We start from the raw sequence: 72,089 nt of genomic DNA, 5'->3' as shown, positions 1-72,089 counted from the left end.
GAATGGCAGCTGCATTTAAACGGGTCATAGCTTTTATTCAGTCCAATTTAGTTTGACTGCATACCGGTAAGAGTGCAAAAACAGAGACCAAAATGTCATCAATTAAGGATGCTTGAATTGCATCCCTTTTTCCTTACCTTTTTCTTCTCTATTCTTCAATTATTATTAATATTATTCTCAAGCTCCCAATAGGAGCTGTACATAGGAATGTTCATGACAAAGTGACAGCGCCTGCATTCCCTAACAATATGTCTCCTCTGGGAAGCTTATTGTATAATAACATCACTGCTAGATTGAATAAGATTGTGTGTTATACAAAAGGCGGCACGCCCGAGACTCTGACTGAAGGCTATATTTGCAGCATAGACTGTGTGTGATAATTAATCTGAAACAATGCTCCTATTGTGAAGTTTTGATTCTCCGAATGTAGGTTGGCACCCAAATGAATTAACTTATTGTACCTTTTCAACACCATTGCCAGCTACATTAAAAGTACTGGTATCAGCAGTACCTTCAAGAACTTCATTTAAAATGTGCCATATATTATCAGTTTATTGGGGTGATGTGAAAAACAGATTAGAAATCTGAGCTACAACCGCATCTCCAGCAAGTTTGGATAAGCATTTTCCTGGTCAGCGAAAATATTGTTTGGCTTTTCAAGAAAGAAACCTAACCCTTCAAATAAAATTCACTCCTTATTCTCTTCAAAACCACTTTCACAGCCATTATTTTAAGTTTATCATAGTGTTTAATGTGTTTTGATATAGTTGTTTTAAGCCATATTCACACAGGACTAATCTTACCTTGGATCTCCCCTAGTTTGTAATAACTAATCCTGTGTGAGTTTGCAGTATGTTCCAAAGTCCAAGACCAAATGCTGCATTTTTTAAGAAGATGGAGATGATTGAACTATTCAACACTATAATATTTTCATTGTTGAGCGTGGTGTTACAGCTTCGATTCATGAATAGTGGATTTGATAAATACATCGAAAACCCCAAGCTTCCCCAAAGATAATTAATTGAAATTGAATTTAAAAATGTGTCTACATTACCATAACATAACTCTAAATTGGCTTTGTCTTCCTTGTGGAGTCTCTACTTGAGTGGCCTCAATTCCCTCTACAGAGAACTACATTCTTGACCTGAATACTCCAGTAACCTGGTTTTTGGTAAACGCTTGAAAGAATAAGTGGGTTAGAACAACCCGGGTAAACTCTAAATCATGAGAAACAGGGTTACTTCCATAGTACTTATGCTTCTTTTGCACAGAGACGTGTTTACTTTCATATGTTACTGCTGCACTATCATTCTGTGATTATTATGAAAGTCAAGACAATATGAAACAATCCACTGGACAATAGATCATCTGTCTTAGAAAAGAAACACTCCAGGTTAGGGTTGTGGAAACTTAAAAAGCTTGATCAGATATATCTTAACCTTTAAACAATAACCAGGTTGTTTGTTGAATGTGCTCACTTTTAGAGTGTTGCTGTTAAGAGTTTCTCACATATTCCAAAAGATTTCAGATCCTAAAGTGTGTCCGTTATTGACTTCTCGCTCATTTTGGTGATTTAGTGTCCAGGGTCAAGCTAACAGTTTAAAATGATGTAACATTTACAACAAAAAATAACAAAATATTATTCCGACTAATAAAATGGCTAAATGCATATGCAATGAACCCTTGTTCAATACAGGTAGGACTATGAAGCTACAGGCTGGCTTGGTCTGGTAGTATGACCAGATAATGGTGGCTAATGTTAGCTCACCTAAATCTAGCAAGAGAGCGGCTATGTCGGCAACACTGTTACACACACGGCCGGTGTTTTAATGAAACTACCTTGGAGCTAATGTGTTTTAGGAAATGAAAGGAAATTCAATGTGCCATTAAAACTGTAGATCGCACTTGTGGCCACAGCCACGGCTGTTGAGCAAATGTTGCATAGTCTCGCTCTAAGTGAGTGTACAGTCAATAGGATGTGAAAGCAGCACTCTCAGAGCAGATAAGGGCCTCATAAAGTCCTCTCTACAGCTTTTTAGGGCTTAGCTTGTGGATATGTCTGTTGCTCCATGCATTTTTTAAAATCCCGTACTGGAGACCGAGGCGTTCCACACGTTTTCCAGAGCTGAAGTGACAGTCAACATGGCAGGCTGGGATTAAATGGAAGATTGCATGCTATCCTCTTCTTTTTGCCTCTTTCACTCGTTCTGTTTTACTGTGTATTGCTGTCTTCCTGTTCCCGTCGACATTCTGCCTTTCTCCCCGTCCTATCCCTTACATCGTCTCCGCTCTTCTAGCTCGCTTCCTCTTACAATCCTCTCTTTCTATCTGACAGTAGTAGCGCTCCTCTGGGAGGTAATTAGGAAAACCTCAACAGAGACACACACAGCAGCTGCTGAAAACAAGGCATTCAATACTTTTTACTCTCCCTCCCTTCATTACAATAGCAAAAGGCTGGGAGTCAGTGGAAGAGGATGATGAGGGAGGTTGTGCAGGTACTACAAGGATATCTTTAGGAAATGATGTTGGGGGGAAATTCTGCTTTGGTAAGCCTACACTTTTATATGCCAAAGTACCTAACACAAGTATCAAATGACTTGTACCTGCTTGTGTAACTCAGAGGAAAAAGGTCTTGTCTTGTCTGCAAATTGGCAACCCTTAAAGAGAAGTTGCCATAACAATCTTGAGAATGAGGCTATTCAGAGGAGACACATTGAAGTTATGTAGGACAAAGTTGCTTTCCTTCCTTCAAGCAATTTGTTCACTTTGTTGAAACCAAAAAAACTGCGTGTTATTGGCCCTTTGCCCATTGCTCTACAGGCTAATAAACCAAACTGTATGATAAATCCCCAGTAAATGCACCTGATGGTCCTTTCCCTCTGGGGGGACTTCAAGAGTTCTTCATCAAGCTGCATGGTAATTGTGCTCTTCACTTTTCACACTGTGAGTGACCTAGTTCAAATATAACAGCTTTTCTTTCAACACCACTGTTGACCATGAACTAAACCTTCAGCAATCATGACTTTGACGTTTTGGTTTCGACTTTCACTCGTAAACATGTTTCAAAAGGGGGGGTTCTTCTAAATTCTTATTCCCCATTTATCTCTTCATATGTTTCTACAAAATGTATTGTATTGCTCTGCCATGCCTAGCTGTTGTAAGACCGACCTAGGCAGAGCTTTGAGCTAAATACTCTGTTTACCATCTTAGTTTTGCATATTGGCATGCTAGCATTAGCTAACTATCGCTATACACAAAGCACAGCTGAAGCAGTTGGTAATGTCATTAACATTTTTGGACACAAATATTTTGGATAAATAGAAGTTAAGGTGATATTAATAACAGCGAACTTGATTATGAGAGGAAGAGGAATGTGTAAACTCCGAGACATTATATGCAAAACCACAAAGTTAACCTGATGATGGTGGTAAAAGTCAGTGGATGAGCAAAGTCATTAGAAAACATACTGTAGATTGGGCCTCATATCTATCTCAACCAAATTCCATAGAAATCGTTAAAATAGTTGGTGAGATGAATCTAATTCAGCATAGCCGCAAATGTTTAGGGGGGTTTGAATGCCTGTAAAATTCCATCCAATAGTTGTTGAGATCACCAAAATGACCTAACAATAAAGCAACACCTATGTTCATACAAGCAAATGATTAACTCTTACTAGGATTCGCTTCTTCTATTAAAATCCATAAACCATCTTCAGTAAACTGAAAGAAGGCATAGATTTACTTCCTGTCTTGCTGAGCTGCTGAACTGCTCTGAACTGTTGCCCTGCCAATTTAATGCAGCAATACATCTGATTAAAGGCTAATTTATGTATATTTCACTTAATATCTTATCATATTAAGATCTTTTAAACTTTTTTTCCTGTAATTAATTTGATGAACCCCTGAGTGACTTCAATGTCCTGTCATTTCATGGTCCTGAATCAGGGCTACATCGTTTTTCATCATGCTCTAAATGTCAAATTAAAGATAAAACATCCATAGCCCCCGATCAACCATAAATACATTTAGTTTTTTCTTCCAATTAAAGCAGCAAAAAGGTCACCGTTCACTGGGTGTAGTTAATTCCACTCGCTTTTTTAGGCAGAAAACTGCCAATAAGAGCTCTCCACAAAATCGTGGGCGATTCAAATACTATTGTGGATGATAGTGCCCAAGAGTAATTTCAAAAGGACCGCTAAGTAAAATATAATGTGCAGGGAGGGGGTGATTAATGAACAAATAATACTGACATGGTTATCAGGATCCGGCTGGAACTGCTGCAAAAGCAATTTAACTTAAAATGGAACTTAAAGATGTTTTCTGTAACTGTTCAAGTCTGTTCACATTTTCTTTTTTATAAAGCAGTTTTTAAACATTGCCAATACCATGTTCCTGGTAGTGTTTACTTCCTGTCTGTCATCTTTCATTGATTACTACTCTGTGTCCATGGTGTTTTCCAATGGAGAAAACAAAATGTATGTCCTCAACTGACGTTAAATTTACCAATAATCAATATGACTCCACATAGTCCCTTGAACCTCCTTAGTCTGTTCTCCTTGGCAATGGTCCGTTATCGAAAATGAACAGACCTGTGGAATGTTGTAATTGACCAATCACAATCGAGTATTCTAACTAAGTGATGTAATAACTTGTGTTTAATCACGGCTACAATGAATCAATTAGCAAAAACAATAAATGTGAGTGCTGAAACCCAACATTTAGGGTAACATTTAATTATCTTGCTCTTAGTAGCATCTCACATGAAATGCCTAATACTCTACGAGAGTGTAATAATTACATCTGCTCTACCATTTGTCGCCATGCAGATGCAAAGTATGTTATTACAGATCTGAGGGTGTGTGACAGCACAGCTGCGAACACACACATCTGAGTTCATAAAAAGTGATGCTGCAACGGAGCATTTATCTCCCACTAAATTGGATGCTGTAGATCTCCACTTTCAGGTTGCAAATATCCTCTGGAGGTGACAAATCAAACCTTAAAATCCTGACATTTGAAATCCCCAACAGCATTGCGAGACTGGAGCACCGTTACGCTGTCAGGGGCATTAGTTCCTTCACATTTCCCAAACCTTTTACAGTTATCTATCTCTGCCACTAAAGGTCTCTAAAAGTTGAGAGGGATACCTTACTTTCCTTAACCTTTTTTGCTTTTTCTTTAAAGACTAGCTTCACAGCATCCTCCATCATATTTAGGTCTTAATTGATCGGATACATGGGATTATATTTTTCTAAACAAACCTTGAAACCATTCATGCTGCTTTGTTTTCTAAAACCGTCAAACATGCACGGTGCATTGATGCTAATGTTTTGTTGCTACCTGCTGAAGATTGATGTACAGTCATGCTGAAGCATAGTGAGGATAAATGGATGGCTTTTCTGCGGTGGGGAGAGACGGGATGGATGGTCAGGCAGTGACATGGCATCTAGGAAAGGGCTGAGGATGGATGACTCACCTTGCCTGTCTCTGTGGACAAACATATTTAGATAGCTTCCAAAAAGCTGGTTCCTACTATTTTTACAACAGGCTTTGTAACCTGTAGACATGTGCCTTTTTTACGCTCTGTTGACAAGCAGCTCAAGCATGATGTGCTGTCCTTTGTTCAGCTTCATTCATTTGGTGCGATAATGTATACTATAAAGGAAGCACGATGTAGGATGTTGCGTCACAGATTAGGAAATGGTGACAAGATAAACAACAGGAAGTGGTCATGTTTAAGTATTAAAGTTGAGAGCAAAAGCAAGGCTTCATCCAGTCTGTAAAACTGAGCACTGCATTCATTTTTGACTAAGTCCACATTTTCTTTTATTCTGCAAAGCTAGCTAAAACAGATATACTTTATATGAAGCTGTAGTAAGAAGAACATTTCCTCACCTTACTCTGGTAACTAAGTAAAGAAAACTAAGTACAACATACATTTAGTTAGCTGGAACTTGATTAAAGGGGTCCTATTATTCTTTTGGGATTCTTCCCTTTTCTTTAGTTTGTTATATAGGTTTTGTGAATGGTCTGCAAAGGTTAAAATCCCAAAGTTCCCTCCAGAGGGAGTTTCTCTCCCACAAACTCCCCCCCTGCCTGTAACGTGTCCATTCGACTCCTTTGTTTACATCTATAACAAAGTGACATCACTATGTAACAGTCACGCTTCTATTGGCTAGCGCTCTAACCGATGTGTTGGGGAATTTGGCTTAGTTAGGTAACCTTTGACACAGTACATAATGTTCTCCTTCCTCTGTGTCTTTTCCCATGGCATGGGCTAATGGTCTTGGAGTGATGTTATCTCCATTAGGGAGGGGCAGCCTGGGCTCCTTGGTGTTGCCAATCTATGACTGAGCACAAGCTGCCATGAGTTTATTGTTTAGGGACATCTAGAAGCCCTTCTTCATTAGTTTCGCTCATGAGGAATGTTGATTATACATTCTGAACTAGTTAAAACCTCGGACTGCAGAGGACATCTTCAGAATTTGTCGGGCAACCGCTGTGTCAACTTGTGACTGCAGCAAATGTCTTGTCAATTCTCCGGCCATTAACTTCATAATAAACCTTCAGTGTTTGCCATCAAGTTCCAGATCTCCCGTGTCTCCCTGAGTTTCGTCTCCATTGCTTCAGAAGTTTCCATCACACATTTTGCATGATAGAATACGAGGCGGTACATTTGCGACACATCTCTAAACAGTTGATCAATCATAACAGATCCAGCCAGCTAACAACAGCAGTCATAGCAGACTGGGCTCTAGTTTCAGACAGAGGGTGAAAAGAGGTGCTGCAGTACAGGCAGTATGAGAAAAATAAAGACTTTTTTGAACATTAAAGCATGGAGACACATGTCACCGTAGAGACACGAAATACAATACAACACCTGAAAATGAGCATAATTGTATACTTGTTTAACATATGACTCCTTCCTTCTAAGATATACATGTTTATATAGTTGTGATAATACATTAAAACATGGTTGGGTTCAAACCATGTTTGCTTTAGCATATCAGAATCTATAATTCCAAAGTGTGATCAAATAGGTTATACAAAATGTGTACAACCGAAGAAAAAGTTTGACTTTTTTTTAAATACACTTATTTGCTCCCGCGATGAAGGTAAGAGAGGATTGAAAGTGCCATACCAGCGAAAATGGAGCACAATCACATGATCAGCTCTCTAAAGAGACTGTTTTGAACTGAATCTTGTTGGTGCATTCAGGGACACTCGCATCTAATTTGTGACTCAGCGTTTGTGAGTCATTGTACTGTCCGTGCAATACTGTTGGTCAATCCAACACAGAAAACCATGATCTGCAAATTTGACCTTTTTATGAAAAGGATACAAACAACAAAACAAATTCTGTAAAATGTAAGTTCTCAGCAATTTTTTTATTATGCACCATTTTTATTTAATGGGAAATATGGTAAACCACTCATGTAGTTATGTTATGTGTGTACAGTCCACATTCCTTTCAAGTCCGGTGAAGATCAGATAGATGTTTGAATAATTTATGGTGAGATGTTGATGCATTTGCATTGAGTGACTGTTGGGTTTGATGCAGGCAGGCAGGATAGCTGGTGTGCTGTAAACTTTGTGAACCCTCCAGGTTCCAGGCTGATAAGCACTAAAACAATCCCCAGGAAGATGAAAGCTGCCTTCAGCTGGCCACCATGTATTGGGTTGACATCTTTTCAGTCTAACCGACTACAGCTGCCTTTTATCTGCCTTAAATAATCCACAACTTCCACTTTCTAAACTGTTAAAAAAAACTGGTATCAACAGCATGAAACAGTATCTGCGAGACCCACTGTAAGTGTTGACACAGCGGGTTACGCTGGGCTCCACAGCAGTCATCGCATCACCACTCCATAGAGCCTTCCACGTTCCTGTTTAATTTGGTGATACAGGACCTATGGGGAGTGGGGGGGTAATACAGATTAGTTTAAAAGGGTCAGTGTTACGAGCTCCGAGGATGAAGTCAAGACTGCAGAAATAAATAACTTGTATGTGTTTGTTAAAGCCAAATCTCCATGTCGTTTATGATCTCTGAGGAGTTTACGTAGCCACATACTCGTAGCTACTATTTTAAAATGTGTTTGGTATGAGTACAAGGATATTAGGCTGATCCCCCTCTGCCGGTAGCAGTATAATATGGGAGTTGCTTCACTGGATCTGAACCATTGGCGGTGAGTGCCAAATCATTAACTTATTTAATAGTTCATTGAGTCTCTACAGTTGGATGGTAATTAAACAACATTCGATCAATGTGAGGAGGGAGAGGCAGTGGATGACATTAAGTAGATGAGATGGTCTTAACCCCGGCAAACTGCGAGGATCAACTGATTGGCAATTAATGTTCTCACCAGCTGCCACTTCCGGAATGACTTTGAAAGCTCCAACTTTCCAACAACAATATGTCTCGCACACTGGTGTTACTGTTCGGTATGCGTTAACGGTGGGGGCGTCATTAACGTCATCATTATGAGAAACAGATCACTGGTTTGCTCCTTAGTCCTCACGTTTTCACAGAAGGTTCTCCCTTAAAGAGATCATGCAAGTGACTTTTTGCATGTCAAGTGTTACTTGTGTTCTTGTCTGAATTGTAGACTCTGTGCCATGAAAAGTATTTATACTTCTTTACTATTGAACAAAATAATAGGAGATTAAACTGAAAACAGTGAGTCATTTTTTCTCAGCCCTAAATTGTACAAATGTCATCACGTTGCCTTTTTATTATTATCCGGCTTTTTCTTTTTTGTAGTTGCAAAACTGTGTGAGCTGGCTTTGATAAAAAGTGCGACTAAACATCAGATTTTAAGACTTTAGTTTACACTGACTGTGTTGAACATATTAAATCATGTTGTTGTGAGAAATCAGGCCACACTTCACAATAAGTATAGCTCCTATACATAATATTTATCTGTAGCTCTCTATTATGCATTTAGCTGGTTAGGTGGATAGGAAACTATTAGAAAGATGATATCAATATTTTCTTTCCAAATTAGGCTGCATTCTGAAATTGAAGCTAATGTGGAAGTGCCACAAACTTGCATTCTTTCAAATGTGGGCAGGAGTTGACTCCAGTAACTGCAAGAAAAACATCCATAAGTCCATGAAAAATGATCTCACTTCTTACTTTTTTCCACTCAGTAGAGATTGTAAACATGAGTTTATGGTCTTATCTCGTGCCAAGTCTTGTCCAATACAGCACAATGATTGTTTATTAAATGGTGGTCCCATTTAGAGTAAAACATATGAGAGGGAAGCATATGCTTTAGAGCATTGCAAACATGTGAAGTCGATACCGTAGTGTTGTTCTTTTTGGGTGTTTTCCATGTTCCATCCCCTTAGAACATTAACCTTTCCACAGTGTTGTGGTTAAATGTTCAGTCCAAGACCATTCATAGAACAGTGTGTTTGCATTTTTTTGTACAAAAAATAGCTCCTAATATGAAATCAGTAATGGAAATGTATTAAAAAAGATGGGCTCACACCGAGCGAAGTACACATGCTGGTTGGTTTAGCAAAGGCCTGGATGTAGAAGGTGACTGATCCCTTGACAGCTCGATAGGCCAGTACCAGTGCCTTGAAGCAGATTCTGGCAGCCAGTGAAGGGAGCAAAGGAGTGGTGTAGTGTTGCTATAGCAAACCAAACCTAATTGTGGCTCAGTCTCACAATGATGATGCTGAAATGAAAGATGTAGGAGGCCGGGATAGAAACAAAGATTCTGAGCACAATCCTTAGCAAGCCAGCTGCTGTATTGATCATGAACAGGGGAGTCCCAAGAAGACAGCTGAAAGGTCAAGTCGGCGGGACGCTGTCTGCAAAATATGAAAATCTCCGACTTATCTGTGATTATAATCACAATGGGCAACCTCATCTGTTGCCTGCAGGCAATTAGCATCTGCATGTCAGACGGAGCAAATTAATTTCATAATGGAACATGATTCATAGTGAAATAGTTCCACTCAGAGATGTGCAGCAGACAGAACATTGTGTATCTTGTTTTGTCTTTTTAATGTAAGTTATCCATGTGAAGCTTTATACAAATTGATCCTAGAAACTTCTTTAATGTGTGCTGTGGTTTGTTTAATTCCATCTGAAGACTCTTTGCATCTTTACATTAATCCTCTTCACTCCAGTTAAGGCCTTCCATAGCCTTGCAATGCTAAGGATTTGTTGCATCAAAGTGTGTAAGTTCAGTTTGCTTCATTCTATCATCCCCCAGGTTCAGAAGCAAATGTTACGACGAACAAAACCGACAAGAATGCTTTGACTCATAGAAAGGAGCAGTTTTTCTTCGCTGCTGGCTGTAAAATATTAACTTCAGAAGCCGCTTTGATCTCGTTTACCCCCTAAAGTTGAAACTGGGATCGCCTATGTACTCCAATAAGTGAATTGTTAAAAAAATGACTTGTAGACTTTGTTAGATCAAGATTAGGGTTGTTTATTTTTAGAGTCCATTCCTTTGGGAGCACATGAACAGTTCTGAGAGTGTATTTAAATGGTTGGATATACAATATATATTTCTGCCTCTGCCGTGATTCATTCTTTAAGGTCGATTCGTCCAAAGAAAACAAGTAAATGTATATACAGTAGATGGCTTCTGCTGCCCTAACCTGTCTGCTTAAGTGATGAAGAGAAATGAAAAAAGAAATATGTAAAAAGTAGGTGCGGTATAAAATCTTTTAAGTCCAGAAATGAGTTCGACTCCTGCTGTCACTTCTGCCTCTTCGATCCCCTCCAGCTTGAGAAGATTGAAAGAGAACTCAGCCAAAGAGAAATAAATCATGTTCCATCAGCTGAAAGAAAACAAGTTGAATACAGTCAATCTAGCAGGATCTCTTTCAGTCGGCCCTATTCTTCCCCCACTTGTTAGTTGGACTCCTGACCTGCAGGTCTGGCCATTCGGAGCCACTGGGCTGAGAAAAGGTAATCAAAGTTCTGTGTGGAAGAAAGGAGAGAGCCGAGATGGATGGGAATAGGCGGATCTGGGCTGTCTTGAAGTCAATCTGTATTCGCTCAAAGGGAGAAAATGAAGAGTTGTCCTGGTGGGGGAGGGTACTCGGCAAGAAAAGAGGATATCGCCTTCGGGCACCCCGCCTCTCCTGCTGCTGCTGAACTCTTTCAATAAACATTTAACATTCACATGGACAAAAATCAATACCCTCAAGAGGTGACGTCCCTGGATTCCCATGAGCTCCTGCTACTGGCTAAGAACATGTTATGTGTAACAGGTAGAAGTGAAGGAATGGTTGCAATGGTTGAAAGTACACATTTATCAGACACCCATCTTCCTTTTGCATGCAAGAAAAAATAACCGTACCATCCTGTATCCATTCTGAAAGAGCGAACATGTGGCCATGTTGGATGAAAACATTTGAAAACAGCTCATTGCATTGTTCAGCTGGTATTTATAAACCTCAAATCTGATGCTCTTTGTGTTGTTCCTATAGTTGTCATCACAAGATATGTTGTGGAAGAGTCACAGGTTTTTTTTCCCCATTACGTATTGCTATTTAAAAGTGTTCTTTCAATGATATTCTCAATTTAACTTAACTAGCACCATTTTCAATTCATTTATTAGTTTAAGAATGCTGCAAAAAGCCTCAGGTGCTCTTGCTTGGGAGAAGACATCAGAGGAAATACACTTTAAAACAACAACGACATTTTGCCTAATAGCGTAATCATTAGTGCAAACACATCTTTACCTGTTCAAATATTTAAATCTGATGTTTCTTGACAAAATGGAACTTGGTAGTCTTAGATAGCCTCCACTGACTGTTGCTAAGGAGGTAGAGTGGTTCAAGGCAACATATGGTTTCCATTATTGAAAATTTGTGTGAATGTTTAACACTCTTGATGAGCAGGAGGCCCCTTTCATGTCAGCCAACTGAAAATGGTCACATGTTCTATCCTATTTGTCCCTGTTATTTATTGTATTAACAACTTAGCCTGTAGTGTTCACTAGCTGGGATTTCCCACCTTTTCAGTCAAACATCAAATCTGAATGATTTTGAGTAATAATATGTTGCCTTTGCAAATGTGAACGTCAAGAGCTTTTTTTTGTGAATTGTGGCGGTGAAGGGGGATAAAATGTAGCAATCTTGCCAAGTGCCCCCTGATAAGATCCACCTTTTCCCTTGTCCCTGCTCTTTTGGTACCTTGGTGACTCATCATGAGGGTGACCAAACCTGACTGAGGTGGGACAACAGGCTCAGCGGGGTGTGCATCCGAGACGATCAAATACTGTAGTCAGAGCAATTTTGAGTCAGGCTGCAGCTCTGCCACAGCAGAGAAAATAAGGATTTAGTTTTGTGTATGATATGACGTGGAAAGAACTGGATTGTTTTGTGGAGAGTCTCACCATCCATTCTTACTTTTGGACATTAACACAGGATTAATGTGTGAACCAGCCAGTAATACTTATGATTGTTTGTGCTCATTCAGAACAAGTCCACCTGAAAATGTCTGTGAACTTTACCTGACAGGCTTTAATTATCCCTCAGTAGATGTTCAGAGCAGGGTCAACATCTTAAAAACAAATTTTAAAAGCAGTTGAACATGTTGCGTTTACACAGGTGCTTCAGAGAACTTTTAAGTGGGACATCAGAGCAAAGCTAATTTAGAGTTTTAGGGCCATAATCACACATCTTCATATGGCTGAACCACCAACCAACCATACTTATCAAACAGTCAACCAACCATTCTTATCCAACAATCAACCAACCAAACAAAATACTACAGTATATGTATTTTGCAGTCAATCAGGTTGAAATGGCTCATATTTTGTAGGACTAGGATCTAGTTCCATCTCGTGACAACAAACAAAAACATTCAAATATGTATTGATCCAGACATCCACTTATTTGGGAAGTGCAGAGTGTCAGACACATTCGGTGTAAAATTCTGAGGCACCTTCATATAAGGAGCTCTGACAAACAGGAGGACAGGGCAGCTGCTGAGATGTGTTCAATGTCAGCTACTAATACCAGCCACACATCGCTTTAGTCGTGTTTAATTGAACGGAAGTCAATGTGTTGTGCTACAAAACTAACAGTATTTTAACTTCTTGTGCATTTCACCGTTTCTTATGTTACGCTTTTATGTGTTTCTACATTTCTGTGTGAGTTAACCAGCAAGATATAATAGTGCTAATCAACAGTGCAAGTACTGTGTGATAAAGCTATTCTATCAGCCATCGAGTCTGCAGTTATTGCATCCGTTCCGCATCTGTGAGCTCTCTCCTTAAACTCAGCAAAGAAGCTCTTGGAGAAGCCAATTTGCCAGGAATTGAATCATTCTTGGGAACACATGGTGGTCTAGCCCCAACGAGGATAAATAAAAAAATCTGCAGTTGTTTCTCTTCAGTTGGGACTAAAGTGCCTTACTGTATTATACACAGGTAATAGGCCGAAAGAAGAGAAAGAGCGAGCTCATTCATGTTTAATAAGCATTTTTCAACGTGCAGTCACAACAAGCATTTATATTCCTCGAGTCAATATCCAGTGTGCATGTGTGGAGGCTGATCTATGTTTAGCCATGCAAATATGGGGATTAAAACTTCAGGCAAGGCAGGAGAGCTTGGAAGCGCATGCTTCTAAATTAGTCATTCCCACAGCAATGCTTTTGCAGGCACATGGTGTGCACTTACGCCCCAAAACGTGCTCCAGCTGAGACCAATTTTCTTTTGTTGCTGGTCTCTGGCAGAATGTAATGCAAAATCACTACAACAAAGTGTTTGATGTCAGGAATAAACTGTGAATCCACCGACTTGCCCTGTTTAGATGACAAGTCGCCCAGCATGGTGAGGGATAGCCTATGAATCTGACAAATATCATCCCGGAGACATTGCCTATCCACTTCAGCATCAATCAGCCCGAGGCCCAAAAATTGCCCCAAAAAATCCCATTTGGGTCTTTTCATTGATGCGTTTCCCTCAAAGGTGAGTCATTTGTTCCACACGCAGACACTCTCTAATTGGATTGTAAATCTTTGCTGACGATTAATCATACGACCTGCTATAGAGGTGCTAATGAGGAGCTATTTTAGCTGGATGACATCACCACAAATCACCTCGAGCGCCTCCAGGTTCTGGTTTTTTAACCTGTTTTAGAGCATTTCTTCCTTTAGCAAGAGGAAACACATTAACATTTTGTATGCTTTCCTGGTGTTGCCTCTGTTTTCAACTTTGTTCAGGGAATATTAAAAGTCCTTAATCCAAAATCTGTGTAATGCTCTCTCTCTCTCTCACAACATTTGGCATCTCACAGCTCCTCTAAGTGACATATTAAGCTAGTCTGTCATCCGGAAATGTTTTCCCATTTGCAGACTAACAATTCATTACTGGAGGCGTTAAGGATGAGTGTTTTTGTTTGAATTTGGCTTTTGACCATAAGCGCTGTGTAATATCCTCAATACTCGTTGTCCTTTTTTAGCTCATCGTCAGGGCTATAAAATATATTGTTGGTCTCACTTGGAGGATTAAGTTGTAATCACAGATTTTAGAAAAAGAGGGAAGTAGCGAAATTAATAGCCATCTCTTGGTTTTTCAAGGAGCATTTTGAAGTGTGGTTTAGGAATTACGACAATCTCTGCATTTAATGAAGACAGAAAATCAAAAACAGGTCAAACTGAGGTGCCTGGATGACACTTGGCTGGCTCTGAAATATCAATCACAGTATTACTTTGCAGCCGTAAATACAGCATATCAGCATATCAACTAGCTTATCAGTTATTTATGGGATCATTCTGTCAAAAGCACTGCCTTATTATATGATGAATAAATATGTAGAGACACTTGTCGATGAGGATGCCCATTCATTCAAGTCGATACCAGTCTATGACTTCTTTGTGTATTCAGAAATTGTCATACCTCTGAAATTGAAAATAACATTCGAGAAATCCAGTCCATCAAAGCAAAAGTACTCTAATAATTTAATTTAATTAAATATAAAATAAAATTGACCTTCCTAGGCTATGAATCAGTTAGGCGTAGGTACAATAACGTTTTGCTCTGTGTGATAGAAAAGTCTTTGTTCTGGTCAAAAAAAGGACATTTTTAAGTGTAGGGGTTTTTTGTTTTCATTGATACGATAATAACCACTAGCTGATGTAAGGTTGTGTGAGTCATGGTTGAAAGAAGACAAGTTATTACGTCATTAATAAAACAGGAAATGAAAACTGATCCAACGTTTTGTTGTCCAAACCATCTATCCTCTGCGAACACTGGCTCTCCGAGACATAATTACCTTGGCAGATAAAGGGCTTTGTTACTTTAGCTAGAACAAAACTAACTCTTGGGCTTTTTCTGAAACAACTGATCTCACTCTCGTATTCCTAAAACAGTCTCTATTTTGCATATTCGATTCCTTCCCTCTTTTTTTATTTGAAAATACTGGTGCCAGTGAATAAAATACTGGCAATGATTAATGATTTTTCCAAAGTTAATTTTGTATTCCAAATTAGTAGTGTATAAATGTATCTAACTTGAGGAAGAAGTAGTCTTAATTTGGAGACGTATGGTAGCACAATTCCTTGACATGATTGACCATTCCTGTCCATAATGGCTGTACAACTTCATGAGAGAAACAGAACTTTGGGTCGGATACTATAACAGTTTTCTCCTAGACTCGCCCTCACCTGTTTCCAGCTGCCAGTCATAAATGGCCCCTCCACTCCACAACAGACAACCAAGGAGCTAATCAACTTTGACGGAGCTGTCTGAACTTGGTGGCGGCAGAGTCTTTGATGGGTGCAGGTTCGCAGCAGTGATTAATCTCACAGCACTAAAGTATCTCCCTGGCAGCTGTTGGCATGTGTCGTCCACCCCATTGATCGGGCCCGTCTGTGCAGGCAGAGCTGCATAATTCTATTTAATGTATGAGGAGGGAAGGAGGCTCTCGGCCTGTCACAGTTAGTGTGGGCCGATCCAACTGGCCCACTGCTAATGCGGCCTGCCACGTTTCCCTGAGGAGAGAGCCTGGGTTTAGGGAGCACAGAAGAGAACTCATTCTGCCCATGCTGATACGTCAAACAGGAGAGGAGAACTGTATCTCCAGGTGATCCCAAAAAACAGCCAGACAGCATGAAAGAGAGCAAGGCCAAGGTAGAAAGAATACGACCACCCAGAGACAGAGAGGGAACAAGAGGCCCCTGATCAAAATATAGGTTGTTAAATGGAAAAACACTAACTGGTCGTAAGGGAAATTAACATTTATAACCTCATCTATGGAAACAGCTGAGTGGCTGCGTTAGGGTAGACATTTGTGTAAGAAGTCATTAAACTGTCTCGTCCAATTGTGTGTTGTTCTGGCATTTTGGTGAAACCTGAGGAAACAGTACATCAAATGGCTATGTTTTGGCATTTCAAAATGAGAGGAATTAGTAAGCGTTACAAAAGGTTTAATGTTTGATTTCAACATCAAATGTAAATGATTATGTATGCAGAACAAGAATGACTGTTTAGTTGAAATTAAATATGTATTATTAAAAGCATTAAGGCAGTCTTCTATGAATCAACTCGAACTCATTAACATGATGCTTTCACATACAATTCTAGCTGATCCGGCAATATTTACTGTAAGCAATTCTAGTTAATTTCTAGTTAACTCATCCTCTGGGGGAAATAAATATACATATAAGGGCATCAATCCAGACATTAGATTTTTGAGCCTCTTGAGTCCTGACAAAATGTAGCTGGGGTTGATGTCCAGGTCCAGCAGTGGCTCAGTCAGTAGGGGCTTGGACTGGGAATCGTAGGGTCGCCGGTTCAAGTCCCCGAACAGACTTGAAATATGGAAAGTGGACTGCTACCTGGAGAGGTCCCAGTTCATCTCCTAGGCCCTGCTGTTGTGCCCTTGAGCAAGGCACCGGACACTTCCAATCCCCCCTCCCCATTGCTCCCCGGGCGCTGCACAATAGCTGCCCACTGCTCCTAGTACTAGGATGGGTTAAATGCAGAGGACCAATTTCACTGTGTGTGCTCTGCTGTGTGCATGCATGTGACTAATAAAGAGGGTTTCATCCTCCGATTCTTCTTCTATCTATTCTATGAGAGATCAATTGTTTTGACGTTATTTACAAGTATTTAACAGTTTAAACAGGTGTCAACATTATGGCGTATTTAAAAACTCCATTACAGGCCATTCTGTGGGGATAACAACATTCTGTACCAGTTTTAATGGCATTTAATGCAACCTGTTTAACATTTCAAAGTTGTGGTAGATCCTGGGGATAAGGAACATGATCATCAAAGTTAGTATGTATCCTCAGGGGAGCATGAATATCTGTAACGAACTGATTTGCAATCCATCCAGTAGTTTGAGATATTTCCGTCTGCATCCATGTGATAGTCAAACAGTCAACCCTAGACAAATGGCTTTAAATGTTTCTTGGAGAAGAAAAAAAGTTAAGAGTTAAGCAAACACATAATGAAAGGCAGTGTTGTGCATGAACGAGTTCAAAAGAACGCGTTCATTGAACACGCTCATTTTTTCGTGAACGTTGAACTGAACGCAACACATTTTTCAATAAAGAACTTGAACGTGAATTAGTTCACATTATGTGTCATGAACGGCAGACATCACTATAAATGAACGTTGGCATTTGTTTTCCATTGAAAACTGAGTGACATCTGTTTTCTCTTTTGAAACGCAACGAGAGAGAAAGTTCCTCCCTCCTGTAGGTGCCGCTTAAATCATGTATCAACGCAGAGATAGTTTTGGCACTGTATGCGCAATGCATTGCGGGCAACGTAGTGTCCGGCTGAGAATAGTTGAGTTGAATAGTTGAAACGTACTGGCTTCCGCACAACGTTACCCATGATGAATTGCAGCAGAGCGGCTTAGGCATAGCAACGCCGAGAGCGCGGAGGGCTGGAGGCTCGAGAGAGAGAGATAGAGAGATACAGAGACCAATGACGAGAGTGAGAGAAAGCGCTGCGATTTAAAAAAAACCAAAACAAGATGGCTAGTGGAAGTGATGGCACGGAGACGGACTCCGATTCTCCTCACGAACATTTAAAACAATTTTACACTCTTGCAAACCAAGACCCCGACGGCAAACATCTTTCCTTCCTGTGTAAGATGTGTCCACCTGCGCAGCAAAAACAAGTTAGGACATCGACAACGTCCTTCTCGAATTTGAAACGGCACATTGAATTAAAACATCCATCCAGTGTGAATGCAATTCAAGAGTTTTGCTCATTTCATACACACACATAGGTATATATAATATCATATATATCAAATAATATATTCATATTTCATATTATATATTCTTTATTTAATTGAATGCTAGTAGATTTCATTGCACTAAGTATAGAACTGGTCTATCTTGTCTGTATTGCTACAAGTTTCAGCACCTGTTAAGAAACCCACAATAGCAGTGTTATGAGCAAATGTCTACAATGAACAGTTTCAAAGAACGTATAGTGATTTCTAGCTCGTAGTGTGAAAAAAAGTATTTATTTGAATATCTCACGAAAAAATTGAAATGAACTGAACTTTGAACTAGTTCAGAATTAAAATTGTGAACTTTGAACGTGAACTGTTCACTTTGAGCATGTATGAACTGAACTTGAACTAGTTCAGAAAAGCTGTGAACTGGCACAACACTGATGAAAGGTATAACTTGGTGCTATAGATGCCAGTGGCGTTTCGATGCGAGCTGGGAGGATCAGGTCGTAATTTTGAGCGAATGCTAAATAGGCCACCCAGCCTTCAAACCCATTGTGAAGCGAATACTAAACAGACAGGGGCAGTGCACAAATAGCTTTAATCAATGTTATTATTAATGGCTGACTGCTCCTGATAGGAAGAAAAGCCAGCTGAAAAGACATTTCACACTTTAATCAGGTAGAAAAATACCATTTGCAGCACTTATGGTCCTCCCTACAAACATGTCACTGCTCATTTTGGAGCTTTCTATCCAGACAGAGCAAGGTATATTTGTCATTTAAAAAATAAATAGTGCATTAAAGCCTAAACTGAATCCTAATGACCATCCTAATATTGACAGTAACATAGCATGGTGTCATATTTTCGGCAAAATGTATTTTTAAACAATGTTTCATAGCCAGGATTTTCCAACTAAGCTGGTATTATGTTGCAATATAATATCATTAAATTATACTTTTTATTATGAAAAACATAATGATGTGTTGAGGTTAAAGCGCCACATAAAGTGGTTTATGGCTTGTTTACAATGTCTCAGGTTGTCTTTATAGTGAGGACGCCTTGTTCCTAGATCCCAGCAGGTTTCTCTGTAATTGTTACGATATGAATGATGGCCAAAACTAGTAAATAAGAGCATGGTTGTAATAAAAATGAAGAGAAACAGCTGATGATGAGGGACCCCATCAGCCGCTAAAACCGTGTTGCAGTATTTCTAAGGTAAAACTTTAATTTACGAGTAATTTTCGACCCAATATTTTCGCATTTTGTAGCAGATCAATATTTATATATTCATAAGCACTTTATTTATCTTTTGCATTGGACTATTTTATTATTCAGTAAAGAACTAGTAAGAAAAGGAAAACAATAGAAAAGTAGCCCCTGCTTTGCTGGTGGATTTTGATTGGCTGTTTGGGGTTTCTATCTTTCATCAAATCGCCTTCCACCTCAGTTTTTTACTTATAGTTCTCGCCCTTGGTGTAGGTGGTCCTTTATCCTTTAAGAAGTCTTTTCTATTTATCTGGAGAGCATAGCTTTATCTTAAGATGGTGTGTTTATTGGTCAACATGACTTACTCTCTACTAGCGGATGTTAAATTTAAGGCAATAGGCTGAGATAAGAGTTTGATTTGTTAATAATTACATGAAGGTATATTATCTATCTATATCTATTTTGTCCATGGTATCTTGCAATATATAGTTGTTAGTATTTATTTCCGTTACTACTGATACTTTTTGACTTGCTTTTATTATACTGCTGCTTTTTTCATTATGGTTATGTACTATTTTATTTTATTACATCTTTTATTTCCTATTTATAAATGTTCACCTACTTACAGCATATACTGTTTCTGATTCTCATTCTAAGGTTAAACTTCACATAATTAATTATTGTTTAAATGGCTAACTGAGTATAGCGACCCTAAAATTAGCATGCCATTAGCTTTGACAAACGCATACAGAACACAGCTTGTTTTCATATTCAAATATTAGTATTTTGTGCTGTTTGCCCAGATTGCTGTCTCACACGCCCTTCTGTGTCACACAAAGAAACTCCTTATAGCATAAGCCTGTGTTTTACATTTTATTAATAGCAACATCAGAGTACTAAATGTACAGAGGACGAATCCAATGAGAATCGCATTTACAGTGCTTGCAAATACAGAGCTTAGTAGTACAAGAGTAACCAAATCAAAGTCACTTGGAAATCGAAACGTTTACCAATAACTACAAAAGGAAGATGTGGTTCATAGGACACAAAATAAAATGTACACAACATTTAGCCGTCACAGAGACAGACTGGAGTCCCTTTTGTGGAGGTGTGTTGTGTGTGCATGTGTGTGTGTTTATACTATAGGTCTTATACAAAAGTTAACAGAGGTACTCATTGATATATTAAACACAAATATAAAAAATCTTAAGAGTCACAAAGTACAAACTCTTCATTTTTATGGCGACAACACAACTCGAATCAGCTTCTTCATGGTGGGGATGGATAGTGATTGTAAGTCGGCTTCGATGAACAGACCACTTGTGTGCCCACATGTCAAAAGACCTCCCTCCCATCCCAAAAAAAGGAGAAAAAAAGACCTGTACAACTTCCTCAGCCCTGAAGATTGAAAGTGTTTGTATGAGTGTTTTATTTATTTTTTGATCAACTCATGGAGCAATGGATCTATTTCCTTGCGGTGTTACTCATTCCAGGCTAACTCTCTGTTCTGAAGGCATTGTACAATGTCAAATCTGTCAGATTTGGGTCACACAGCTGGAATTGAGATGTTGCAACCAGAGTGTGGATTATTATATGATTGATACGCACTGACAGCGCCTTAGCTTTTTTGAATAGAAAAGTGAAAACATGACCCAAAGGAGTGTCGGAGCCCTCCGCTTTACAGTAAGCGCACAGTACGTGATTTTTCTGAAACAATAAGGAGAAGCGGAGTGAGGAGATGCAGTTTTCTGACAAATGGATTTAGCAGGATACATATCTCGGCTTGTAAAGATAAACTTTTTCCTTTTTTGTCGTCAGAACAAGTATTTCTCTCCCTGCTGTTTGAGCGACCTATTGACTTCTGTTTTAAATGAAATTCACCACCATGTAACATTAATGCCGACATGTTTGTACCATAATCAGACACCCCAAGGCCAGCTGAGTCTAAACATTGATTTCTCTCCTCTTGGGAACGCTTCCCATGATATGCAAATCAAACAAACCTTGGCCTTGGAGATGTTCAGCCAATATCTAATTCAAAACCATATGTCAATAGGTTCCTCTCTGTATGTCTGACATGCAAACAGGAATCACAGTCCTTGCAAATGAGTGCGCGGCACATCCTTCATCTTGACAGGTAAACCCTGGCTGATTGATAGCTTGTTTGTGCTGAAGGGAGCAAAGGTATCACGGGCTGCTGAAGAGACAGAAACGGGAGTCGCGAAATATTCATTCGTTGTGAAAAAGGCATGTCTAGTCTTTGGTGTCTGTTTAAGACTCTTTTTTTATACAAGCACCCTTCCCCCTGCCTTTGCCAGCACTACTCTTAGAAAATGTTTCCTGAATCAAATCTGACCAGCCGAGTGGAATCATTTTCATCCCTCTTAGCTATAATAAATCGCTCTCATCAGCTATCCTGAAATATAAACTGAAAAGGCAAGAAAGCAGTAAGGCATTTCCTTACCATATCAGTTTGATTTCAGACAGAGGTAAAAAGCAGGAAGGGGGATGTATGCCTAGTTCTACTGATAACCTGTTTTAAAATATGTTTCATAGCTTGAAGTTATTTCTTTCCTTGTCCAAAAGTCCTTCAGGAATGCAAAGTGAATTGCTTTTAGCCGGCAGCTCCCTGTGGTTTTAATGAGTGTTGCTACCAATGCAAACATGCTTTTCAAGGCTAGCTGAAGTAAAACCCTCTAACCTTTTACCACACAGTATGAACCACAGAAATGCATCCCAAATGTACAAGTTTCTCAGTTATATCAGATTTAGTAGCTGGTTAGAATGAGAGAGCAGTCTCACATAATCATCAATGACTTGTTATAACATTTCGACCATTTTCAATGTCACATTGACTGTCACAATTTGAGACCAACTTGGTAACCACAAGCATCATTTTTGATGAAAGAGATTGCAATGTTCATTACGTAAGCTTTAAGCATAATTTGTGTTTATAAAAACTTGGGTGTTGTTCTCTTACCTCCTTTTGGTCAGTCAGTAATAACAACTTTGTGTTCACTAAGTTCAATTTTAAGATCTTGGAAATCAGCGACAATGCAAACCCTGCGGTTAGCCTTAGTTTTCAGACTACACGAGTAGCCTTGACTATCCGTATTTTCCATTCTTACTGTATAAATATATCCGTATCGTTTCCCATAGGTTTCTAAAGAGCTGTTGTAAAGCTCAAACTGGGTAGCTCCGGCGGTCACCATGTTAGCTGTGACGCCACCGTCTGATAAATTCATTCCAGGCTGGTTTGGGGGGTTCTTAAATTGGGTTACATTTGAATAAGTGACCATTCATTTGACTGCAGTTTTGCGACTTCTCAGCTCGGTTTGGTTTGTTCAGTTTTACGCTTCTTAATCCCTTTGGACTTCATTTTAGCACAGTTGAAGTGTTCCTAGTTACCACAACTGTTTGTCTGGAAGTTTTTCTTTGGTCGCTATTCCTAAGACTGGACAGCTATGCCAGCAGATCTGTGAGCACACAGTGTTTTGAGCTAAATGATACTTACATGGTAATCTATCAAATACATGTTTGCATTGGCACCAGAGTGTTGACTGACAAGGCCAGTGAAATTGAAGGCTGAAAGTAAGTCAAAATAAACCCAAATTAGGCCTACACTTTAAAATGTTGAAAATTGTGCGCTACTCATGTAATGCATTTCTAACAGGTTAATGTTCGTTTCACAATTCTTTCTTTAAACATCTTTCCGTGATCATTTCATAAACTCAAATATGCTATATATTTTTTGCAGTCACGACAAGAATGTGGCAAATCCTACATTTAATGGGGCAGTTGTAGCAATATATATATACAAATATAAAATATGACAAATGAATGTAACATCAAGTTTAGTTGGTTTCTTGGCAGCTACTGTTGGATTAACACTGTTTGTTTTTTTTGTATGTGATGAAACACTCAATATTAGAATTTATGTAGAAATTATAAGAACAGAAAGTCATTGGTTTCCCAGCCAACCGTGAATGCAGCACAACCCAAGATATAGTCACGACAACTCTTCGAATCCTTCAGTACTTTCAGACATTCCTCCTGGAAATCACTCCCCAGCCTCTGAACTGTTGCAGCGTCTACTGAAGTATTATACTGATTAGCTAAAGATATAATACAGGTACTGCTTGAAAGTGCAGGTAGGAAGCTTGGCACAAGGTTAGTTTTGTGTTTTTAAAAGAAATACTGTAGTTACACATGTAAACAAAGACACTATCCCCAACCTAGCTGAAAACCTTCCCAGAAACGGGAAGGTCCTGAAAAATAGAACACACCTGTACACAAATAGAAGCAAATATATAGAAAATACATTTACACGTGTATAATATACAGTAAGTTTTCGTAACCCTCTGACTAGTAAGATAGCACTCTTCATTCAAAAAAATATATGTTATGTCAAAGAAGCAACTCCGCAGCCTGACACACACACGTGAGGCTGAATTGGTATGGGTCATTCATGAGAGTGGTTTTCATGTTGTGAATGGGCAAAAATCGTGAGTTTTGCACCACAGTGTTTATCCCAGGCCGTGTTGGCACATCCTGAATGGCTCACATTTACAGATACTGATCTCACCGGACAACCTTGAATTCTTTAAGGAGGTGAGCCTTGAAACAACCCGAGAGAATTACGGGAGATCCGCTGTCGTCGCGCAATAAAACCAATGCCTTAATCTGTACATATTGCTGTCTGCAACCAAGAAACGTTTACAATTTCTGAATTGTATTTGTGCTTTGTACAAACCCACAGCACAATGAAAGGTAGATTCAAAGGTGGTTTCCTCAAGAGCTTTTGTAGCACAAAGGTAATCGGTCTGTCAGAGCTTGAGGTCGATAATAAAATTATTGGGGCTGGAAAGCTCTCAGGAGAGATTTACTGTCTTTCCCGACCAAGGGGTCCCCTAACCTTGACATAAGAGATAGTTTAAAGCAATTTGGTATTGGCTGATTGGCTTGTCATAATCCTCTTACTTCAACAATACACTGACAGAGTGTTTTGGGATTGAGAGGACAAAATGAACTTCTTACTCGTATTGTGTTTGCGCTCTGCTTCCTACAGCCTAAATTTAAACGTGTGCACAACCCCCGACTTCTTGGCTGTAATAGCAAATTCAGATTTGATGGAAATATTGCCATAAAGTTTTGACTGGAGAGATTTAACTCACCCCTAGCACACATTTTGACGAGGGAATTCTTCCCTTTCTAGGGTTTAAAACCGACGACGTAGATCATTTGATCCTGAGCGACACTCTCATTTGAAAACGGGAGGATAATTTTATGTCCCATCAATTACAAATTGGTTCGTGTTCGTCATGACTTTCCGACTTTAATACAGACTTTTTTAGGCTTCATAAAAAACTTTATCAAAAGTTAGTCTTGGGGATTGCGTGGGAATGATCATTTAGTCTCTGTGGACAGACTCATTTTTCAATCTCTTCCCCTTTTATGCAAATTGAATTTAAAGGCTCAAATTGAATCTATTCCACCCTAAATCTTCCCTTTTTAAATAATAACGGTTCATTACAATGTATCCCAAACAGCTGCTGAAACTGAGACCAACATAAAGTGTGCAAGAGAGCTAGACAGACCTGAGGCAGTATGAATGTCCTGCCCAGCTCCATGCAGTCTGTTGTGGCTGTACTTACTCTAGCTATTCATGAATTTGCTGCTATGGGATTTGTTCTTTTACCACAGAATCCTTTTGTCCGTTTTTCCATTAAGCCAAATCAGGTAAAAATCTTACATAATAAGCAATTGGAGCGGGCGTTTGGTTGGCTTGCACGAGGTGTATTCATATGATTTCTCTTTCTCCTAATCTCTGTTCGGGTATTTAATTAACAGCACTGAATCCCAGGTGCTAGGGACCTACACCGTTAGAATCTACTGTGTAAAAAAATAGACTACTAACTATTCTGTTTTTAAAATGGGACCTATAGAAACCATGTTTTGTTTGCTAAAGCATATACCGTTTCTTTTTTCCCTCCTCTCTTCCCAAACTAATAGAATAGTGCTTCATATAAATATCTTTTGAGTGTCTTTTTCGACATATATCTTAAAACTATTTCAAAACATATTCAAATACATTTGTAGCGTTTTTAATTTTCACATTTCTTTAAAAAAAAAAAACACAAAAAAAGTAGTTGGAGTCGATACAGGGTTAATATAGCGCTCTTTGTTTAGTCCATCAGTTGTTGTTGAAACTTCCTTCTATCCAGGTTGTGGCACATAGTGGCATTATTGGCACATTGTTCAGAATTACAGTTCCTCTTCCACCCACAGCAGCTCCTTGGGTTTCTTTTCAAATGTCAAATGTTTTCCTTGAGACATCTGTGACGTCCAAAAGTCCCACACATCCTGTAAATATACCTATATATAATCTATATCTAAATGACTGTACGTTCCTGGAAATATTGAGTGGCAGCGTTGTTGCTGCTCTGCTTGTCATCTCTAGAAAAATAAATATCTTCACCAGTGTCCAAAGAGTGATCGCACTATTTTACAAAAGAAGCTGTTTTGTGTGTTTCCAACTGGATCCTGTGGAAAACAAAACCACAATTATTCTTAATGTAAGACTGGCACAAAAAACAAACATTGCAACACAGATAGGACATTTAAAACAGGCAGACTTCCTAATTGTGTGTGTGGAGTGTTAATTGCTGTGTATATGGCAATACAATTCATTGTAGACATCCTGAATTAAAGCTGCTCGACGTCGTCAAATATTCCTTTAAATGTGCATTTACTAAGTTTGTTCTACGCAGTATAAAGCCCAGTTGAGGTCAGACCCTTCAAATTTCATTAACGTAAATGTTTGTTGTTGTCTTTTTATTATGAGTATTTAAATGTCTTTAAGGGGCCCTATTATGCTCATTTCATGGTTCATATTAATGTTTTGTGCCTCTATGTGACATGTCTCCATGTTTTAATGTTCAATAAGCTCTTTATTTTTCTCATACTGCCTATGCTGCAGTCCCTCTTATTACCCTCTGTCTCTAACCAGAGTCCAGTCTGCTCTGATTGGTTAGTTGACCAGCTCTGTTGTGATTGGTCAACTACTTAGTGATGTTAGCATTTTTTAGTTTTCCCATTGTAGTCAAATACAATACAAATATGCAAACCATGACCCAAAAATTGAGGTACAAAAAAACTAATAATTTAGTTCTGTTACACCCCTATATGTTAAGGATTGTTGGTATCCATTTCCTAAATCAGTCACAATGGTAACCCGGTTTAGAAAACTATAAACGTACACATTAGGCTAGGAAATACATTAGGTCTGCGGTGTCATAGTAACAGATCTTGTAAGGATGCAGCATAAGGCGCATGCTGTGTAGAGCAGAACAGAATGAGACTAATGTGTGTCCAGACAATGGCGAGGCGCTGTCCTCTCACTATGCTACCTGCAGGCAATCTATTCCTTTTAAAATCTGGGTCAATAGCAGACGTTACACCTCCCCCCGGGCTCCCAGCAACACTGTGGGGCCGGAGCTTGTGTTTAACTTTCAAGGCTTTGAATTTCAAATGCAGGCCATTCTTGCATATATTACCATGCATAAAATAATAATGTCTCAAGTCAAGTGAAAGTGCTTCTTCATTCCTGTTCAAAACAATACGGTGTAGGAAGGAGAGGGGCAACATGAATAGCAATGAAAGTGTTTCAGCTATGAGGAGTGAAATCATTAACTTTGAGCATATAGCTTATTATTCCTGATATGTTCATAATTAGTTTCTTATCTCGACTAAAGACCTCTGATATGGCACTGAACTGGATTCCTCAGCCCTTTTTCATCGCTGCGCAGCGACTGAAAGGAGCGTAGTCATGTCACTTAAAACAAACATATGCCAAGTTCCCCTCTAGTCCCAAAGTGGGGCAGCATTACCACGGGTATAGAGCTGGCTGGCGCTCATGCAAGGATTTGTGCGTGTGTAAAATGTGGCACAGTACCCACCAGAGCGTGAATTCAGGAAGTGTCTTCCACCCACAGGAAGTGAAGAAGGCCTTCAGCTTGTCAACAAGAGATCTCAAACCATTTCTCTGACACGAAGGCCACAGGAATCAGTTGTCTCTCAGTGGGGGAGGGCCTGTAGGGTAAAGAGGTGAGAAAATTGTTATAGATAGATGGGAGTGTAAATGGTGGCATATTTGCATTTCATTCAGTTAGCTCTCTTTTTTCCATTGTTAGCTTTTAACCTGAATTGATTCTGAAGGGGAAATAATGAATAAACATTAAGTGTTAGTGTCAACAGCAGTTTATGGATTATACGTCGACCATTTTTAATATAAACTGAGGGAACTTGATTTCTTCAAATGTGGTTAGCATCTACTGCATCTTATTTTCTATTCTTCTAAAGCATACTGTCATGTCTTGAAAAGATTGTAGTAAGTGCATGATTCAGGTAGAAATATTAGCCTTTGCTGCCAATTAAAGGCTAGAATCCTTAATAATTCATATCATTACAAAAGACAGAGAGGCGTTCACATGTGTGTAATACATTGGTGTCCTGAAGCACAGTGTCAGGGTCTATTTTTGAATATAATTACCCACTCACTGTACATTATCGCTTAGCTGAATGTCAAAGTTGTTACATCACTGTATGTTTAAAATATGAAATTTAAAGCAGACATTTTAAACTGCTTTCCCTAGAAGCTTATTACTTTTTTACTTTTAATGTAAAAGTTTTTTTTAAAGGTAAAGCAATTACTTTTTGGTTTTGTTTTGTTGTTTTATTAAAGGTTATTAGCCGTTATTGGAGATTAACAGTGTTGAAACACAGAGATAGAGATGATGACAGGCTAGATTGGGACCTGGGACTTTGGAACTGTAGCTATGTAATAATTGTTGCCTAATACTGGTCAACTCTGTGTCACTACTCACAGAGAATAACATACTGAGACTTTTTTTTGAACTTAATAATTCCTGGATGAATCAGCAACGTTGATGCAAAAAAAGGAGCCATCCTTCCGTGACTAAATCCAGACACTTTGGACTATTTACACCAGCTGAGTGATCCTACCCTCGCTGCCAGTATAATGAATCTGTTACAGGATTTAGATACTCAGAGTAAGTGTGACCATCTTTGGCGACTGTGCAGCTTAGATGACTCTTACTGTTATCCACTCAGACAGTAAACACAGTCAAAACTCCAGGAAGCTTATTGTTGACCTGCATATAAATAAAAGTTTAAGGTATACACTTATAGGATTCATATGTAAATCCCACTTGCCCTGTGAGTTTCTTTTACAAAGAGAGACACATCTTCACGCACACAGAGAAGCGATTTGAACTCAGCAAACACACCAATGAATCACCTGTGTTACACCTCCCTTTCGGTCTGAAGCGGCGCATATTAGTTTGGTGGGTAAACATAGATGTTTTGAGCACAGTTTACTAATATTACATTTCATGACTTTTGGGTATAGGCATTTCTAAAGTGTATACACAGTACTTGTCTGCCATTTGAAATGGTGTCAGAAGGATCAGTTCAATGGCTCTGTAAACAAAACACAAATCTGATGTAGTTTGGGATTTGTGTGTGCAGTTTCCCTGAGCGTGCCGGGGCTGAGCACTCAGCCAGGTGTCGGGCAGATGGGCGAGGAATGAATGGACGTCAGCATTAAGGGCTACAGATTTATGTGTGGCTTTGATAAGAAAACAAGCCTCTGACTGACGCTGATTACGGTTGAGAGTAGCAGCACACGCTAGGGGAAAGATGTGAGGAATCTAAGCATTTTATTAAAAAGTGCCCAAAAACATTTTCATTGGGCAAATCATGGGCCTAACATTTTACATGTCTGACTCTATGTGTGTTTTTAAGTGTGCATTTTCTTTCCCACTTGCATTCTGTGGGAAATCCCACCCCTATCTGCCTCTAAATGTGTTCTGACCCGGATATTCTACTTAACTGAATGTGGATGGGAAAACATAACTGGGCCCTGTTCTACTACTTGAAGTACACCGCCACCTCAAAACATACTAGCAATCCAAAATTAAAGACATGTCTTGATTTTCGTTAAGAAAATGACTGAAAATGACTGCCTTATTGTAAGGCCTAATATTGACCCAACTGCGAGGAGCCTAATACTGCAGTAAAGTTGGGTTGAATATAAATCGGATGGAAAAATGATTGTAATTCCAAAAATGTGTCTGTAGCCAGTTATTCGGTTGACAACTATTTAATTTGCTTGTCATTCTTTAATGCTTTATAATTTCCCGTTATTAGAACATGTATCCCCTCATACAAACACTTATATTAGGAAACTGAGATTGATTTCTTAACCCAGTTTAAATAAATTGGCTCTGCCTTGCCTTCAGCATGGGGTTTCATAATATTCAGGCCATTAACCTCTAATGCCTTTACTGAAAAAAACAGTTGTGTGCTGAGAAATCACTCTGGAAAGGACTTACAATTTCCAGTGCTTGCTGACTGAACAATGATTCCTGTGTGCATCCACCTTGTGCTTTAAACAGCATCAGGCCGGCGTACCTGTTTCCATTGTAAGCAGTCTTGTAGACAGGCGTCTGCTGGATCATCTCATCAGTGTAGATTGGCACGGCAGTCCGGACGCACTCGTGTGAGCACTGCAGGCTGTCATTGTAGGCAGTGAATATGTCCACCTTGCTGGGCACCCGGGCCGGGGTAAAGTCTGTCAGGTTTTGGCAGCTCTCTTCCTGCTGGTGGATCTTGCGCTGATGGCTATTGTGGCGGCCATTTCCCGACTGCGCACAGCTACAAAAACACGCACCAAAGACAAGAAACAAACATAAAATCATACCTTGTACCCTTCTCATCATCCGATGGATATTCTGACATAGTGGAAATTCCTACAGATGAGTTACACTGTAAATTCCAAAAAGTAAAGGAATCTTTCCTACCAGTTTTTAAGGACGAGAGTTGTGATCAAGGCTGCGATAACCATAATGAGAGACACAGTGATTGTGATTATCTGGTGAACTGCCAAACCTGCAAAAAGACGGTAAACACAAGAGCAGAAGAATTACATTTGAGGAGGGATAAGGATCACTCTTTAGTTTTCTGTGCTGTTAAAACCTGCTGTACTCAAAAAAGTACCAGGGGAAGCTCACTTTTAAAGGAGAGGATGACAACCTAGAACTATTTTGCTCTTCAGTAAGTATTGATGATACTGTCATCCACTGTGATTCATAATTTAAGAGATATGAATAATTCCATTACATTGCAGCCCACTGTAATGGATAACCAAGTCCAAGTTTTCTCTAAGTACTTGTAGAACGTTTTATTCATATGTATGTTTTATTTTCTTTTCTCACATGAATTATTTTCTGTAGATGTTGCTCTGAGGCTTTTTATTTAAAAGTTAGGTGAGAGCAATATGTATGATCATATTACGAAAAAAGTAAACAAATTCATCTAATGTATTCTAAGCTCTGTGGGAAGGGTAGAGGATACAGGCTGAAGACCATATCATTTAGGCTACTTAAAACCCCATTAATTGTGTTTTTGGCCACTTACGAGCAACGAAACAAACTGAAACCACAACATCAGACAAGTGTATCACCTTTTGAAATGATTTTAAGCAAACAATCCCCTATTCACACATCAAACAATAGAGAAAATATCATTTATCTGATGTACTGTCCCTGAAATATCTCCTGTTTTGGTCCCTAACACCTTTTATGCTTGTCTGTCCAATGTTTTGGTGCAGTGAAAGTAGTTTGCTAAAGTTTTTAAACCCAAACAGTGTGTTGGTTTATAGTCTTGTTTTGCTAAATCAACACTAAACTATGCTATTTATTTTATTTAAATAAGAAACAATGCAGCCTTTTTGCATTTTACCCATCTCGCAGATACGAATGCAGACCAAAGAGCTTACACATCCTCCCATTGTTTTTGTGACCAGAGTACAAAAGCATTGTTCTTATTTAAACTCTAACCTGCCTGTGTGTGCTGATCTCTCACATTTGCCAGAGGACAGTAATCCACAAAAACAAAAAAACCCAGTATGCTTTATGTCTGAAGTGAGGATTAGTGTGAGCCTATTCCACTGTACAGTATGGTTAGTGTGTCGTGTACTGTATGTGTGGGGGTGAGTGATAGAGCAGGAGAGCGACTAGGACACAATGACACACTGCAGCAGGTGACATCCTGCAGGAGAGGGAAAAAAAAAAAAAAAGGCCGTCATCATGAAAATGCCCACGTGGGCCTTATACATCTCACCTCTCCTTCAGCCAGCTGCCTGGCCGCTGATCCAAGCCAATTTGTCTTCAGGAAGGCTCAAAAGGAAGTGCTGCTCTGTCATTTTGGAAAACAACACAGCCTCTCCTCTGCCTGCCTGCAGTCAGGACAGCCTCCTCCTGGATAATAAACTTCTGCAGGCCAGGTCAACCTTGGATTAATGATATCTCTGGCAGGCTCAGGGTAGCCTTACCTTCCCAGCGCAATCAGAATCCCTCGCCAGAGCAAAGGCACATTAACTTATCTGTCAAGCCATTTGCATTTTCTCTCATATCCCCTCTCTATCGTCCCTCGCCTACCTCTCTGCCTCGTCTCCGGCTGACGTCAAGACTGTTAAGTTGAAAGTGTTTTGCCTATAAATTAACATATGTTCCAGATCAGATATAATAGAGCTCGCCCCTGACCTTGATCAATGGCTGAGATCTCTATTGAGAATTGTTTCATTTTACATTGAAGTCGCAACGAAAGGGAGCACTTTAAAGTGAAATGAAAAGACGCTCTTGATGGATTTTTTCCTGCAGAAACACAACTGCTTAAATCACATCATGGCACTGCTTTAGGTCCGACTTCTAATGGAAGCTGGTTTGACCATGCAAGGAAAGGTTCTGATTTTAATACCGACTGTCATGGCGTGCATGCAAGCATCGATTGGCGAGTGGGATGTCAGTGAACACAACACGCATGTTTAGCAGCCCCAACAGTCTGGCATTTTATTCCAGAGGAATTTGATCGGCTCAGTTGGTAAACACAGGCATTCTGTGTGCAGCTTATTGATGCTGGGTTACATGTTGCAGGATATTTCTGCTCATTAAAAGTTCCTTCAGGCTGCCATTAAAAGCAACATATATGTTTTATTTCCTAATACTGCTTTTAATTAAACAAATTAACGTTCAAACACAATGTCCGGCAGCACAAACCGTACCTTCATGAACATTGTACCCTTGTTTTCTGGCAGTATGTTTAAGGGTGCAGAGGTAACAGAGCAGATACCGGCATGGGTGACAATTCTGATCCACAGTATTTTCATCTACAACTGCCAGTTAGAGTGAAAGACATTTGGACTGGCTGTTTGAAGTCAGGTTGAAATATCACATTCAGTCACCTTTCTTTAGAGCTACCAGGTGTTGTTTGGTCAAATCGCTGCCAAACAAAGAGAGGCTGAGAGGGCGATGGATAGAAAGAGAGAGGGGCAGAAAGGGATAAAGGACAGCAAGCTTATGACCTCTGTGGCAGCAGCTTTGGAGCCCCCATTGATGCTCCCAGCGAGAAACAAATGAGATTTTTTTTTTATTTTGCCTTCTTGTCTATCACAGTTTGATGAACATGTCAAAGAAATGCTTGGTGGGGAATTAAATCTCCCCTTGCCGTCTGCTTTTAATGAAAGAAACCCAGCTTGGACACAAAAACTCTGTGTGTGGTAAATGTGATCTAAACAGGTAATGCCCGGTTTGAATAAAGGTTTTTTATAAGGATGCACCGATACATCGGCCAGACATCGGAATCGGCTGATGCTTTGGTTTTTTTATCCTGCGCTCCGTCGTAACATCTGCAGCACCCGTAGTCCGTTTATTTATAAAAAAACATGAACTCAAGAAAACAAAAACACAACATGCCGGCAGTGTGGGACTATTTCATTGTTTCACACAGAGATATACGTGATTTACTTATGTAAATGAACTACATTATTCCAAAGTGTACAGTAACTTTGAATAATAACACGGGAATAATAAACGGAGCGCTCTCTTTTCTTCTCTCCCTCTCTCCCTGTCTCCCTCTCCTGACAGCCCGTACGTCTCATGCAGCTCGCTGATCCAGTAATGAGTGATCCTACAGCGAAGAGTAGCTAAATATATTTATAACTAGTTTAGGTAGATTCAGAGGTAGATAACATAGCTAAGTGTGATAAGTCTAATTCTAAACGTGTGTTTTGCTCCGCTCACTGGTCCCCTGACAGCGGGCAGAGCTGCAGCTTCTGCATACTTTCTTAACAGCGTAGCTACTATGATGTTATAATAACAAACTTGCTCAGCCTTTGAAACTGAAACTATTTTGAGAGACTTTTGGGGGGGTTTTCCTGGCAGAGAGTGGAATAACAACAGTGAAAATGTGTTATTCTTAACATCAGCATCGGCCAAGAAATCTGGCATCGCTGCATCCCTAGTTTTTTACAATTGTTACGTCATGTTATGTAGGTATTTACAGGCTTGGTGCATTTAAGATATGTAAATGACTTCCCTATTTGGAAATGTTTGTCTTGTTACAGTTGAAAAAACTTGCAACATAAAATAATTATAAACAAACTGCAGTTCACTTTAGCTTTACTTTAGCTTATTAGCTAATCCTTTTAGCTTTAACACCATTACATTTATTTTGTGTTTGGTTGAGTCTTACCACTCACTAATCTACTGAATGCAACCTGACGAGCATCAAACAGCATACAGAGTTAGCAACTAGCATCCATAGAGCAATGTATTTGCCCAAGTCGGTGGACAGCAAAAGATCTTTACAAGGAGAGTGAAAACTGGACTTGGAGTCAGATGGATGAGTAAAATGTGTGTTTAAAGCTGCTTGCCCCCAATGGGACAAACATATTAATACTGCGTTAGAGCTGAAGCGTCCTGAGTTCAGAGCCTGAGAAGTGAGGATTATACTTAAATCTGAACGCGTTCCTTAAAACGTGAAGTGGCAATTAGTACAGGTCCAGAAGAAATGTTTCCTGAAACTAGGTAATCCCAAAATAACATTTGAATGTGAGGAACACAGACCTGAGTAACTACCTTAGGTCTTAGTTTAAATCCAAGCAATAGAATTAACTATTTTTTAAAGACATTATTATTCAGTCATACATCCAGAGAACGTTATGTTGCTTCTCTTATCCAATACTTGTTTTATTATTTTGAAAGTACAACATCAAAGGCCTTTTGAAAGCAGACAATGTGACCTGTCAGCAAAACATGTTACTAATAAAATGGCTCTGTTGTGGAAATATCACAACAGAATGACAGAGAGCCGGCATGCAGAACACCAGGACCCTGAAGCCATCATTCATTTTATGATTTACACCTGTGCCAAATTTTAGAATGTCTTTTTCCTATTTTTATTTTTACCTTACAGAAATGGATCATCCTAGCCTGCCTTAACACATACAGACTCTGTGAATAAACTTTACCTACAACAACATCCCTCAACAGACAGCCTCCTGCAATAAGATCATTAACTAAATGATGTGCTTGGTAGACACAGACATACCTTACAGTGCCATGTTAAAAGAACAAATGAAAACAATAACATTTAGCAACCAAAGGCGATTCTGCCATGACGTGCCACTATTTATGTGGCAGTTTTTGACCTTGGCTTGTCCAGCTGCAAGTGAATTTTGTGCCAACATCTGAACTGCAGGCAGTTTGTCCTCTGAGTAACAATGCCATAACAAGGCAATACTGGACGAATGATGAGGGAGAGAGAATGACTACTTAATTGCTATGCATGTATGTAGGAGTTATTGTCAGTCTAGCTGTTTGTGTGTGTATGCTGTATTTCCTGTAAACCCTATCAGGCATCCATTGCCAAGAGCCATTTAGGTCTAATGGTGCCTACACCCACACAGCGTTGGCTTAAAAGCTCCTGAAAAATGTGGGAAAGGCCCCTCATTTGTGAAACAGAATTACGGCTCACAGAGGTTGAGCCGCTAACTCCCACGCACCACAAAGTAACATCAGCACAGGCATACTCAATACACGCTAATACGCTGCATGACCCTTCCAGGATCGCCTCCCTCCTCTCTACAACCTGAGCACCTGAGCGGGACAGGTTTCGGGAAGACTTCCGTCAATGGCGGCGCGTTGATAGATAGGAGTTGCCAATTAACATCAGTGTCAAGGTGGCAATCTAGGCTGATATCCACTGAGTCGCCAAGCCATTTAAAACACTTATTGAAGAAGAGGGACAGAGTGAGAGAAGAGGGAAAGATAAAAAACAATTACTATTACATGCCTTTTCTCTCAGTGTCAAAGGCAAGGATGCATTATTGAGTCAGGCTGGATAGCAAATGCTAGAATTGCCAAAAAAAAAGGGGTCACAAGTAAATCGCTTAGATGATGGCCCCCTTTACAGGAAGATGGATACTCTTTGTCTTGTGTGTCAGCCTGTATTAGGAACAGTAGAGAACACACTGTCCCTTTTAATAGCAGAAAAATGGAAATGACTGCAGTTTTCAGGTGGGAGTAAAATGGCATTGCCACCGAGCAGTTTCAATCAACCATCCTGAAATCTGCGTGCTGTCAAGCCGGAGACAGGTGGTATTTTTTAACGAACAAAGCTTGGCTAAGTTGTTTAGCCGGTGAATGGAGTGGGAGACATACCACCTGCACTGTTTTGGCTCTGAGTCCAAATCTTTCTGGATACTCTATCATCCTCTTTGTCTTTCCTGTCAAGCAACACACATTTTTCTCGACAACACTGAAAAGCTCAAATAAATCAACCTTAATTAGTTTTGAAAAACAAAGGTGTTGTATTAAAAATGTTTATGCCTTTTGATAGACGGAAACAAAATCATCCTCGGTCAACATCTGCACTCCTCTTCCTTTGGGCAGATGTGTTAAGCCATGAAGAAAGAGCTGAGCAGCAGAGGAACAGAAAGTGAAGCAGCATCTGCTCGGTCGTGCCCCTTCCTCTCCTCTTGGCTGGTGTTTCTGTAAATCAGGGAGAGGGGGGTTGACTCTGCACGCCTGTCACCAGGCATCAGCACTTAAGTTCAGATTTAACGCTCGAGAAAAGGAGATTCATTTTTACCCACTTTATTGGGAGTCAATACCGAGAAGTAATGGCAAATTTATTGGATTGCCATGGTAACTGTTGGGGAGAAGTGGTTTCTCTCCGTCTCTGTGCGTCTCTCGCTGTTGAAGAGGCTGTATTGTACGCCTCTACAGGTCTTCAGAGGGTCAAAATTCTGCATCACAATGTTCGCTGAGCTCACTTAAAAATAGAATCCTAAAACACTTAACATACATTTTACATGTGCTCACTTTGCTCTACAGGGCACGGACTCACTTATTTAAAGCATCATTTAACCCTCCATCCTCTTCACTCTCTTGAAAACGTGATGTGAATTGTTGCCGCACTCATCTTTTTCGAAAACACTTCTTTTACTTTGAACATCCCTAAATACACATGTTCCCAGGCACGACAGTATCTATCAGGAACACGTGGCACCTTTTGCCAACTTCCCACAAGCCTGTTACACTTAACCTCGTGACTCTGTAGTCTGTCTAACAAGACCTAAGTTATCAGCGGTGGCTTCACTGACTGCAGTTTTAATCATCTCGTATCCATAATGGAGCTGACAGCTCCATCTGCGTGGAGTAGAGGGGGGTCGCAGTTACTAGAAGCACAATCACCAGGAACAATCAGCAAGCATCTGGAGGCACCACGGCTACAGTAAACCCCCCCCCCACCACCGCCACCTCCTCCGTTTCCTCCCACCTCCTGTATGATGGCCAGAGCGCAGTGAGAGCAGGATCAACAGGAGGCATCCATTATGAGCCGCCGCATCCAGATTCCACACCCAATGAGACATGCATGAGGTACATTATGATGCTGAGAGTGCACAATGGTGTCACGATGTCTCATAACGGGAAATTACACATTACGTTGAAGTTATTAACTATCACAGCTAGAGTGTTTATGGATACTTAGTACTATTGCCAGTTACCCACTGTGTTATTACCTCCCCCTAGGCGGTTCTGTTTTCAGTTCTGTTTGTTGGTTTGTTTGTCCTTTTGACAGCAGGATTACAGAAAACTACCAGCCAGATTTTCACAAAACTTGGGTGTATCATGGGCCAAGGAAAAATATTTAGAATCTTGAAGAGGATCCACATTCCATTTGCGCTCTCTGAGAACATAATTATACCCAACTACAGAAAGGTTGTACTAAATAAGACCTGCTTGCTAACAGTTAACAATGATAATTGTAAAAATATGGATTATAATTATTCAGTGGCTGTGGTTCAAGGAAGATGGTGGTCCTCCAATCAGAAGAACCATGTTTTCATTTCCAAACCCCTGCAGCCGCATGTCGATTTTTCCTCGGGCAAGACATTTTCATGCTCTCAATGGCATGGACAATGGTGTGTGATTGTGTGGGAATGTTGGTCTCCCTGAGCCACCTGACCATATATTCTGTGGGAATGGATGTGGATTGGTGAATGCTGATTTGTAAAGAGCTTTGAGGGGTCATAAAGACTGGGAAAGCGCTTTTTGAATGTGATCCATTTATTTAAACAAGACAGAAAGCATTAGAAACAAAGTCTTTGCTGAAGGCTTTTTGACTCATTGTAAGCAACATTATCGCCTTTGTCCTGGGAGAGGGTGTGAACTTGTTCCGCGATAACAAAGAGATGTCCCTTTTGTTGTCCTGCACCATCAAAGCCAACAGCGAGTGGGAGGAAAGGCACATAGCCTGCCGTCAATAAGTGCTACTCAGGCAAGCTGTGTCGAGCTGTCATGTACTTGCCGTGTCATACTCAGTTCAAACCAAACCAAACTGGTCTGCAAAATGTCACACAAGAAAAACTAATGGAAGGAGCACAGAGCTCGTCCATGTGGATATAAAGTGGCTTATTTCTGCTCATTGAGTGACTGCTTCACACTTCAGATTGAATAGGAAAAGGGTGAGTCTTAGCTTGACCATCATCAGGCCTTAGAGGTAAATAATATACCTTCACAAGTCCCTTTAAAATTGTCATAACTTTACCAGACAAAAGGATATTTTACATGCTCTGAAATACTGTTGGCTTGCCCGCCATGTTTCTTTACTGTCTTCATCACTTGATGAATGTATTAATAATAATATTGGACTGAAGTTGAGCTATAAACCGACTTGTCTTCACTATGTACAGCACTTCGATGCGAGGCGTTTTGGACTCATATCCTCCGCTGCTCTCTGCTTCATTCCACAAACAACCGCTTGCGTCCCTGTTTGACAGTTATTTGCTCACACCCCCACACACAGCGCGAGATGATTACGATCATGATACACACATGCCTGACATGGCGGAGACAAAGCACACTAATGGCTTGAATTTGTGCTGGTTGCCTACAGTATTTGTGACTCATAGTGAATCAGTTCATGCTTGCAGTTTATTGCAGGGGTGAATGTGCACGCTGTATTCTCACAGCTCCTTAGAGCCTGACTAGCAATGGTTTATACATATTGTGAGCGGTAGTTGCTAAAACATGTGCAGCCCTCCCAACCACTTAGCTCAGGACACTACTACGAGCATGGGAGGAGCTATGTATATGTTATTCTAAGTTGTATTGGTTTGAAAGAAATACAGCTCCAGAATAAATTAAGAGACCACTCCAAATGTTCCTTAAATCTTTATCTCTACATGTGTGGCAGCCATTGCAGTGTCGGTTGAATTCCAACATAGAGGAAAAGTGTCAGTAGTTTATAGAATTAAATACAAAAAAATTCAAAGACATACCTATAAATAATACAACAAGAGAAAATGATAATGCTGAAGTGGTCTCTTATTGTTTTCCGCGGCTGTATGTTATAATCTATTGGGTTTTATCTGGTAGTCCATGATCCCTATGTAATCCCCGGAGTAAATGCAGCAAGGTCGCCAAATTTTGTAATAATTTGTTGTGTTTTGTTTTTTTGTAGAAATAAATTGTGTGTATTTTTATTTACATACAATAGTGTGTGTTAATCATGTGAGCCAGCTAATCTGCACTAAATCACTATGAGGCACGATCCATAACGGTTAGCTAGTAACTAGTTAGTTACAGTTATGTATTATTATTTTAATTGCTTAGTATTGTATGCACCATAAATCAGTGTTTATGGCACTTTATCATGCTCTCTTGTTTTCTTATGTATAGGTATGTCTTTGAGTTAAATTATTATTATTATTATTATTTTATTGTATTCTATAAACTACTGACAATTTCTCTCTGTGTTGGAATTCAACAGACACTGGAATGGCTGCAATACATTTAGAGATAAAGATTAAGAGAACATTTGGAGTGGTCTCTTAATCTTTTTCCGGAGCTGTATGTAGTTAGCAGTCCCTGCGTAATCTCTCTTTTAGCTTAAGGGTCCTAGGGCTTGAAAAACATCAACGACGCCGGTTCTACTTGTAGTTGTACAAGAAAACACTGACAGGTCATTATCTATTTAACATAGGTAATGGAAACACAAAGTCCATATATAGAATTGGATCTTTCTGAATTTGAGTTTGTTACTTTTTATAGAAACAATAATTCTGTTTGTGCCAACATTTTAAGAACGTCTTATGGCGGAGTTATTGTGTTCAACAGAACGGGACAGACAACCTGAGAACATAAGAGCTCTGATCATGGCTGTTGCCGTTGTTGAGGCATTGTTGGTCAATGCTCTACACATAAAACAGACGTGTTATTAGCCCCCTGTCATTTCCACATCAGCGCTTTTTATATTACAATTAGCTGTGATGTGTTCGTCTCTCCCAGAGGTTTACTAAGAGTGGAGGCCTTTCTGTTTGAGACGCTGAGTGAGAAAGAAAGAAAAGGAGGGGATTGAGACAAAGCAGATCACTGATGCTATAATTATTAAATAACAAGGAATTTAATCAGTCTTAATAGAGCATGATTTTGATGATTTCTCCCATCACATTGGGTGCAGATCACCTGGAGGAGTTGCATGCACCCTGCCCCGCTTGAATTAGTTCTGTATAAGCATTGCCACGAATATAATTACATCTTACATCATTCACCTGAGAAGGTTGTCATGGTTAAGTTGGCACAGTGAGCGTACGCCTGGAGAACGACAAGACACAAACTAAAAGCCTGCATGCACAGACTTTTAGTCCTGAATGTTGAGATATGAATTGTTTGCATTTTGCCCCCCAGCTGGTTGATGGATACTGTGTGAAAGCAAACATACATTATGCATACACACTCTTTGAACAGCTATGTATTTTTCAGTGTAATACACCTCTATTATGATAAACGTTTACACGCCACTGCTTGAATCTGTTTGGGCAAGAACCCGAAAATCTCTTTTTAGCACGGCCACAGAGCCCTTTGTCCAAAGTGATAGACATGTGGTATTGCAGGTTCTTACTGAGGCACAAGAAACTATTTCATGTTATGAACTTACAGAATAATTTAGATGAATGTCAGCTTATTTACCAGCTAAAGTGTCTGTTCAAAAGGATGTTTACATCAAAACATGCAGCCAACATGCTACAGCTATATCCTGCGCTTCAAAACAACATTTCCCTTGCTATCCAATAGCAAAAAATCAATGTGTAACTACAACCAAGAAGCATTTGTGACACATTAGTATTGCATTGATCAAACCACATGGTAGCCATGTTGTTACATTTGTGAATACAATTGTTTTTCTTTGACAATGTGACGGGCAAATCTGCTAAATAAATCCTAAATAATTACGTCATGCAAATGTGTTTACTAAATGGATCTACAAAAAATAGTGTTAGTAATTTTACTTGCAAACAATGACATGAATGTTGTTTTCAGTATCAAACATGGAAATCTGCTGCATTTCTCTGTCCATATTCAACTTAAAATCTTTGAGGTTGCGCCTTTTGAAAAAGAGATTTAAAGACATCATGTCTTTAAGAACCTACGAGGGACATTTCTTTACTATTTTCTAGCATGTTATAAAACAAATCAAGAGAATAATCTTCAGGTTAATTGTTAATGAGCATAGTCTAGTTCTAAAAAAACAGAGTGATACTTAAATCAAAGTAAGAAAGTATATAATAAGTGAAAGACCTGTCCTCCTGTGTTTGCAAAACCCATCCCCTTTATTAATCCATAAGAGACAGATTACTTTTGAAACTGAATACATCCTGTATTAACTCACAAAACACACAGAAATGTCAATGAGCTAAATTGTTATGTGTGCTCTGGTTAAGATCATTCGTCTGAATGAGTTTTTCCTGTCTAATGTTGCATTATTCAGACTTAGCTTGAATGTAATGTATCCAAAAACATCTTCAAAGACAAAGCAGGAAAGATAAAAGAAAGAGACGGAGACAAAGTGAAGCACCTCTCCTTCGGTAATAGTTTCATTTCATCAGCATCTGATGCGGTGCTGTCGGCGTGGTAATTATGTCTCGCCTCGGGGCCAATATGAGGCAGACACAGGTTAATGTGTTGTGAAAGCAAAAGGAGAAGTTTTCTGCAGCATTTAAGAACAAGGGCTTTGCTTTGAAATGTGATTCTATTCATCTGCTTTGATGAGGCAACGTTGGCTCATTGATACAATAAGGTGCAACCGGTCGGAGAAATCTGACTTTTTATTTCCAGCTCTCAGTTAAAAGTGGTGGCTCATTTCCTTCAGGATACAATATCAAGCCATCATCTCAAAGTAGAGGGATCACAAGAACGCTGACAAGACAATTACATACTGCCATTTCATTTCACATTCAGTAACACCTATCAGTCATCATAGTGCATCATGTATTCATTCCACTTGCAATTAACCCTACATTTAGAGTTCCTGACTAAGCAGGAGCTTTTATTTTTCTTGGAAGATAAACAGCACAAAACTATGAGATCCAGAAAGGCTAATGATCCCAGTAGCGAGCCTTGTGGTGCTTCAACTTATTATTTAGATTCAGGAACTATGTTGTGCTACATTTACTAAACACGTAGGAAGGCAGGGACATACTGGTAGAAAGAGTGCGTTATCGGTTATTGTTTATACCAATTGTTATCATTTCTTGGTCGGATAGGGGACCAAATGTACTTGTTTTTTATCTTCAAAAGTGAAACAATAAACATTTTATTTGTTGTACTACCTTCATTTGCATCGACTAATGTCATGACCAAGCAAATTTAAGTAACTGGCCCAATTTAATTTGTAAGTATGTAGCACTGCTCTGAAGGAAAATAAGGTCACCTTAAGTTCTGCTCCACAAATCCCCCAAAATACAGTAGACACAGCATTTCTCCAAACAGCAAATCCCAAAGTGTTTTGAGGGCTGAATTGAAACGCAAAGTCCTAAAATAGCAAGACTTCATACATTTAAATAAATATTTTCATATTTTTCAGAGTTAAGGGTATTTTCTTTCAGCAGGCCTTCCACTGCACATAGAATTTAACATTTCTCCATGTTTGAAGACATGTTCCATTGTAATTGAGCAGGAGGCGGCCCAGGACTTTTGATCACCATTACTGTTCTAGCTGCTTAATTTTATGACATTTATATTAATGCACCAAATGGGAAAGCTTTAATTAGCATAGTGCTTCCTTCATAAGTTGTTAAACATGACTTACGGTTTACTACCTGTACGGTCCATTTAAAAAGCCATGTTCCTCGAGGACTTAATGAAATGGTAAATATAATATAGTCTAGGCGGTCTCACAGCACAGAGGGACTGTCCATAAAAATGGTTAGCGCTCCTGAACTGTACTTCAGGCATGAGGGCCACAGTATGGTGAAGGTCTGTCAATCAGGGGCTTTTTTCTCCAACGTGGAGTTTTATATTATTTAAAATTAGATTCAATTCTGTGGATCATCATCCGCTCCCTTAAAGGTGATGAGAGAATGCAAGAGAAACCTCTCTTTAAAACTTGTTTTATATTAACATAATTTTTTTGCAATTAACCCCCATTTTTTTTTTAAAAGGGGGTGCAAAACGATCGATATGTCGTTTCCCTGTGGAGTGAGCTAACAGCCAAGTGCTACCTACATAACACATTATGTTGCCAGAAACTTCTTCTCCCTCTTCTCCCAGCAAGAGGTTTTTCACACCATCCCTCCAAATGGAGGCCACCGTCAATTACGTAGTGCAGCCATAGAACTGTGATTCCACACCAGCTTCCCACATGTCAACCGTGCCAACTGTGTTTGTTGAAACACACCACCAAGCTGGAAGTACCAATACAGGAAGTCAAAGTATGGCTTGATTGGGTTCCAAAAGAAATGGGCAGGAACCCACAGAGATTCAGTCTGTGCAGTACTAAATTACATTGTTTTAACGTTGAAACTTCTTTTGGGTTCAAATTAAGGCTGAAATGACCTTGTGCAGTTTTGTGAGCAGGAAGCTGCAGAGCCAACTGTTTACCGTAGAAACAAAGGTTGTTTTCTGAACACCAAAAAAGAAGGATTGAAGTCAAATTGAAACCTGGGTCTCTGTGGGGATGAATATACTGCTCCTGTAACCAGTGTGCCCTTTTGCCTAATATGAATTTGTTCAACTTTTCTCTCAAGTATTGACTTTTCCCACTACTACTTTATTTGCCTGTGCAATAGACACAATAGATCAAATTCAGTTGCTGCTCTGAACATTTCCAACTCTAGTTCTGTTGGAGCTTGGTGTGTATATTGGCGTACAAAGAGAAAAGCTTGACATATTAATACATATTTTTGAAGTTTTAACATAGCCTTAGATACCTCATCACATCACAAGTCCAGATCACATTTCCTTTGAAGGGCAGTAGACGTCGAAGGAGCAGTATTCTTGATACCCTACACTTGGGGCACTACTATCAATCCATTACGTTTTTTCTGTGCCATGCAGGTTTATAATTTAGAATTGGTACATGTTCTCTATTTAAACGGAAACTGGGCTTTTGTTTTTCTTAAAACAACACAGTATCTTTTATTGAAGATAAGGCATGAGTCTGTCAAGCAACATTAAAACCAAATGATGCATCAAGACTTTCAAACTTGATCCCTCAATAAAATGTCATCGTTAACATATCGTAACAAAGATTTCTAGCATTAGCTTTTTCGCTTCTGAGCCACTTCACGTGTCCTACCTGGTGTGTCCCCATATGGCTTTGGTGGTTTCACGGTCTCCCCGAAGCTGACTGCGGCCTTGGTGGTGCTTATGCTCTTGGCCTCCGGTGTGGTCACCACAGTGAACGTCCTTTGAGGGAGCTTGGTTGTAGTGCTAGAGGTCGTGGCCACTGTGGTGGTTGAGACCTTGGTGGACAGCGTTATGTTGGGTTTGCCGTCTTCATCTGCGCTATCTGTCCCCGTGGGTCCCCAGTCAATAAAATCGGCCACTGTGGTAGTCCGGCCCTCCTGAGACTTATCATAGTCCCATTTGAGCTGCCTCCGGGCTCGAAGTAACAACCTCACTGCGTCTCTACTGCCGCTGGATAAAGCTGCTGGAGCTTCCGCTATTACAGCCAAAGGATCACCACTCTCCATTTGAGAGTTTCTCAACCGGCACTCCTTACACGCAGCTTGTCCTTTATGTGCTGGCTTCCGATGCTTTTGACTCTTGACTTTAGGCCCTACCCCTGCCCTGCTGTCTTGGGGTGGAGGGATAGGGTTGAGGAGACGACGGGCCAATGGGCTCACTGTTCTCCAGTGGAGCTTGTTGGGCGTGTCCCAGAGCGGCTGCCAGTGAGGTCGAGAGCGTGGCACCGATTTAGGCGTGAGTTTGACCCCCGTACCCTGATTGAGGGGGCTGCACACAGAGAAGTCCAGGGTGAGATGGGTCATGGCCAGCAGGATCCACACCCGGTGCCCAACACAGCTGCCTGGCCTCAAAGCAGACGGACTGCAGAGAAGGGGAGAAAGTAGAAGAAAGAAAAACGTTTTAGATTCAAACCATCTACACAATCCAATTAGAGATTCACATTCGATTCACCCTCCATTTGCTCTCCCAGCCAAGTTCTACTACACAACTTCTTCAACTACTCAATTAAAACTTAGATACTAATTGGCTATGTAACTACAGTCTAAGGGTTAGCCAAAATAAAACTGTGTAAACATGTGAACGATTATAGATTTGCACTCTTTGCTCTCAGCTGTCCAACGCAGTGAGGACTTATCCTTGATGTTACAGATTCATATCAATCCAGGGATGATTACACCGACACACAAGGTCAAGCCTGGTTTAGCTCATCATCATATTCGGCATTATCTCCCTCAGACACAAAGTCATCTGATTCCCAAAGGGCAATTTGATTATGCAGTGCAATGATCGGGGGGGTAATACGCAACGCCCGTAGAAGACACAGCGTGACAAGTCTGTCGCACAAAGCGTCACTTACAGTATCCAGCTACCGCTTTAATGTATTCAAAAGTTTGAACAACACTGTCCTTTGTGACTGTATAAACCCCCTTTCCCCCATCAACAAGATGGCAAGGTGATAGATAGGCCGGCTGTTCAGGCCAGGACCCTGCAGTAGACTGATTTTTAAAGACAACCTTCAGTGCCCCCCGAGACAAAGCTACACATTGATTCCTAAGGGAGAAACCTCATTATGGGATATCTTTCATCTCAGCTGTCCTTGGCCAATTTAAGCCCACACGGATGACTCATTTTGGAAGCGACACCGAGGTGATGATAGATGGAAAAGTGTGAATGGGTTCATCGACGGTCAGAGGCGACAGGGAGATGTTGTCGTTGACATCTCACAAAGTTTTGGTTTTCTACGGAGCTTTTGTTTTTTCTCTTACTTTTGTCCAGTTATACTGTAGTGACACTCGACAAAACAAACTACACTTCCTTTGGGAATGTTTCAAGATAAGTGTTTTTTCTCACATGCCAATCACAAGACATTTTTAAACGAAAATAGTTCAGCCAATGAACAAAGATTGTAGATATTTACAAGTTTGAAAGTGATTCGATGGATTATAACTGCTCAGTAATAGATTTCAAATGCTGAAGTATGTCAATATTAATCGGAAGTTCTATCTGTCCAACACCCCTGGCATGCCCAGATGTATTGTCAGTAAACTGGGCTTCTGTGCTCTTTCCTGGCAAAATCTGTAAAATACAACCATCTGACAGTAACGTTTAACACTAAAGTGATGCAACAGATTAAACATACTTTAGGATTAAGATTTGTGGGATGGATTTGAATTACGTTCGGACAAATTGAATTTCCAGCCCTACTGCTGACTTTTTATGGTTTCAAACAGTGGACATTAATGACGCGTTTTCACATGTTGAAATGTGCCCACATCTAACATTGACATACTGCTTGATTTTAATTTGGTCATAAATCAGCATACTTGTAATAGAACAATAGGAGAATTCAGGTGATGTTCCGTCCACATTTTTGTAGAAACCTTACACTAAATATAAGGAGTTTAAGAGGAGATTCTGAACCATGTTTTTATTATTCATTTCACCTCTCGTTGATTTCTGAGGGCCCAGCAAAGCACTAACTGATAAATAACTTAGATTGGCATTTTAATTGAGCTATAAACGGTGACTGATGTGGCCGTTAAAGAGCAGTGACAAGGTCAGTGTATTATTGACAGGTAAGAATATGGGTAATAACTTGTCGTGTGAGTGTTTTGGCTTTGACCTCCGACAGAGCTCCTGGCATTTCCCCAATCAACACACTCGGGGTGACTTCAGTTTAACTCTTCAGGGAACATTAATGCCATATTGATAGGTATAGCGGTGTGACTCATCATAAATAATATGATCTGGAGTGAAATGAGAGGAGGACATGTATCATTTTAATAGCCAGGTTTGTTAAGCACCTTGTAGCAAACGTTCTGAATGAAGACAACAGCGTACTGACAACGACCGCAGAATGGGTACTGGGTTTCTAATTATGTGCAAGTAGATAGGTAGAATTTAGATAGGAAGAAATATTTCACATAACAACCGAAATGATTCAAACCTGTCAGAACATTTGAAGACAGTCTTGCTTGAGTGCATCAGAGAAGAGTTGTAATACTAAAAATGATTATAAATGTTCATGTTATCTATTAAACACTGATACAATATGTTAATTGTGGAAGACTTTTAAAGCTGCAGCAAAGTCCTCTTTAGTATCTAAATCAATCAAGACCCTGTGTTTTAAGTATCTACCACTAAATGAATATAATGTGTAAAAGAAGTTGAAGCTCTTGGCCAGCACAGAGCATGATAATGCTACTAAATCTGTAAAGAAAACTAAATCTAAATAATTGTTTTTGTTCTACTGGTGCTCGTATTAATTGTCTAATACTTGCTTTGTGTTTAATTATGTTTTGATTAATCACTACCGACAGTTTGATTAAACAATTATTCTCAATAAAGCAGATGGTTTAATTGTCCTTCAAAGGTTTTCATTAACTGTTTCCTATATTACTTAGGTAAAGACAACCATTTCAAATGGAATCAGTAATAACTGCACTTCAACATGTTGTCTTCAGGTGATGTACAGTATATATTTTAAGGTGTATAACCAGACTAGTGAATCTGTTAGTCCAATAGCTATTAGCGTTTCTTATTAGTCTGGTTTCCCATTCACTGTTGTACTTCAGTTTACTTTGGTAAACTTATCGCTGGTTCTTCAAGATTAGATCTAATTCATTTATGACTTAACGAATAGAGTTCCAGCACATACTACAAATAAAATGAACTAAAAATAATATGTTCCAAGACCTGAAGTTTCATAACTTATGAGCAACACATTAATATTCTTTGACATCCCACACAATGAAAAATATCATTTGGAAGTACACTGCACAGATGGCAGATAAAGTGCAGTATTCACAGCATGAGCATACCAGATTGCTTTCTGGTGGGAATGTGTGTCTGGTGTCCTATTTTATAAGCACATGCTCCATCATGCCGTCATTACTAACTTCAGAATATAGTTAAGCCTCAACAATATGGCAGGAAATCCCTTTAGTAAAGATTGTGACATCTCCCGATTCTGAGCCTGCACGGTCCCCGCCTCGCATTTCTCTCATCACAAAGCATTGGGATTGTACTTTGAGTTGCCGAGGGGCACACTGGCAGATGGATTTTCATCGCAGAATCACATTTAGTAGAGGAATTGAAAAACTTGTACTTTGGTGGAGGAGATTGCCTTCTTATGCACATGTATATTTGAAGACTAGGGAAAGTAAAAGTGGACTGCAGTCTGTTTTATATGCATCATATGGGCAGAATTTATTGACCCGAACATGCAACTTTCAAGTCCTGGTTCTCAGTATGCCTGGTCCATTCTAGAGGCGGACTTACAGAGAAGGAAATGACTTTGTGAGGTTAACGAGAGAACCGCTAATTAGCGTGTCCATTGGCCTGGAGGACTCTGGTTAGAAGGTCAGCAGACAGACTCGCTGGAATGATGATTTAATCCAGGTCTGGAGACACATTATTTTTTTTTGCACATGCCATGTTGGATATCTGGTATTGTTTCTCTTAGGGCTACATGACTTGGGAGAATAAATGACAGAATGCAATCATTTTGGAGGATATTGCGATATAGGAGGGCGTAATAATGTTTGCCTCATTATTCTTAATGTCAGTGAAAAATACATTAAATGATCATGGTGAGATTATTTAAAGATACTATTGTATATATAACAAAATATGTTTGGTTACGTTTGTAGAATACAAATTTGAACCACTGGGTATTTTACAGCACCTGAACACTTCCTAAAAAAACTGTATTTAAAAATATAATTACTGCACTTCCTGCGAATACAATATTGCATTAGTCCATATTGTGAGTTCGATAACATTTTGAAAAATGGTGCAGCCTTAGTTTCATGTACATATCAATGATGCCCATGATGCTCAACTATAGCATTTGGAAAATATAGCCAGAGCTCAGAGAAAGACTTGTGTGTCTGTGTGTGTGTTTGATACCGACCTCGCCTGTCCTTCATGAACCTCAAGCAATGTGGAATTTCAACAGCAAGCGAGTGATGTAACAGTAAGTGTGAGATGTGATATTTCGGTGCAACAAGTATTTGGATTAGGCTTCTGAGCCCCAAAAAAATACAAAAAGCGCTGGAGGAAGGTTCACTTCACTCTCTCTGCTTTGCCAGTTTAAGCCGTACTATATTCAGTAAATCTACTTCCAACTTATTCTGCAGATTCCTACAAATGCCCCTCTCATGGGAGGGTTAGGATTAAGTCATGACAGGCACTTCAAATTAAACACATGATCTTGGAGTTTCAGAACCGCAGTTCGTAGCACATAATTAGGGTTTCCCATTTTATTAAATATCATTGCTATACGATTCGAGCTCTGATTTATTCAGCTAAATTGCATTTCAGACTTAGTCATGAATGAATATCAATCTGCAACTACGTTTACAAGAAGCCTATGGCAGAAAAAGTGCACGTGCAAAAAGTGAAATTCAGATTTACAAAGTATTTGCCGGCAGAGTTTAATCACACAGCGTCGGTCTGACTCATTCAGGAACCCAAAGTGGACTCATTTATGATTTCCTGTCACTCCTGTCTCTTTAAAAACCTACGCCACGCTGCTGTGCAAACAGGGAAAACATTAGTGTAATCCATTGCTCACACTACTTAATACAATTTACCTGCCCTTGAAACTGGAAAACCTTGTATAGCCAACACAATGCCATCAGAAGACCAAAATGAATGAAGAGCTCCCTTTGAAGTCTTTGACAAAAGATTCACAGCCTAAGCCTGAATCAAATGCTTGAGCAAAGGGTGAGAGCGGTTAATAAAAAGGCCATTCACACAAGGAATGGCAACCTGTGCCACGCCTTGAAGCTCCAGGTTGCTTCGATAAAAGGATATTGTCCCACATGTCACGTTGTTGACATGTGAAGTGCTCTACTGTGGATGTTTTCGCTGGATTTCGAGTACGTTGTTTTTTTACTCTTTCATGGATTCAGCTATAGCACGTTCAAGGGTTCTCAGCAGCACAATGACTAAGACACTCTGGACAAAGTAATTACATTTCCTTTCCTCTGCTGCATATGTAGCATAAGCTCGAGGGTCTCAAATAGAGATGTTGAAGCTGTATTGAATGTGCCTCAGTGGCAGCAACAGGCCGTCAAGCAGCTATGAAAATCCCATGATCACCCGAGCCTGATACAGCATCTTACTCATGGTTCAGTTTTATTACAATTGTATCTTTAACTCCGCTGCATGACTCACATCATGTGTAGTTATGAAGTCAGCAGTGAGATGATGAACAGTTGGCTAACCTTTACAGTATGCTAATTTAAGCAGAGTCATACATGTAGGGACATTAACTGCGTATAGACTCATATCCAGGGAAGTTGACGATGCATGCACTGAAAACTAATTATAAACACACATATAGCCACTGTTGGTATGTGAACAGTGGAGCTGTAACACTTTGTCATGACTTATTTGAAAGTGATTTGGCAACCAATGGGAAGGTTTGGATTACAAACTCTGAGTCTGTATCTGATGGTGTTTGGCTTCCGATTAAATTGTTTCAAGTGTTTTCTTTGTTAACGGCTTTCCACTGAATCCCAGTAGATATTGTTCAGAGACAGGGCTCAACAATAAGGATTGAGTACTGAAAGGGGGCCAGTAGTTGCCACATTGGACAAGTAAATCTATCAGCTCAATTGCCCGATCCAGAAAGTGGTAAAAATGTAAAGAACGGAGCAAGCATTTTGTTGTGTAGCATAGGAGGATGTACTTCCTGTATATGCAGTGTAAAAGGCTAATTAACATGGGGCAGCAGCTTCCATTTTCAAACCCATGGAAACCAACAGTTGCGTCTGGGAAAAAACAGCATGAGCGTTAAAGCCTTAGATAACATTGCTCCACAAATGTTATATTTTCCAGCTTTTGTTATTATATTCTTTATGTATTTTTGTTTAAAACAATGTTCGTGACTAGAGGAACTTGAATATAATTCGGGATGAATACAAATCAAATCAGCATTATGAAAATTTCCCATGTTACTAGTCATTATGTGACACATTTTAAACAGAGAGGCTTTGTATCTCCAAGAAGAGCAAGGTCATTACATACTTAATGCTTGCAATGTGTCAAGTGTCTTGTAAAGGCGAGCAGTGCATATTGCTTGATGATTCTGCCTCCACCAACCCAGAAAAGATCAAAGTAGTTGAGTGCTGTGCAGGCTATTAAGCGCAGCGATTCTGCAGACCCTGTGCTAGTGGGGCATGGTTAAGCAAAGAAACAAAGGGTAGGATATAGTCTCTGTGAACAAAGCCGACTTTTCAGCTCCTCTGAAGGCTTAAAAAAAAATGCTTCGATGTTTGAATACTCAAAAGAAATAAAGCTTAACAAAAAGTGGTAAAACCGTACATTAGACTAGCACCAGAGCCAAATTCCTTCCTTATGGAGTATATAAATGATTGTCATGAGAGTACAAGCGGCTAATGGAGGATTATCTGACTCTTTGAACTCATCCTTTGCGTCATGTTAGACCCAGTAAAACAAAACTATTATCTCTGCAGCTAATCGGATATCGCACCTAATTATTGTGGTCGGCACTGTATCTCTGGCCCAGTTCTTGTGTCATCATCACACTGTGATCACTTGTGCAAAACTAGGTCTTAATTAGAATTTTTCGCAAGAAGTGAGGCCTCAGCAGATGGGCTTCCCACCTGAGGGAGGTGAAAAAGGCATGCCTTCTTCAATCCCTTCGCCCCATGTCCCCAGGCCGCCATCAATAGGAATTTTATCAGCGTGGATTCGACAGCACTGCCACTGAGCCCACACCATTTTCCAGCCAACACAGCCATTGAAAGGCTTCTCGTTGAAGGTGACTCCACCTCTGATGAAAAGCCGCGTGTGATGCCAGACTATCTTGGAGGCAGGATTCAGACTGAATCAGTTGGTCTGCTCCTTCTTTTTTAAACCTCTCAGTGGGTTTTTTTTTTCGAGCCCCGGGAACAATACAACCTTGTGTCAACAATTTCAAAAAAATGACCCGTGTTTTTATTCAGGGAAGCTTTAGCAATTGATAGTGCGCTGAACTCTGGTATCTATGTGTGTCCAAGAAACTTCTAAAAACGGCACTTAGAAGGAAAAAAAACATACACCAGAGAAATGGTTCACCAGCTGCAGTTCACCAAGTTTCCTGCTGCAGTGGGTGGTTTTCTCTGATGGGTCCAATCCGACACAGAGAGAGGTCAAAACGGGACCTTGTGAGCCTGTAGTGTAAAGGACTGCATCTCAACAACAAACCTGTTTTCACTGACTTTTCTTTTTTGTTTGTTCAGTGTTCAGTGTACTCCAGGGTGGCTCGGCCTTGTTGGATTATTTTCATAAACGATTTGAAATGGAAAGCGATAATCTATTAGACAGCTCACATGTCCATGTGACCTTTGTATTTTATATTTGTAAGTCAAGTACAAAATAATTGTCAGTATGTGGTGATCAATCCTTTGATTCCCCAAAAACGTGCTTTCCTTTAGGGGAGAGTGTATCCAAAGTCAAAAAATATTCCTCTCAGTTATTCTTTGCCAAGGAAGCTTTTTGGTACAGACTGTTTCTCTGTAAGGATAACGGATGAACTGCTGTCCGGATTTTATGAAACATGGTGGTAGGGAGTTCAATGGCCCAAGGAAGAACCCATCAAAGAGCGGTTCTGAATCACGGGGGAGATGATACACGGATCATTTTTCACTCATGGCCTTAACTAGGGTCTACGCTCCCCGTCTTGTTACAGCATGTAATAGAAGAGAACTCGAACAATAAGGTCAGTTCTCAAATTCTCTGTTTGGACAAGTCTAAAAAATGATTGCTTATACATCATTATCTGTCAATACAGTAATGAGCCGACAACTTCAAAAATCTGTTGCCCTGATCATGTTGAATATTTTCTTCGAGTAAAGGGGAGGGATCCTTGTACTGTATACATTTTTGTTTAAGAAAACCCCTTTTAAAAACAGGAATTTCTCCACCTGTGATTCATGCTTTTTTGTGTTGCATCAACCACTCTCAGATGCTGAAGCCTCTTGGCTAAACCAAACTCTTGAACAGAAAACAAAAAAGATTCTACAGTTGGTTTTCAACAATAAGGATGACCTCTTCAGAATCTCCAGCGGGTAGATGGTGGCTATGTTTATATTGCTTATAGTTAGGTGTTTTGCTTTATGCCTTAAATATACCAACTAAGAATCCAAATAGATTAACGTGTTTCCAAGATAGAACTTGAGGCAAAATGTTTTTGTGGAAAGCTTTGTGTAATAGCTAACCGACACAGACTGAGCAATACAGGATGATTTACATGAGGCATGCACTTAACCCCTTGCTCCGCTGAAAAGACGATAGCGGCTGATTTAAACCATCTCCTCATTGTGCCACACATTAATAAACTAATATCATGTATTCAAAATGTGCTTTTACAATTGTCATCTTTTTTGTTAGTTTTTTCTGCAATGGTATAAAGTGTTTTGCCTGGAGGATTGGCCCCACATGCAGATTTTCCTTGAAAAACAAACTCCTAATATATTCATAATGACAGACTAAAGAAACATGTATTTATTAACTTTTTTACACATTTCCTCAATACAGTTAATTATTTTTATGAGTTTGGGTAGAAACGTTTTTTGTCATGATATAACACATGTTAAGCTAACCCCAACTCAACGTCTAGTGTCAGCCAAATAATATTTAGTATCTAACAAGCTTTCACCAGTAACACCATGACGTGTATTCAGGGGGAAATCTGGAAGAATATGTTCTATCTTTAAAGAGTGTCGGCACAATCAGATCTGTTTCTAGTTGGAAACATTCATTGTGGCATTCAGTGCCTGTGTGGATCATTGCATTAGACGTTATTTATAGCCAAGTTGTCTGAAAAACATGACACTGTCATGGCTTTCCTTAAAACCCTCCGGGGGATGTGTGGGTTGGTGATGTCTTCTTTTAAATTCATCCACTTTGAAGCATACAACTTAGTAGCAGCAGTAGCTGTGTTGCTACATTGAACAATGTTAAAGGATTATGGATTAAGAACACAGTGGAGACAGTGGGATGCTGCTGGTTGAGTGCTCATACAATGTGTTTCTTTTCATTCCACCTTCCCTGATTCTGCCAGCCTCCAGCACAGCCGGCTCACACTGGGGAGAAGAAGACTCTATTTTAAGAGATGTTGGGGGGGGGGGGGGGGGGGTATGCATTTGCATTACCTTAAGAGAGTGACAGAGATGGAGAAAAGAAAGAACAGGGAAGGCAGTCTTGCCCCTCTGGGGGGTAGAAACTCTCTGATAACATCCAGGCCATGGAACAAAGACACTTCTCCTTTCAGTTGACTCACAGAATGGCAGATTGGACCCCACTGGCTAAGCATTTGACTGCTTCATCAAATTACAACAATGGCCCCTCCAGTGTGTGGGAGTAAGAGCAGAAACTATAACAATATTACTCAAAACAATATAAGAATACTTCTTTTGATGTCAAATGTTTGCAAAATCGAATATTATAGAAGGCTAGGGTTCTGCAGTTGGAAGCTCATTGGGCTAGCTGCAGTTCTGCTAGCTTCAGTGACTCAATGCCATCTCTAAGTCTTTTAATGTTTTATAAATAATGACTCAAATGTATAACTGCTTATAAATGCTAGAAAGCAAAATGTCACATACTTATTTGATCAGACTTTCTTTCAGAGTAATATTTGTGAAATAAATCCTTCCTGAGATATGGCTGTCACCCTGACGAGACGGACAAACACAAACAGGATTCGACCGTTCCTTTCTCGACTTTTTTAATTGATTGACATACTGTGTTGAATACTATTTTCAAGCCCAACAAAGTGAAACCTTAATAAAGACTTTACTTCAATGTCACCATAACATTGTATTCTGGCTTAACTAACCAAAAGCACTCATACACATATGGTAGGCAAATGGGATGTTCAGCAGACATGACATTATTGCTTAGCCCAGTAAATAAATCCAAGAAAACTCTCCATGTCTACGGTAGGTGCTCCTTGTCGCTGTCCAGGGAACACATCCATCTTCTGCTCCACAGATCACTGCTTGGTCAGCTAAGACTGATGGATGTACACAAATGACATCACGCACTGTCCCACTATGATAACAGATCTGAGCTTTCAACAATAGAGGAGGGTTCTTGCCATATTACCATCACTGTAAAATCACAAGTACATGAAGCCTTAGAGAGCTTAAAATGCCACTTAATTTCCCCAAAGACTACACTGACCTCTAAAAAACAACAACGCTGACTCACTGTTAATACTTTGCATCACGCATTTATTAGAAGCGCTTATATACTGGTAATTGCCCTGCTGTCGTATAGCACACATACATTCACACTCACAAATTACTCAGACCCCTCTGGGATTAGCAAAAGTGTTTTCTCTGCAGCATATTGAGAAAAAGAGGGCACAATAACAGTCCTTCTCTGCCCTTCCCAGTTCCATTAATTCCAGCATGTAGCTTTAAGAGAGGCTGACCCAGAATAATCAGTGTTTTCAAGAGGAGGTCAGCAGAGATGTACTGTAAAGCGGAGACAGCCTCAAGTAGGGACGCGCTACACAACTGAACTTATTACTGCTCTCTTTGTCAAAGAGAAGCAGTACAAGTGGAGATGCTGCACGCTGTCACCACACCAAGGTTATTGCTGATGTATTACATGTGTTAAAAAAAAGAGGGACAAAGGTTTGTAGTTACTTGCTGCAGATGAAAAAAGGAACCAAGTTGCGTACATGCTCTGTCCAAGACAGTTTCCTTATTTAGAGTTTTAAAGGAGTAAGAGTGAGATTCTGAGCAGGAATCACAAGGGCTCGGGATCATAAAGGTGCGTTGTTAGGGCCGTGTCCACACAAAGCCCTTTTCGTTTTATCACATTTGTTTATTTATACAAAATACAATGTACACTCACAACAAATACAGAAAATACAGAAATAATATGAACAATAGGATGATCAGACAAGAGGACAAAACTAAGGCAAAATAAATCAAAATAAACCCTCCCACCCCCCATCCCAGGACCTCCCAGGACCTCTCAGGACCTCTCAGGACCAATGACTGCAATCAGTTAAGATGGCTAGATCCACTCCTTTTTAAAAAATTGTTCAGCTGTCGACACCCATAAACCAATATTGGACTCCTTAACTCCAATCCCACGTGCAGTGGAACCTTTTCTAAACTTTTTTGAATCAATTGCAATGATAACAGAGGCATGCAGTCTTAGGCGGCCGCTGACAGAGGTGTCAGCGGCCGTGTCTGTCAGACGGTAACTATCTTCAGAAAGACCTAAAAGCCCGTTGGTTGGAGCAGATCGGCTCGGTGGACACCGGATGTTGCTGCCGCGGAGTGTATCCCTTTTGTTGCCCTCCTCCCTCGCCATATGGCTGTCAACCTGAGCGGGGACAACCTCATCTATACAAAGTTTGAGAGCAAGGATCCTGGTGCTCAAAGTGAAAAAAGATTGTGAAAAATATATAGTAGCTTCAACAGATGGGTGACTCGTGGTGATACGTTGTTGACATATCGTAGTCATAGAAACAATAAAAAAACTTCTGGGAGCGTTTTCTTGATAAACCGAGATGTGCCCACCGCCAACGCCATGCTATCCTTTTCCTTGCAGAAACATGGACATGGGCCCTATCACTTCGGAAGATGTAGGTCAGGGGTGTCCAAACTTTTTTCACCGAGGGCCACATACAGAAAAAATATAGGGAGAGCTGGGCCACTTATAGAGTTGAATATTGACTCATAAGTTAAGTTATAAGTTAGCAAAACAAATCAAATGTAGGTGAATAATGTGCAATAAAAATGCTTTAAGGAATACACAGCCTACATCCCATCTGTCTTTAGGGTTTCATTTTATTTTGTTGGCAGCTCATTCCATAAAACAGAAGCCTCAGATTACTTATAATAGGAGTAAATATGAAGGTTAATTTTCAAACTTGTTATGGAAATAAGTTTTTGGGCTTTTTCTAATCAACTAAGATTTGTTAGAAAATGTTTCAAATTTGAAATGACTAAATTTATTTGAAATTGGGCTCATTAACACATAAATACTGTGTCATATATTTTAACATACTGTATATATTTGAGAAGTACAATAGAAGACAAGCAACATTTAATTTGTGGGCCATATTGCATTATACTTTTAGAATTTGCTGAGGGCCGATTCAACATGGTCTGCGGGCCACATTTGGCCCCCGGGCCGTAGTTTGGACACCTCTGATGTAGGTGGTGTTAGGATGCTGAGTCGAACCTAAGACAATCCTAAGGCCAGAGTCCTGCATAGGCTCAGGTTCTTCCTGGTCAAACCGGCAAAAAACGTTGTTTAATGGGGTAAAAATACACGTGTATCAAACTTTGAGCAGCGGTTACAATTTTTCTGGGTACATCTGAAATTGAAATTATGAAATAGTCAAGCATAATCAGCAGCCAGGATATATTGTGTTGATAGCCGGGCACTAGTTGTGCCGAATGTGCTCATCATCCTGGCATTAAGCATATAAGAGATTCCCTGGCTGGATGTGTAATTTAAACACACATGACCAGGTTTAAACCAGGGTAAAAATAGACCACCACAAGCTAAACACAACTGTTTAGCTTGTGTGTGTTGCACAAGTTGGGTCACGGGAACTGTGTGCAGGCCTTGGCCCTGTCCCAAATGTTACCCCAACCTTTAAATACCATCCATGAGGTGGGTCCGGTATGAATGTCTTTTTTTGGAGCATGCCATGTTTACTATGCAACTATGATATTTGCCATCTTGGACATCTTACTGATAGTGCAGCCTTTAAAGCCAACACACTACAATGTGAACATTTTGCAGTTAGACAAGGTTAATATGAATCATAATATCCTACTTTATGAGTCTGAATGTCAAGGACTGCATCAAACTTTAGCACTTCATAAAATGAGTGAGAAAGATCACTGGAAATTAACAGGCATCAGCAACACGACTTTAAAATGATCTTTTAAACGCACTTCAGACTGTTTTGCTGCATCAGGGGGGGAAAATGCAATGTAACAGGAAATGTATTATTCACAGACCATATATTCATATATTCCGATTTTAATTTAGTACTGTTGGTTTATCTGTCGTGTGGAAGTGTGGTGTGGAAGACAATGGGGCTGGGGACTTAAGGGACCCAGAGATTTTACAGCAAAGGCGAGACTCTTATGTTGTGCAGTGCTTACTGACACAAAAACTCTCAAGGGGAGCTAGCATGTGGGAGCTTCAATTTCTAAAAGCTCCACAAACACACTTACTAACAGACACACACACACACACACACACACACACACACACACACACACACACACACACACACACACACACACAATCCCTTACCATGCTGCTCCACTTAATACCCCTTCCTCTCAGGTGTTCCTTCTCCTGTTACATTGCTGTCTACATGCACTGGGGACAACACGCAAAACAAAAAAATGTTGTGTATTATTTTAAAAAAACAATCAAACTTCAAAATGTTGATTATTTATTGCTAAGAAACAACATTGGTGTTGAGGTTGTTTTGTTTTTTACAAGCAATTTGCAAGTTTCATCATCTTATCTATTTACCCAGGGACTCCTGCCAAGACCTGCAGTATTTGTGACAGGCCGGAATAATGCCTCGGAATGTGTGCCTCTGATATTTCAAAAACAAGGGCTTTATGGTCACACAATGATTTGTTGGTTTGATGTACCGATTATCCAAACTGGACAGTTGTCAGCTGATCACAGTCATATTTCAGGGAAATGTGCTGATTTATTTTAAGGGTTTGCATCGTTGTCACTAGGGGGGTTTGTGTGACTTTGCAGCACCGGTTATACCAAGAAAGAGATTTGTTATTACGCGTTCTTATTCGTAAAGGTTTCCCCTGTTTTCTTTTTGGAGAGTTAGTTACGTTATTTCAAGTGGAATATATTGAAAATATTTTTCAGTTGTATTTTAGTTGTCTGGAAATCTTGTTGAGATTTGTTTGAGTGAAGAAATTCTGGTAATTTGGTCAAGTTTGAAAAGAAAATCAATGATTTAATCTGGGTATAGATAAGATATCAATTTTCCATCCTAGAAGAATTGGCAGTACTAGGAATTGGCATTTCAGAATTTTAAAAAATCCATAATTGTAATTGCCCAACATATTTGGAACTTGCTGGTTCAATCAGTCAGACTTTGGTCTGGGCAACCTTTGGCTGGATTCTCATCACTTGTCACTTGTGAGGCGCTTTCATCCAAAGCGACTTGCGTATATTCCATACTGTGGACAACACCCACAGGAGCAATTTGGGGTAAAGTCTTGCCCAGGGACACAACGACATGCTGACTGCAGTGGGACTCGAACCTACTCTCCCCTCGTTTGCATAACATTTGAGGCCAACGATAAACCCTCCTGTGAACTTGACCTTTCAAAGGTCCAACCCACCGCACACTACATAAAAAATGATTGTCGGCCAAAGCGTTTTTTTCTGCAATAAGCTGAGCAGCACTTGAGAGATTGTCTTTTCACATCATTATAAAACATAAAACAACCGCCATGGAGAGGTGATATGCTCTCACACTGTCATGATAAACCCTGGGATTATTTAGGACACCCTCCCACACTAAAGAAAGTGCACGGATCAAATAAATGTCACAACTCAACAAGTAATTGTTATTCAAAGCGGGCCGAGGTATTTACTGATGCTTTATTACCCTGCCACTCAGCAATGCATTGATCAGTTAGACCTGACAGGGAGAACAGAGCACAATATAATCTGAGTGTCTTTTGAGAGGTAAAGCCTAAATTGACTGGAATCATCCCGACTTGCACAAGGAAATAAAATCTACAGTAAATCCACACAAGGGAAGTGCAACCATGCGTACACTCTGAGAGAAACACCCAACTGTCATTTAGGAAAATATACAACCATTATAAAGGCTGAACTTCTCAGAGAAATGTGTTATCCATATGAAAGAATATGGCAGGGCTGCCATTCCAGTCCAATAAACTGTTAATGATGAAGCAAATTGAAAATGTCAGAAGGTATACAACATGCTGAAAGGAACTCTCTGCAGCATGATGAATGGAGCTGCATATTGGATATTTATGAGTTATTATGAGCCTACATGGCTTCTGCCGTTATTCCATTTAAAGCTCATTTTAACTGCCACCTGGACCACAGTCCCGGAGACAATAGAACGTGTTATGACACTGAAGGCAAACTTTAGCACACATTGTTGAAGCAGTGCTTAACATATTGCCTGGATGGAAAGGACAGTCTTCACTAAAGGAAAGCACAAAGCCTAATTCATAACGATTTTCTGCAGGTCTTAATGTGTGTTAATAAGGTGATGTGTTATGAGGATGGAGTGACAGTTAAATCACATCCTCACAGTCTCTAGGGACATCAGCACCTTTCTTATCCGCTGTAATGCTCGCAGACAGTATCATATTGTGGCAGAAGCTCAGAACGGACCATTAGCAAAATGCTCTATTGTTACTTTAATCCACTTCTGCTCAGCTTTCCCTTTGCTTGGCACTTTTTCTCCACTCATCTCTTCTCATTATGCAGAGCACTTTTCAGGGGATGAGGCTCCAACAGCCTTTTTATTTCTGAGGGAGGATCATGGGGCTGGCAGATTCTGGTGGTTTAGTTGCAGATAATGAACCTTGTGGTTTTTTTTCCATTTCTTGTTCATTTTGTAAAGGGGTTAGTCATTACAGATTCCATAAGACATTTAAATGCTACACATTTCGAAACAGAGCAATTTAGTCTAGATGTTGGTTTATTCATGCACACTAAACAGATTGATTTAAACAACTTAATGATGAATGAAAATGAATCAACAGTACTTATATTTGGGAAATCGTCATACTGAAATAGGCTTTTTATCCTGACCTAATGGGAGAAAACATTTTCTAGTTGAAGTCCGAAATTCAACACCCCCATATATCATGAATGGAATGATCCTTCATTTCATAACGAAGTTTCCTACCACTGCCTATTCAACTGTGAAATCGTAACTCGGGTCTCCTTACATCCAACATACATTGTAAGTACATACATACTTAATTCAAATTCAATACCGTAGATTTGGGGTTAAGTATATCGCCCAAGGAAATGTTGACATGTTGGAGGTTGAGTCACTCTTGTTGGGATGTAACACTTTCTTGGGCACATTTTTGTCGCTTAGTGTTCTCTGATCAAAGCAGTATTTCCCCTGACTGTAGGTTGTATTTTCACTGCAGTTATGGAAGTGTTTGCGTTAGATGTTATACATATAAAGGGGATTATCCTCCGTCCCTTATACGTTTGAACTGTGATACCCCTGTCTCTATTTGGAGCCTGTTGAATATACTCGGCCTCTGTTGGAGCTGAGGAGGGCTGTGTGCTCAAGCTCTCAGACTAAGCGACAGGGCAAACACACCCCAGCATGCACGCACACACACACACACACACACACACACACACACACACACACACACACACACACACACACACACACACACACACACACACACACACACACACACACAAATGGCAAACTCTATAGCCAAGATACTTCCAAATCACATATTCCCACCATGTTATGTTTCTTTCTAATGTGGTGATTATGGTGGCTTAATCCTTCTGTATCCTGATCCAAATAAATGACACGTCCCTGAGTGTGATACGAATTAAGACCAGCCAGGTGTTCACAAGCCGGCTGTCATCTACGACTTATCAAACACAAAACAGAGAAACAAACAGGTGGTATTCCCCTTTATGCTAATATGAACAATATCACCTTTACCGATGAACATTCAAATGTTTAAATGTTACTCTGGGATAACAAAACTATATATTTAAGCGTTTTGAGTGCCTTAGTAATCCATATGTAACATGTGTAACCTGTATTAGGACATAAGCTTTTATCTAGTAGACTCTGAACTCTAATAAACAGCCTGATGGGTGCTGATAGAAATCCTCACAGATAAACAATCTTCAGTTGTGACCTTTATTTTGGAATATGCTGGTGTGCTGCAGTGCAGTATCTTTCTTCCACTGGACCTCATCACTTTGTGTAAACAAAAATGTGCCGTTGTGGAATTATCTCTATGCGTTGGTTGTTTTTTTTTAAGAATATCAACAGCATGTGGTTGTGTAACTTTGACAAATACAGGCTCTGAGGTGTAGGAGTTAAGCTCTGCTCGGTATCTTCCTGTATTAGGGAGATAAATACCACAGTTTGCTCTCCAAAGATTTCAAGAGATTTATGGATTGCCTCTGTGCAGCAGGCCTCTGGGAGGCAAATATTCTATGAATTCTTCCAAATGTTTGGTGCTGTGCAGCACACATACACACACACTCCATCATTATCAGTAAGGCGAAGCTGAGGGAGCTTGTAGTGTCGAAAACATTGTTGCATATCTGAGTTCTAATCAGAATTCATAGTGGGAAACCAACAAATAAGCAGAATAACTGCTGTATGCATGAAGTCCTCCGCCAATCGCTCATATTGCACTTTACATTCATGTCTGTCAAAAATGTCCAAACCTCATCATTTCATCCTTTAAGAAATGTGGTTAAAATAGTCATATTTGGCCTGATTTATGGCTTGTTGTTTAATATCAATATGGCTAAGCTGCAAGGGCATAGTGTAGGAAAGGTTGTTGCATGTCTGTGTTCTAAATCCAGAGTGGGAAACAAAGAAAAACACAGAATTACAACCTTAGGGGTGTCTCACTTTGTAAGGTAACAGTGACCTCCGACCACCACATTTTAATTAGATCATCCCTGAGGCTAATTACATGTTAATGCCAAATTTAAAGAAATGTCCTAATTACATTCCTGAAATGTCACAAGTCAGGGACAGATGGACGGACGGACAAACCGAATACATAACGCCTCAGGCCCGCGCTGTGTCTTTGTGTGTGGTTTTAGGGGGTCTAAGATGCAACGGCCAAGGGCGTTGCATCATCCCATTAATTACTCTCACTGCACAATATCCCCCACTACAGAGTGCATGACCCACATGCACAGGAAGATCAGCAGGGCTGTAAAGAGCATGGGAATTGGGATTAAAAGTCAAAAGTGACCAGAAATGAAGAACAATAGCCCAATCAACTCACACCCTCTCTGTGAAAATGTGTATTCCGGCCTATTTCTCAACACATGTCAATTACCAATGAATGGGAACAGGAAAAAAAGCGGTAGTTGGGGGGCTTTCTATTGTTTATCTCTGAGGTATTTTAGTTGGAAGTGGCCCGCTGAGAGGCGCCCCCCATGCCTGGAGAAGGCCAGTTAGTGGGAAGGGCCATGACGGATAAATCTGATCCTTTGTACAGGCAGTATTGATCCGGCAAAAGCCCACTACATAAATCAAGTTTGAGCTGTGTGCTGTTAGTTCCCTCACTCTGTGGGATGGATGTGGAACACATGCTCTTGTGCAGCCCAAACTGGACAGGATGGTCATTAAACCCAATCAGGCTGAGGGTGATGGCGGTTTTTTATGGGAACTTGAGTTTGAGGTCTGAACTGAAGTAATTATATCTATCTATGCTCTCACCACAGCCACAAGACTCCATTGACACAAAACTGGGGGCAGCGGTAGACCAGCAGCCCCCTTGTTCTGACATATAAAATTACCTTTCTTTCCGAAGTCGTCTGGCGACTGTGAAACAAGATTTATCTTTTTAAGATGGCCTTTCTTGGGTGGGATGAAACACTTTTTGCTACCCTTGTCTACAACACTAAATTGTTTTGATCCTGTTCCAATATTCCAAATGTGTGGCATGCAGACCACGGTCTAGTGTTGATAGTAATGCACTGAATGTGGATAAGTGTCATATAGTATAACTAACAACCATCCCTTCCTGAATCTGTTAGCCAACCTCTGTACAACAATTTGTTTTTTAATGGAGGGATTTAGTGTCAAATGAAGGTTAAAATCCTGTTTCAAAAGTAATTTAACCCTTGTTATCTAGTATTCATAAAACAACTTTGACCAACAGCGCATTAATTCTAATATTTTAGTGTTATTAGTTTTCCAAAAGCTATGAGTTGAACTCCGGTCCCCTCATTTTCAGCGTTCACTATGCAGTTATATGCCATGGAGGGAAATTAACTTTACAATGGCAGTAATGGTCCAATTCTGCCTATGTCTCGTCTCTACTAATTGCTGTGCCAGTCAACGACGAGACATTTATGGTTCACCCTGGTCCAAGTTTCTCTCATTTTCTCTTGTCTTTATCTCTCGTCTGTATTTCAAATATGGCTCAAATGAACCGGCGCCTGTGTCTGCTCTGTTTTTTGTTACACTATTTCACAGGGACAACCTGTTCTGTTCCTCCTGGATTTAACAGACTGCTGAGCACAGGGTGTTTACCACATGCACGCACACTCACACAGACACACATCTCCAGAGGATAGGATCTCAGAGAAGCAACACAGCCTATTTCACTGCAAATTAGGTTAATCACGCTCCAGAGAGGCCCAGTTAATAACTCGCATAGAGGCTATTAAAATGGCACCTAAATCACAGGAATTTGTGAATATCTGATGGACCCTTCCACAGTATTGCCACATTAAACCCTGGAGTTCTCGGTAGCCAATTGCTGGTCATGCACCCCGATCCGCTCGAGACTGATGATGCTGTGCAAGAGCAAGGAGAAAACACCTCGGTGTGTAGAGTATAATATATCAGGTACCCTGCTTCATTAAGGCAGACACATTAATTAGAGTTAAACTAAAAAAAACACTTTCTCTTCAGCAAGGATAAGATGGAATACTAATCACATAATCAGCAGACACATCAATTCTGACATCATTACAACATAGTTTTTCCTTTTGAGCCATACTTGCAATCACTTGACATATCTCCATTAACCTATCTCCATTAATTGCAAGAATTTATTCAGGCCATGAAAATTAGACCTGTTCAGGAAAAGTCACTTTTACTTAACAATCCTGTCTTTGCAACTGGCAAAGGAAGCCCTCCTGAAAGGCATGGTGTCTCCACTGGTAATATTTTGCAACTACAGTGTACCGATAGCATCTCCAGTGCCTCAGCAGTATGAGAGCTCTCTATGCAAAACTTTAAATTGTGTGGCGTTCATGAAAGATTGAGTCTGGGAGAGACACTCGCTTTGGGAATGTTCAGGAACTAAATGGATCTAATTTCAGATTCATATGAAACTTGACAAACCTATTGCTATGACTGGAAAGGCACACGTTAAATTGGCTTGTATTTAACGGGACATATTGGTGTAATGAATCTTCCTACTGCCAGTTTTGTCTTCCCATTAGCGTCCTGAGTAATAGTGGTGTGCTTTGTTAGTTAATGCAATAGGGAGAATTAAACTAAGCACACTATTCAAGCCACTGAACAAACCTCTTGCCGTTGCCAAAGTGTCAGTGTTGTGTGTTTAATTGGGATAAAGCACCTTGCCAATGTTAGTACTGACTCTAGATTTTTACTTAGTGTCTGATGCTCTAAAAGTTTTCAACAAGCAACTGAGCTTCGTCGTTACAACTAACTTATTTCAAGTACAAAAAAAACCACATCATTTAGTCAAAAGAAGGAAAACTATTCAATCCTAATGTTCAGTATTGATTTAAGTCATTAATAAAGCAAAAGTGCAATACACTCATTGATTCCAGCTTCACAAAAATGAGGATTTGCACCTTATTTCTGTGGGCGAAGACATACAATTCAAATCATGGGAAGTTATGTCATAGACCTTTTCAAATCTAAAACGTAATCACAATTTGTTTGCATTTATTAGTGAGAATTACATAACCTACCATCATCATGCCATCAGTAAAAGTCAAACGATGATACTAAAACAAATCGAAGTCTTTAAGGCGTCTTCATGAGATCACATTACATAAAAAGTAAACACAGTGGCCATCTATAAAAAGTATTTGGTTTTAATCTAGCTTGGAATCTATCCATCCATCCTTTCCTCTCTCTGGGTTTGCTAAAGTCAGAGCTGTTACATTTACTGAACGCCCACAGCTCAAACTTCTGTAGGTGGTTTGTTCTCTGTCTGTTCCAACAGGTACAGAAGCTTTCTGTGCACATGCTCACTGCACATTTAAAAAATATATAACTATCAATGTTCAACACAACTGGGAAGCAAGGCTTTATCCCAAACACATATGTGCCATCACTGTAACAATAATAAATGATAATTTCACACAATCCAAGCTTTTAGCCTGTGAGGACAAACAATAATCTGGAGCATTGGGAATTCATACAAATAAGAAGTCCACAATAGCAGTCCTTCTTCAACCCACATCTCATTTTGACATTCCACATCATGACAGCGAGCGACAGGGACATTTCTACGACTGGAAATTGCTGTCTCTGTGCCTCTGACCGATTCCATCTGGAGATATGGGACATAAATGCATTTCATTTCATCATGTTATGCAACTGCTCCGTCTATGGCGTCTATTGCCATTAGCCTGCTAGGTCAGCCCTAAGATGTACAGTGTGTGTCATGCATAATAAACGAAACGGCTGAAAATGGGCAGGAATTAAGAGCCACCGGTGGGAATGAGATCAAGCAGGTGGCAAGGCAATCCCACCTCTGGCAGGTTAGGACTCATTTCACAGCGTGTCATTACCTCTAAAGGTATTTTACGGCAAATGAAGGAGACCATTTTTAGCTTTCGTTAGCAGACACCCCTAAATGAGTCAGATAACTGGTCTCCATACGGCTTCAGTTCAGGGATATTTATTTATTTATCATAGAAAACAAAGAGTATTAATTACGCCCTATTGCTTGAAAAGGTTTATAACAGTTAGTCACAATGTTCTACCTGTCTACTTCTCTTCCTGTTTTGTAAACCTTATATCTCCATCCTCGAGATAAGCACAGTACTTAAACTGACAACTTCAATATTTACCAAACTTCCAAAGCCAGAATTAATCAGAAATATGTTAGGTAAGGATTCACAATTAAAAAATTCTGCATTTGACTATCCTTCAATTAGTAGCTATTATATGCATCTGCCCAGAAAGCAGTTAGGGATTCCGTGCAATGCTCAGGGGGACCTCAGCAGTTTTGGTCTTTATGGGACTTGAACCGGCGACCCTCTGGTCCCCAAGCCAATTTCCTACAGACGGAGCTACTGCCTCCCTAAATTTAATGCATCTTTTCAACGACTAATTACCTCATTAATTGCGCGTTCCTGTGAGAGCGCGTGCGTGTGTTTGTTTTCACAAGTGAGGAGGAGCTGCCAGACCTTACCTTGTGAATGTGCGTGTGTGTGGACACGTGTGTTTTTGAGCGCGACCGCGTTTGTCTGTGAGTGTATGTGTGTCGTTTGCACCGTACTGTTGGCGACCCCTAGCGTGGAGGAAGTGAAGTTTTAGATCATATTTTTGCTTTTAAACATCAAAAAACATATGCACATTCAGCCGTCGCCTTATCACTCTTTAGAGTCAACAACACAACGGAAACAAATCGTTGTATCTAAATAACTTTAGTGCAAGAGAACCTACATTTTGATGTGTTTACGGACCTTTGATATAATCTAGTCACCAATTCCAGCAGACTCATAACTTGCAGTGGCGTAGATTAAAAACTGAGACAATATGTTGTCGCCAAATGTGAAAACATAACAAAACCCCGTGTACAGTTTTCGTTTCCCAAAGATTGCACTGAAATGAATAATAATGTTCGTTTCTTACCTGCGCCCAAGACTCCGTTTTATCCACATTTTCTCGACTGCCGAATCCGACTCAGTCCTCCAGGTATCCTCCCATTTAGATGGGTTTTCTCCAAAGTCGACAATAGCTGATAAAACACTCAAGTGACGGACCGTACTCCGGCTGTCAGTAACGCAACCATTATTTTAAGCCATATCCTTCAACGTTGCGCACATGAAATTCCTCCAATAACGCTGCCAAATCCCACTCACAACAGCAGAACAATAAGTATTTTAAGTTGCTCGTCAATTGTTATGTTGGCGATAGACAGAGAAGGGGTTCACGCGGGCAGGCGGACAGGTGAGCGGGAAACCGACAGAGGTACCGTCAAACTTTGCCTTCACGAAAATCTTTCATATCCCCTAGTTGAATGTAAAGATGTAAGGTGTGGAGAGAAAAAAACAAGGCATGTAGTTGGCATCCTCGTCGCTGAAATGACAGCTTCTCCTACATTGTTGAAAACGTCCAAAAAATTAGGGGGTGGAAGATGAGGATGCTCGCTGTTTGAAGGAGACGACAAGTCACCGCTGGTAGGGGGTCCTCATTATCTATTCACATCTATGAAGGGTGGTGTTCAGCGTGCGGAGGGGTTAGATAAAGTAAATTAAAAAAAAGAATGAAAAATAAGAATTAGGTATAACTGAAAAAAGGACGAGGATAAACGCCGAAGAAGAATCCTGGAGGTTGAGAGTTGGTCCCGAGGAGTTGGAGAGAGGGGGAATGACAGTTTGTCAAGGGAGAGGAGAGGAGGCTGCTCCGTCTCCTGCTGCTCCTCTTCTCTTCAGACTGACGAACGACCTGCTCGCTGAGCTGCACGCTGCCGTGACGTCATTTTAAAGCCAGATATGTCATGTGCACGAGTGTCTCACGTCACATGGGGTGGGGGGTCTCACTCATCTGAGTGTCAGATTAGACATGACAAGGTGCAGAGCTCCCGGTACAGTATGGAGTTATATTGATCGATGTCCATATGAGTCAATTTTGCATAAAGAAATGCTGGAAATTATTTTGGAAAAGCCCTATAGCTGGTAATCAGTGCCTTTGTGTAATAATATATGATGTAACCTTTTGTTTTAGACATTCCAAGGCTTCACCTGACAATTTGGCCATGATCTGAGCTCTCCCTTAAGGTCAAATTTGTATTCACTTAACCTCAGTTCAATCAGTTAAGTAGAATGTGTCTTGAATACGCCTTAAACTTGAACAAAAACAGCTTCATTCTAATATAATTGCAAATAATACTTCTCGCAAGCAAAGGTTGACCATCAAACAAGCATAAATGGCATTTATAGTGTGTTGCCACTTTAAGAAATACCACGAAATGTGTAGATCAAGGGTAGATTAAATGAACTAAGCCAAGATAAAATAAAGCCGCACTGAGTGGATGTTTTTGTATAGTATTTAAATTGTCTTTAAACATATGGCATAAGGTTTTATTACCGGAAAAATTGCAAATCCTCGTGAAAATTGCTGCAATGTATTATTTTCAGACCATTTATTTCCTATACTGCAGTAACAGTTGGGCCAGGAGGGGTGGCCTGACTTTGGAATGTGAAATCATTTATGAATAAAATCCTGATTGTATCTTTTTTTTCTCCCAAAAATGTACTATAAATAAGTCCAACAATAGCATGGTGGTCGTCACAATCATACCCATTCTGACAGCTGCAATGCAATTTGACATTTACCTATTACATATCCTACATAAAGCTGTCCTAATCATTTTCTATGGTATGGCTGTACTATTGTGTTGGTTACTTTTGATTAGAATAGCCTGTGTGGGTGTGTGCAAAGTGCTGACTAATAATGTACAGGGTATGATTTAGTCTTGCGGCAGGATGTGTTGTAGATGTGGACTGGCTGTTTTTCGCTATTATTTCATTTGTATATGAGTTGAAATATTGGGTTTTTAAATATTTGCATATTCATCATGCATGTGCATGTGCGGTTGTGTTGTGTTCATGGTTCTGTAATTGAAAAACAACAACATTAGATACATGTGTATTGCCTGTCTATAGTTTCAGGACCATGGACAACGCTGTTGTGGAGTAGAGAGTCACGGTTTGTGGTGTTCGCTGTCCATTGTGCTGAAATGGAGCAAGCAGAATCTGACTACCCTTAAATAAGTTCCTCGGAACAGAAAAAAGGGATCTTCAACCAGGGCTGTCCCCATTTTATTGAAGCTTTATTAATAAACTTGGCATTCAAATTCTAAATCAACTTTTGAACGCTGTTTCAGTATTTGTCCTTCTTTCATTGTGCTTAAATCCGCTATATCTGGAGGGTTACATATAAAGATTACTTGACACAAAGATTATTAGTTTTAGATTATTTGTCAAATTTGATTTCAGTGATGGCTGTGAAGGATTTATTTCCAATGGTGTGACCCAAACATACCCAATAGCTACATTTCACTGTTGTTGTTTTTTGTGTAAGATGGCACCCAAATTATTATGTCATTTAGGGGAGATTGTGGCTGTGAGGGAGTGCAGTCGTCTTTCAAGCAGAAGATTGTGGGTTCAATCCCAGCCTGTGCTGTCAACATGTCAATTTATCCTTGTGCAAGATACTTAACCCTGAGTTGCTCCCGACGGCCAACGGTGTATGAATATGTACTCATACTCACTGCTCTGCATGAAAGTACACACTCAAAGTATGTAAAGCGCTTTGATAAAAGTGGTATATAACTACGTGAAAATAATTGGATTAAAATAGTGAAGGTTTTCTTCACTTTGGCAGTAAATATTACACATGTTATTTTTAACAAGGGTATCTACAAAGAGTTGGGTAAGTCTGTTTCCCCAGATTAAAAGTCTGAGCCTCAGAGTGTCGCCTGCCAAAAGTCATTAGGATTCTTCTACAAAATGTCATGGTTATCCATAGATGTTCTCATATTTCAGGGGTGGGCAGAATAGTGGAATTTCTTTCAGAAAAACTGAGTTTTACTTGTTTGAAATGTTTGGAGTTTTAAACTTTGCCTGCACCCTGGAAGATGCATCACAGATATTTACTTTATATCAATTCTAGCAACTCCCTATCCATAAACATCCTGCCCTGACACATTTTGTTAACTTAAAATTTGCCTTGGGCTGAAATACTGTATACTTCATACATATATAGATGGATGTCTACGGATGTCAGAATACAGGAAGTGTCAGACGCCAGTATCCATCGCATCGCACTGCGCTTCAATTCTAGCAGTACCTCCTTAGACTGAGGTTACCTCTGTTTTGTTGTAATATTAACCAAGTGAATCCTGTAGTAAAATGTACTTTCAGGTGTAAGGGTGGTCTTACATCTGTCATATTTCCCCTACGACATGAATACAGCATTAAACTCTCATCATGGAAGCTTTTTGCAGTCCCGAAGTACAAGATGTCAGCGGTAGGCAGAATCCCATTACATTAGAATCAATGTGCTGATGTGACTGCACAGCGAGATGGATGAAAATATTACCCAGGACAAGACCAACTCTTGCGTGAGCAAAATAGAGAATGTGGCGGCCTTTCATCTCCACCTGGGGGTCAAAGTGTCAAACCAGTGAACACATCACACCTGTTTTAGCGTTTGAGACTGCTCTAGCCTTTCATGCAATAAAAGCTGTACTGCTCTATTTGGACCGGTTTTTTTGCACACATCTCTACATAATGTGAACCTGAAGAAATAAGCCTCTTTTTGCCTCAGGTGTGTCGGGATATCTCCCTTACTGTGCAGGATTGCCTTGATCAGTCGTAATGAACACAGACGCTCTCCTCCCAATCAGATGAATTGCAGCTGTTGGTGAAATTGACTGCTCCGCTCGCAATGAGGCAACTTTCCTTCCAAGGTAATTGTTGCCATAGAGTACACTTCTGTCAAATACCCTCATTACTGCATTAGAGCGTATACATACATCCTGATCCAACTGAAAATCTCTCCCCAGCAGATGGAAGCCGTGGTTCCCTCTGTCATTTCCTACCCCTCCGTATTCACACTCACTGTTTTGCATGTTGTCTTCCCATGTTGCATTTTGGTGCGTGTACTTGTGCCCGTTTGTTTCTGTTGCATCATGCAAGCAGCATACCTGTGAACAAGCTTATTTTGCCTCTGAGACACAGTCACAGGTTGTCATGCATGTCTAAGACTGTGGGTGGCTTCAGCTCACATGGACCTAAACGCGGC

General features: G+C 40.0%; 1 protein-coding gene across 2 annotated transcripts; it reads right to left on the bottom strand.

Moving 5' to 3' along the window:
* Positions 1–20,261: 20,261 nt before the first annotated feature.
* On the bottom strand, positions 20,262–68,627 carry ajap1 (adherens junctions associated protein 1). 2 transcript variants are annotated; one of them, XR_010168100.1, is made up of 6 exons: positions 67,911–68,627; positions 44,391–45,142; positions 30,269–30,356; positions 29,880–30,122; positions 27,344–27,476; positions 20,262–25,928 (listed from the first exon to the last, which is right to left on the bottom strand). XR_010168100.1 is itself a non-coding variant. In XM_063909596.1 (5 exons), exons 1-5 carry the CDS (start codon positions 67,937–67,939, stop codon positions 27,404–27,406), a joined length of 1,185 nt encoding a protein of 394 aa, XP_063765666.1. In that variant the 5' UTR covers positions 67,940–68,627; the 3' UTR covers positions 27,251–27,403. The 2 variants fall into 2 exon arrangements, 1 of the variants encoding a protein (XP_063765666.1); XM_063909596.1 differs by lacking the exon at positions 20,262–25,928 and having other exon boundaries at positions 27,251–27,476.
* Between the last annotated feature and the right edge of the window lie 3,462 nt (positions 68,628–72,089).

This window comes from Eleginops maclovinus, chromosome 1 (assembly GCF_036324505.1).
Source record: "Eleginops maclovinus isolate JMC-PN-2008 ecotype Puerto Natales chromosome 1, JC_Emac_rtc_rv5, whole genome shotgun sequence".
NCBI lineage: Eukaryota > Metazoa > Chordata > Actinopteri > Perciformes > Eleginopidae > Eleginops > Eleginops maclovinus.
Note: the sequence above shows the minus strand (reverse complement) of the source record. Positions and strands in the feature narration are given on the sequence as shown.

Bases quoted from the DNA above. Each gene is read 5' to 3' on its own strand.
- ajap1 (XM_063909596.1), bottom strand. From the start codon at position 67,939: ATGTGGATAAAACGGAGTCTTGGGCGCAG. The intron at 30,357-44,390 runs GTAGGACACGTG...GTCTTTTTGCAG, and splicing joins GCCATATGGGGACACACCAG to GTTTGGCAGTTCACCAGATA. The intron at 30,123-30,268 runs GTAGGAAAGATT...GTGTTTTTGTAG, and splicing joins ACTCTCGTCCTTAAAAACTG to CTGTGCGCAGTCGGGAAATG.